Raw genomic sequence first — 62,784 nt, 5'->3', positions numbered from 1 at the left:
TTTTTTTTTAATTTAAAATTGGAACCTACACATGAAAAAACTTCTGCCAAGAAAAATAAATAGGCAATTTTTTATAATTACTAAAATGACTATTGTAATTGTGAGATAATTAGTGTTAGAACAGAATGAAATAAAATAAAAAAATTTTTTATTATTAAAAATGTAGGTCAGATAACTTTTTAGATTGTAAATGTTATTGTTGGTGTTATTATTTAAAAATGATAAATTTTAATGAAAGATAAAGATAAATAATATACATGTAGAATGTAGGTAGTTGTGTCGTAAATTCCCTCATCTCGGGTAATGTAAGACTAAGTTAAGTATAAGTAAGCGAGTTACAGGAAAAGAGAATGTCGGATATCTAGGGAGTATTGCACTCTCTCAGAAGATAGGAGTATGACTCATGCTTTTAAGAGTTGTACATTCAGTATTATTATATATGAGAGTCGAGTTTTATATGTAGTAGTAAATAGGATAGAGTATTAACAGCGGCAAGACACATACAATGTAACTATTACTCGAAGGTACCTAGCATTCATATGTATAATAATCTCCGCTTACTGATAACTGATCATTGATAACTCACTTTTTTCTCGAGATTTTTTCTTCGGTTCATTGAAGATTTTCATTAGTTTTAAATTGTTAATAATAATTAATGAATAATGGAGAAAAGATAAAATGAGTATCGGAAAAAGCCAAGAGGTCAAGCGCAGTCTGCAGAAATAATTGATTACTTTTTATCTCCCTGAAGAAATCACTAGAAAATATTGGACATTTATTTTTTCGTTTTTATTGCTCTTTGGTTGATTTTTTTTTCTTTAGTTTATACTTTATAATATTTAGCAGAGATTTTTGAGAAATAATAATATGAAGATATTTTTTTTACAAAAAATTTTGAAAGAGATTCAATACTAATTTAAAAAATCAAAACAACTTCTTTTATGTATTTGATCATAAAATAATATGGAGAATTTTGAAAAATTATGAGTTATTTTTATGACGAATTAAGAAAAACAATTAGTTCCTTTAATAAAAAATTTTAATTAAATAAATTTTTTATCTCAGGAACTATGGACGATAATATTTACTTTAATTTTAATTAAAATTATAAGCCATTTCCAGGCCATAAGCCATTTATATTGAAAATTTCCATAATTATTATGGAAAATTTTGATAGATTACAGGTTATTCTATGTCACATTTTAATAAATTTTGATCACATTTATGACGCCTTTTTTTTTTTAATTTTTTTCGAGTTGATAAGAATTAAAAAAAAAAATTCCAATAAATTACAGCTCAATGTAAATCTCAAAAATCTAAAAATCTCAGCAATTTGTTGAAATATTTCATTTATCTAAAAAATAATACGTAATGTTTCAAATAATATAGTGTCGATTAATCGTATTGCAAAATCTGACTAGCCTCGCGAGAGAACAGGAAGTATCGAATTAACGTTTTATCTCTCGCGATAAGTGGTCTTCTCTTTGGTAACTGTCGTTCGTAACTATTCACAAGAGTGCCGTCCAGTTCTCTGCTTCTCTTCTTTCCATCGTTATATTACTATTACTATATATAAATAATAATAAATAATATAGCATTGCATTGAATTAGAGTACGTTATATTACCACTAATACTAATACTGGATTGAAGTAAAGTAACGAACATAGTGAAGATAAAATGAACTGCCAGTGTCACTCGAAAGCTATTTTAACTCGATTAAAAAATTGTTTCACGCTCAAAGTCATGTCGCTTATTCTTCTTATTTGTAGCCTTTGTAGTTTTTGCTCGACTTTATCCTTTTTTCACCAGCCCTCTTTAATATCAGTCACCGTATCTTCCGGAAATAAGATCTGGAAGCCCCGAAACTCCGGATCTCTTGTCTATAACCTGACCGCGATGCCAATCAGATATTTGGCTTCAACTTCTTTTATTCAGCCTCGATCCTTGCGTAATTTTTATTTTTATCCGCAGATTAACTATTTTTCGATTCTTATCTTTCAAATTGATCATAAAAAATCTTACATGAGTTAATTCGAAAGAAAATTAAATTTTCTATAATTTCGTTCCTCACGAAAAATCAAATTTTCCAATAGTTGAAAAGATACAGCCACTTAAAGTGAAAACAATTTAAAGACTTCATCAACTGCGCTCCAAAAGAAATGACACGGTCCAGGGTTCGATTCCCGGCTCAAGACTTTCTTTTTTTACAAAAAAAAAAAAATTTTTTTTAATTTTCTATTACCCTCATTATCACTAAAACCGATGATTAATTAAAGAAAATAGGTACAAGCTTGACTTTTAACTAATTTATCAAAAGATAAATACACTTTTATTTATAAATCCCGAGTCGTGGCCTTGGATGACTGCGCAAGTGCATTTAAAGACTCTAACAAACAAATTTCTTCTCTTTATGCTTAGCTGGTGTGTACTAAAGTTTATTGGCCGACCTTGAATGTGCAAACCAGATGCATCGGTCAAGAGTATAATACTCAACATAAAACCGCGGTTTCACTCCCTGGCCCCTCATCCCCTACCCCGACTACACAACAAGTTTTCTCCTTAAAATCGCAATTCTTACTTTACTCGCTTTTACGCTATTGCGTTATTATTGGCCATTTTTTAACTCTCAATAAATTAAAACATTAAAATCATTGCCAGAAATAAAAATTGATTTCTTTGTTGTATTTTTTAAATTTTTATATTTAGGCTGAGATTCAGAACGAAATGGTGGTATCGGATGTTGAAAAAAATTTGCTAAAAATAACCAAACCCGTCCCTTTTTATTCAGATTTTTGGAGTTCATGGCAGACATGAGAGAAATAACAACAACATATTCAATTAATTTCCACTGATTTGATAAAATTAATTATTTAATAAAAGTTTTTATATTATGGATTTATACAGAAAAAATTGTTATAATTGAGGTGATGGGAGTTATGAGTTATGAATAAGTAAACAGATATCGATCATGCTAAAACAGAGTAGAGTAAAAATAATAAATAAGAATTATACTAATAATTTCAGCGTGTCTAGATAGCAAAACGGGAAAGGAAGGTCGGAGTTTACGTGGAAAATTCTGGACAGTCTTGATACGAGCTCGTCATGTCACCCTATTAGACTATATATATGACTGTATGTCTGCAGTGCTATATTATATCTATGTTGTGTAGTATTGGGACTGTATGAAACTATAGTTAGAGAGTTTGTATGAGTAAGGGGAGTGAGTACAAGGAAAGAGAGAGAAAAACGAAGTACATACGCGTGCTAGAGGGGCTGCACCCGCTCAGAATATCGCGGGGGCTGACTCGTCATGCCTATCCCCATGAATCATCGTTTGCAATCAATACACGTCGCCCCAATGACGCCACTCTTATTCTATATTTGTAAAAACTACTATACAGCAACATTTTGTTTTCTTTGATTTTTTTCTGAAAATTTTCGGGATTGAAATAATTTTTTTGAGGTGAATATTTTTTTTTGTACCAATAAAAATTAAAATTTTATGACTGGATTTATAAAAATTAATTTTTAAAACTCAATCATCATAACAAGAATACTTCAAAATCTTTAAGCAAAGTTTTATTATTATTATTCTTTTTATAAGAAATTATTTCTATGAATATTTATCTATCATATTTCGATTACTGATAAATCGAATAAAAACAATCAAAATTGCCAAATTTAATTATTAAAAATAACTTTTATTGATATATTTAAAATTACAATGAGAAATAAAAAAAAAGAGGAGGGTAGCAATTTTTTTTTTTTCCAAAGAGAAACATAATTTAACCATTTTATAAAAATTTTAAAAATTAACCTAACATTTAACTTTTAACTTGCAGTCGAATAAATTATAATAACATTAAGATTAATTATCCTTAGGGAGATAAATAAAAAATAAAATCACTTAATATGAATTCAAGCCTGACGATGGTCAAAAAGAACTTCAATCGTAATATTGCTCATAATAATTAATAAATTGTTGGTTGAGTAAAACTAGATCGTCATTGATTTTCTAAAACTATTACTATCGTTATTATTGAAAGAGCGATCAGATAAATTAAATAGTTGCCGGTTGATTAAATTTAATTAGACCCCAAAATCAAGTCAAAATCAAAATCAATAAAAGGCAATTAATATTTTTTCGGATGATTTAATATGTATAAAGAACTAAAATTGTGGATTGAGGAGCTAGTGGGTTGATACTTTAATACGAACTAAACATCGACTTCCGAATAATAAAAGAAGACCCCCGGACATCCGTCGGAACTGTGGGCGGCTGGTGCCCAAAAATAAATTCCCAAACATCAAAAACAATAACACAGCTCTCCATTCCTATTTAAATACCCATAATTGATTTTTATTCCGTTCCTGCATGTAGTACTAGCTCACTTCCCAACCAATGTACATGTTTAGTATTATTAATCGTTTTGTTTTATCAAAAACACCAAATCTTTTCATCATTAATTATCGTCACTAATTCCAGAAAATCATAAAAAGTTAATGTTATATCAATTATATTGCTATCAATCATCATAAGCTAATGATTATTCTACAAGTAGTAATTAAATAAAATGGAGTAATTAAAACTAAATAGTCATTCAATTTTCATTAATTAATCGACGTCTGAATTATTATGCATAATACCGATGATTATATTGGTATAACAGTGATGTGACTCGTCTATCGTCTATGTACTTTTACTTCATTGCCAATCGTATGACACATATGTATTTATACGGTAAGAGTAGAGCGCACTTTGTATTACTTTACTTGTACAACTGTCTGCTCTAGTATTTAATGTATTTCTAGCGTTACTCGCTATATAACGGACGTTTTATTTTATCGTCTGAATAAACTACTCGTTAACTAATTCTACTATTAATATTTATTATTTGTATTTGATAATTCATAGTTTTATAATAACTTACAATATTTATTGAGCGTTTCAACCGTTTGCTTCTATCATTCACTGAATTTATCAATTCTAAAAAATTGATATTAACAACTATTTGACTTGACTTTTTTAATAAGCAATTTATAGTTGATAAAATTGTAAAAAAAAAAAATTCAAAACCAAAAAGAATTTTTTTTCATATTTTTTAGAAAAATTTTGATGAAAAAAAACTTAAAAAAGTAAATTTTTCTCAGCAGAAATTTGTTCCATTGAAAATAACGACTTTATTAAAGTGAAATTTAGGAGAAAATATGTTTTTAAATCATTCATTATTTTAGTGTACAAGTGCAAATTTTTTAAATATTTTAAAGTAATAATTTATTTTAAAAAGTTCAAAAATAATTAAACGTCTGATTTAAGAGTCATAAAAAATTAACCTTAGAAAGTTGTTCAAATTCTTAAAAAAATAATTAGAAAATAACGGGGATTATTTGTAAATAAAAGAATATTCTTGTAAGAGTCTGATAACACTATCGTGTTTACGCGAGCCATTCATTCCATAATACGAGTATCATAATCATAAACGAAGCATCATATCGACTATTTCTCGCACCGGAGACTCTTGTCACTGTTATATTATATATCATACATTCACACATACACATGCAACAATAACAATATTAACCAACATTCATATCAACAACTGAGAATTGTATTGAGTTACCCATGCCAGTGCACTCGGTATCATACGTATGCACTGGCGAGTCTTATTTCACAACAATCTTCCCCTTGCCCTCTACTTAAGACTAAGTGGGTGGCGATCGTGATAGTCACTACGCATTCCATTAACTTCAATTCTCATTATTATTTTAACTTTTGTCACATTATTTGTTCGCATCAATTAATTATCATTAACCATTTACTCATATTTAAAAAAGTTTATAACCAAAATTTGTATTTTTCATTGGGAAATTTCTTCTCTAGATAGAAATTAATCGAGCATATTAATTTACTTATTTATTTATAAATAAATTGTACGAGTAAAAGCATTAAATTCTTTGTGCGCGACCACGCGGCCGCGCAGTTACTGGCTAGGGTGGAGCTTCCGTTTCCGGTAATGAACGTGGTGTACACGGTATTACTCGACAGACTTGAGATTGAACTTGTCTCTATCACTATATAATACAATTACGAATTACGAGTAGACAATGAGTCTTGACCGCATTTTTCTATGCCCTATTAATTGTATAATTCAATTATTTTTTTAATTATCGCAAAAGTTATCATTGAATTACTTGACATTGACAAAGCGGCGAGTTTTAAAATTATTGCACAAAAGAACTGTGGGAGTTCTTTTTATTCCTAGTTGACGATCACTTTATTCATTTACGAGGGATAATAGCCAAAGACTCAAAGGTTAACCGCCATTTTCATTCAGGCTTTTTATTAATTATTTTATCGTAACAATTATTTTTTTAAATATCTTCTCACTTGAATTCTACTCATAGTATTCCATTGAAAGTGTTACAAAAAACTTCCAAATTGATTCGGTAATAAATTATCCCGGAAAATAGAATCCGTACATACGTACAATTTTTATTCCGGATGTACGGATTCGCTGTATCTCAAAAACCGTTCGAGCAATCGATTTCGGATTTTCTGCAATAGTTTTTTAAGGCAATTCTTTATAGCCTCGGCTAAAAAAATTCATTAAATTCTCATTAGAGAGTACGTAATTTAGTAAAGAAGTTTTTGGATAATAAAATAAAATAGCTGGATATACTTTTGAAAGTGTTCTAATTGACGTAATAAAATACTTGTTCCAGTCACGGTTTTGTTCGAAAGTAGAAGAAGTAAAGAATTATTTATCAGGCGAATTAGCGGAGCGTGACTCTCATTCATTTTATCAATTCACGATTCAACAATTCTGATCTTAATTTATTTAGTCTATTACTTTACTCTTGTTCGAGTTCATTTTATTTTACTTTCCGTAGCTAAATTTTATTGTAGATTTGAAAATTTATTGTGTTTACCAGAGAAAATGTTGTTTTTATTTTAAATACAATGAATAGCAATCACGACTCAAGTCTCATATGATAAATATCGCGTTACTCAGAATGTCAACTACAGTAGTTTATCTGACACGAAAAAATGTTTTATTTTAAATATATGAATCAAAAACAAGATAACACATGAATTTGTTATTCTTACACTGTTATGTTGTCAATTTTTATTATTTTTAATATTATTTACGTAATTGATTCGCCGAAAGCTGTATGATAAAAATATGACTCATGAACATTAATCTTAATCTTAACACAGTTATTTGATATAATTTTTTTTTAATTAATTTTAGACTTCCTAGTTACAAACAAGTATTGGCTAAAAATAATTAAATTTTCTTCCGGTTTTTCCAATAATTAAATCAAACAGGCGAATAAAATAGACTTGTCATCGGCATGTAGAGTAAAGAGTAAACTCCAACCGCAATGAAAGACATTTGAATCGTGACAGCTTTGTAACCCTAGTGCAACAAAAAAGGTCAATAAATCACACTTTAAATTATCGGTACGCGGTGTAGTATTCAACATACATAAATACACATGTGTGAGAGTGTGGAAAAGCCCTTGATGGAATACCACGCGTGTAACATAATGTTAGAGCTGCCCTTTAGGATTTATGTGTTTCATGTTAGCTTCCGTCGAATGAAGTGAAGATCCAAGAACGTGCTCGTAAATGTCATCGGTATCATATGGCCAACTTTTACACATACACTCATACATGTCAATAACAATAAATACCACATTTACAGTTAATTTACTAAAATAAAAACTGTAACATAAATACAGACGTTTTAGTTATTATTATTGTTATTATAATATAAGTTATAGCTTATAACATCTAGATAAGACTTAGAGCTTGAGGCTTAACTACCTAGACTTCAACTACATAACAGATAACAGCGGTTGAGTATTTACGTAAATATTTAACAGCATATACATAAGGCGGTGAATAGAAGCAACAAAGATGAGTAGAGCCCCGCCCTGATGCAAGAGGTTTGTGTTGCTCAAACTACTACCAGACGACGAGATTACTTTAAATTTTCCCCACTTATCTCTATTCGGCTTTTGGAGTGAACCTGTGCTGGTACTCGAGGTTTTTCAGAGTTGTTATGTGCTAATTTTTCCGGCCAGGGTGTTTCTGAAAAATACAATTCAAATTTTTTTTTTTTTATTTTCGTGGAATATTTTTATAATTTTTTGGAGTTTTCTTAACAAAAGATTTAAAAAATTATGTTCATAAAAATTACCATAATGAGAAACTTTAAAAAATATACATGAAATTAAAAAAAAAAAATGAATTTTTTGTAAAAATCTTATTTACTCCGTAAAAATTTTGAATCTTCATTTTGGAGTGGTTTTATTTTTTTAATTATTTTACCCCTTTTTAATCGTCAATTCAATTCAAAATATTAAATAATGGTTGAAATCAATAAAAATGATTAAAATTTAATTATAAAAAATTTTTAATTTTTTAAGAACAACTTAAAAAATTATGATGTTGAAATGCAAACAAAATTTTGGTTTTTCCGATTAAGTAAATTTTTTTAAGTTAACTAAGTGAGTATTTTGTAAAAATTTATTTCATGTAATTTGTATATGAAATATTCAAGTTCTAAAATTTTTGCACCAAAAGCTTACGCGGAGCGCTCCCGCGCAAAATCCAAAATTTATAAAAAAAAATTACTTTATCACAAAAAAATCAATAATTTCAACTAACAAACTCTCTCTACATTCACGTGCGAATACGTAAATTTAAACATTAATATAAATACAAACATAAACATATAAATTAAATAAATAAATAAATAAAAAAAAATTAAAATCCTGAGAATAGGGTGTGTTGCGCAAAAGTTGAGGGCGAGTTGACGTAAAGAGAATTTACGATGTGTTGTCATTATTATCATATGTAGACAGTCACCAACCGGCAAATACTATACAATTAAACGTAAACTCGACGTACACATACAAATATATAATAACAATATTATATCGAAAACGACGCTACTTCAGACTTCACCATACACATTGTACATCGTCCTCCATCCTGATTCTCCACCCCATACAATTTAGTTTCTATCCCCGGCACCAAGGCGCCTCAATCGCCTCCCCTCCCCACCGGGAAAAATTAGAAGCTCATGTTGTCCAGAGCCAGTCGGCTGCGCGTTGCCAAGCCTATTACACGAGTTTATTTTAGCAGCCTATACTTACCTCGTGTTTCCATAAAATACAAATTTATTTATAATAATAATAATAATAATAAATATAAATATTAAATAAATAAAAAAAAATATATTTATAAGAAGTTTCTTTATTTAAATTTTATACGCGAGTGTTTTATAATTGTTGACTAAAAAAAAAAAAAAATTTGTTGGCTGTGGTTAAAAGTGAATGTGCACTTTTATAAATATATATTGTGAGTAATTTATTTATTCAAAATATTAATTGTTTAAGTGACCGCTGATGGGGATGTTGGAGATTGAGGATTGAGATGAGATTATTTCGGATTGGATTGAAAGTTAACGGTACAATGCTAACTCTTGAGAAAGAATTATGAGGATTCGTGGAAGGACGAGTAGAGCGTGCGCGCAACACTTCCTGGATAGGATGCTAGAGACTTTGATGGACAGTTTAAGTTCTTCAATCTTCGTATTTTACTTAAGTAACTAGAAATTTGAATAGCGCGCTTTAATTTTAATTAATGATGAATCGTGTCCCGCTTTTTTCGAATTTCGACTATTGATCAACTTCAAACTCATATATTTTTATTTTAGGGATATTTTGTATTTGTTTCGCTTGGCTTTTATTTATATTGTTACCATAATTATTATTTTCGGCTTCTCAGAAAAAATTTAACTCATAGTTTATATTCTTCTTTTTTAGAGGATGGTTTTATTCGCAAATGGAGAAGACTAGTCGAAATAAAAAAATAGTTTAATTGAATGGAGGTGCTGAACTGGACCGGTGTATGTATGGTTTGGTTTTCTGGGCGGAGGTCTAGTTGATTTTCGAACCTGGATCCACAAGATCGCCATCTTGAAGCGCATAAATCGATACCGCTTATTTTAGCTTATGAAGATTACTTTTGGTAATTTTTAGAGTAAATGGACGATAACGACTTGATTTAGATTTTGATTCTAAATCAGAATTGAAGGTTAGATGTGTATTGTATACTTTCACAGAGATTCACGATCGAATCTCTTTGTGAGATTTTAGCACAGCGGTCTACCTGCCGGGCGTAAGATGCCAGGGGAGAGGACAAGAAAGAAGACCCGGAGGCCGGAGACTTTTATTTGTGAGATGCGATTGTGTGTCAGTTGGGTTGGGCTGTCGCTTTTTTTTGTTATTGAAAAATTGATACTTTGAGAATACACTGAGTGGAAAAATGGATGTGAAGTTGGTAGGGATCAACAGTTTTTGGAGTAGTGTGACTGTCGGTTTTTAGAATTTTATAATTTTCTGTTGCTATATTCACTTCATTTTTTTATTTAACAAGTAAATTTATAAAATTGCATTCAGAAAAACTGTACATTAATTCTCGTAATTTATTGATTTACTTTAATACTCCAATTTGGAAATTTTGTTGATAAAAAATTCTATAATTTCATTTCATTCAGAAAGTATTTGAAGTTTTTCAATTAAATAATAATTATTTTTATTTCAAATAGAATTTTGTTTGTTAAAAAACCAATTTTATTTTACATTGAAAAATAAGCTTCACCAATCACTAATTAAACTTATTTTAAATTAAATTTTTCCATACAAATATCTTCAATAGTTATTTGTATAAAAATTAATTACCATTTAATGAATTTGTCCGTTAAAACAAACACTCTGATACTTGAGTATACAATTTAATTCCATTTCCAATTGTAAATTTGTTTGCTCATTTTAAATTAATTATTTCTACTTTTCATTACTGTCTATATATTTCCAATATTACAATTCAATTGAAATAAATTTCAGCTATCAGTAATTCGACAGTTTTTTTCTAATTAAAACTTTGCGTGCAGCCGAATAAATTTATTTTTCATCAGAAATTATTCAAATATATTCAGCCTAGAAAACTTTGTAAATTAGCTCAATTTTTTTTAATTATATAAAAGTTAAAATTATAAAAAATAAAATAACATCTTTGTCCAGAAGAAAAAAAACGCGACCTTTATTTATACAGAACAGTAATTGCGACCTTTATGAATCCATTAAACAAATAATTTTTATTTGACATGATTGTTACTGACGATTAACTTGAAAAGTCATGCCACATTGGAATAGAATAACGTGTTTTAAAGTAATAAGATATTATCAAAAATTTTTAAACTGCCATATCACGCAGCAATAAATTCAACTCAAAAATATTTATCATTAAAAATAAATTTTTTTATCGACAAATATTATTCCAAGTTGAGATCTTTCAATCGACGACTAATTAAAATATTAATTATTATTAAAAAAAATAATCATTCTTTTATTGCGTATAACACACGGTAGCACTTCCTCTGGTCGTTTTTTATAATAATTCTTTTTATATTTTTTCCCTATATATGTAGTGGTAGTTGAGTATTTTTTCTCTTTTTTGTCATCGAGGTAACACGTGCGCTTTCTCATACTGTATGCGGGTTCGTACTCACTTGTACGCACGGCTGCTCTGCATACAATAAATTTTCATTCCGAGTTGAGTAGTCCAACTAAACGACATACGCATTACACACATGATATACACACAAGTTCACCAGATGTTTTTATTCATTTTATTTTTATAATATTAATACCCAAACTCGATTTTCAAATATCCATTCAACTAACTTCATTATTCATTTTATTTTTTATTTTTCACGACAAAATGTGTCAATATTTGAACAATTATTCGTTGGGCCATTAAGGCAAGTCATCTGAATCCAACAGAAAAAAAATATTTGCTTTAGTTCAGTTATTTTACGAGTTATAGAGTTTCCGTACATTCGTACAATTATTCTTACGGATGTATGAAGTTCATTTCATGGCTTGATTATGAATCTAATTGAAAAAAAAAAATTCTAGTATGTTCTTTAGAAGAATTATCTATGTACCCTAAACTCAATTTTAAAAAACTTATCTAATGTAAATATCAATTCTTAATCCGAACATAAATCTCAGTCTGATTTAAATATTATTGTCAATTAAAAATATCTCAGTACTATAAAATATCTCATACTTATTGTCATTAATCAACTTTTATTAATCTATTGAGCAGATTGATAAAAAAAAAATTAATCTCATTCTATTTATATTGCAACTTAGTCATTTATAAAACAGATATTTTCTGTTTAATTGTGAGTTTTATCATCGCTTTGAGTCAGAGATGATACATACAGCGACCTTATTTTTAACACCGGAAACATCAAACAAAGTGCAAAATGAAAGAAAAAAAAGTCATACAGTCAATAATATAATACAATAAGATTAAATAAGCGATACAGTTTAGAGTTGAGTGAAAGAAAGTAAAATTTTCGTCCCACGTACTTGCAATATGCACATTAATAAATTAAATCCCATAAATCCGATCAGCGATCACGTAGGCGCTTGAATGTCCTCCTCGTGTTAAATGTTTAATGTTATCGAGTAGAGACCGGACGAAGTTAAGAATTAAGGATGTAATTTAATTTTGTTGAAAAAAAATTTTTTATAATGTAATTTATTTAAATTGATGGATGGCTGCCGGGATAGATATAATGTATAATGGCGTGTTAGGTTTACCGGTTAGCATACGTCGAGAGTGTGATTGTGTACTCATAAGAAATGCAAGTTCGAGTACTTTCATACTATATGTTTACTGACCTATTCCGTTGTGCAAACATTCAAGACACCGAGAAGAGTAAACACTCGACGGCCTTTCACGAACCCACTTTGTGTAATCGTAAATTAGATACTTTGACAATTTTTTTTATCTTCAGAGATTCCAATCTATTTTTTAAATGAATTATCTTGCTAGTTTTTTTTCTTCAAAATTTTTCAAAAAATTATCAAAAAAAAAAAATTTTATTGTAAAAAATTTTTTTTCAATTCATAAATTAAATAATCTCACTCTAATTAATTGAACGTGTGAAAGATCAGTCTCATTGACTTTAGAAAAAAAAAATTTCTTCAAGTATTTAGTATTTCTTCATTTTATATTCTTCTTGATCTTGTTTCATGTTTCATGTATAATTATATTGATGTTAATATGTAATGACCTTGTTTAATTGCCAACATTCCTATGTGAATACAAACAAATGAAACTAAATTGTTGGCAATTGAAAGATCGAATATAACTCTATTAACTATAAATAAATTTCTTTGTGTTGCAGAAACTGATACGGAGATTAACTAGGCGTAGCGATATTTATTGATTGGTCGGTGTATATTAACTTGATAGAAAGAAGGATTAAAAATGGGAGGACGACACAGCAAGAGGTCTATGGACGTGACAACGACACCCAAAAAAGATGGAATCCCCGCAGAGGGTGATGCACCTGCTGTAGGTGATGGAAAATTGGAAAGGATCGAGGAAGCCGATGCCAACACTAAACCCACCACTAACGGCGTTGCGCCACATACAGACGCTCCCGAGGACAAAGATAATGTTAACGAGAAGGAGTCTACTACAGAAAAGGAAAAAGAAAAGGTCAGTTTTTATTTTCTTCGGTTCATTTAACAAATCTTAGGATTATTAGCTTGATTTATTGTTATTTTGTGTTTTGACGGTTTTAGTGTCCGAGGTAAAAGTCAGCGGTGAATGTTTTGGAGACTTAGGTTACAAACTTTGGTCCTTCTACTAGCAGATAATTTTTTTTCAACTGTGAAGAAATTTTATTTGAGTATTTGATTTTTAGAATTAGTTGAATTATTTTTATTATTAATTTTATTTTGATAGATAAACTATTAAAAATATTTAAAAAGTTTCCACAAGTAGAAAATTTGAAAATTGTTTGATTTCACGGTTCACAATATTTTGAACCATATCTAGAATATTTAGAATTTTCAAAAGTACATCGATAATAAAACAATAATGAAAAAAATTTTTTTTGAAAAAGTGATACAACACATTTAAAAAAATTTTTTTTTTTTCTAAATTTTCTGTTTTTACATGTAAAATTAGCTCAACAATTTTATTCTCAAATTCAAATAATTGCTCTAAAATTTTTGAAAATAAATATCAAATACTCAAATCAAACTTCAAGCAAAAAAATTATCAAAATAGAATAAGCAGACATTTTTTAGTTTTACTTAGCAAATAAATTACTAGAAAATTATTGAAATAAATTTTGACGTGTGAAATTTTTCGTCATAATTTATTTTTCAAAAATTATCAAATATCTGTTAATTCTATTATCATAAATATGATGAATAATTTTAAGAAAAAAAAAAAAACTAGACCTAGTAAAAAATATCAGTCATATTTTTCCGCTCCACTATCCCATTTCGATATTACTATCGTAATTAGTAAGTTTCCGATTAATTACATCCATACATTACATTACCCAGTTGTTGACAATGTCCTCCTTAAAACACTAGCACAATTCCATTGTTCTCAGTTCAAATAAGTAAATTTAAACGGCAAATAAAAGTAAACCCTGACGTGACGCAATAAGTCATTTATTGCCTGGAGATAATCCACCAACAGAAGTAAAACCTCAACCTCATCAACGCCCTGTTTTATTTCATTTTATATTATATACATTTAACAGCGATATTAGTCACGCAAAATCGATTACTCTATTTATTTAAACTTTTTTCAGCATTAACTTTGTCGCTTTCTTATGCTTAACTGATTTATTATTTCCACCTGTCTCTGTCTCATACGCATAACAATACAAAAAAATTGACTACAAGTAATTATTATTCATCGGTTTATGCACTGGAAATTTCCGGTTATTTTTAACCACTACTACTGTCGAGGCACTTACTTGTATGTACTTAGATCAAGAATAAATAATAATAATAATAAAATAAAATAAAGAGTGGATGCCATCAGGTGCGCAGCAATCTCGAGGACATATATCCAGCGTTTAACATTTTTACAGTCCCGTAAAGATTGTCGTTTGTTTTGTTGGGTATTGTGTATTATCTTGACCTTGTCTTGGGCCTAGAATGCAGGTGCAACCTTCGGTATCAGTCCTGGCCATATATTTTAAATCTGCATTTAATTTGTAATAAATCACTCATAATTTTTATTGGTTGATTTTTTTTCCATTTTCTGAAATTTTTGCTCAAATAATTGACAAGAACTTTATGGTTTCTTCCATTCACAATAAAATATGGAAAAATTAATTGGAGAAATTTTTTGGTAAATTTAAAATAAAATATTTTCTAAAAAGTAAGAACTGCTAAAAAATAAAAAATAAATTATATTTTACTCAACAGTTTTAAGAACAAAAGTTGTAAAATTTGGAATATTTTGGAGTAATTTGATTTTCTGCACACGGAAAAAAATAAACTGTAATAAATAATAGTCGAGTTGTAATAAGTAATGATCAACTTATAAAAATTACCATTTCAAACAGTAAAATCGTGATTTTACTAGTCTCTATGTAATATTTATCATTTAAACGCTACAATTTATTGTTTACACGCTAAAAAATACTATTTCAAACAGTAATATTCGCTATGTGAAAGTCGAAAATGTTAAAGTATAATAATTAAGAACTTTGACTTTGATATTTATCATTTCGTACGTAAAAAATGATCGTATGATATGTAAAAAATATAAACTACAGTTAGTAAATTTCTATACAAGCAACATCAATATTTATAAAGTAAAATGGTAAATTTTAAACGCAACGCTAAAGATGAAACTGTAATTATTGATGTTCCTTGGACGGGTAAAATATACATTTTAAAAGTAGAATTTTTACTGTTTCAAACGTTAAATTCTCTGAGTGTGGGACCTTCCCCTTCTCCTCATTTGTAAATTTAATGCTCTTGCAGAGCATTAGTATGTACTATCTTTTTCGCCAATGCGCATGACTTTTTTAACACGTGTTGGACAGCGCCGACAACAATTTTAATGAAAAAAATTTTTAAAATAAATATTAATAAGTTTACAAAATAAGATCATATATTTCAGAACTGGTCTCTAAATTGATTGTAAAACGTGAAACTTCTCATTTCATTAAGGTACGCGATATATTGTCATTATAATTATGATTATGATAATTATTATTATTTTTTTCATCATTATTACTATTAATAATATTTTGTTGAGATATTCCAAGTCATAGAAAGATTATAATCATCATCGCATAATAATTTTATTAATCAATATCACCGCATCAATGAAATAATCCTTCTGTGTAAAGAATAGTCTCTTTGTTTTATTTTTTATTTAAATTCAAAAAAATAAATTATTGGTATTGTTTTTTATTATAAGTATAATTATTATTAATTAATTAATTTCATATAATTATTGTCAGTAAATAGTTTTTACATATAAAGGAAGATATTTCATATTTTCAACGTATACTCGTCACGAGACACTAACACTGTCAAGATAGCCAATAATATGTCGTTAATCAAACTCCTGACAAAAAAGTTTCCCCAACGTTTGTATAGCGTTGCGGTTAGGTGATAGTCTCGCGTGCGTTAAGGGTACTATTCGAATCTCGGATAGGGCAATATTTTTCTGTATTTATTTTTAAGGCAAGCGTAAAACTTCATTAAAATGAATGAATGAGAATGTGATTGAAACCTTATCCTTCCTCCAGCTCCTTTAAAAAACTCCAAAAATAAAAAAAAAATATAAATGAAACAAAAAAAAAAAAACAAGATAAAGACAAAATGAAAAAAAAAAATTTTTTATCAATAGTTTTTTTTTATTGTTAATTTTTTTGTTAATCCCGATAGCAAATTTAATAAATTATATCCGAAAATAATATTTAAAACTATAAAATTTAAATAATCAGGGTTGTTATTTACTATTATCATTATTAAAAATTACTTGGCGTGATATTATAAAATACATATTAAAATGGTGATTTTTACTGTTTGAAACTGTAAAATTTATAAAACCACTGTTGTTATTTACTATGATCATAGTCACAAGTTACTTGGTATGATAGTATAGACTACACATTGAAACGGCAATTTTTAGTGTTTGAAACTATAATTTTTCAACATGCGAGAGTCGTTATTTACTATAGTGACAGCTACTAATCACTTATTTTCGATATTAGTTCTTATTCATTTTCCCGTATCTAATTATTTACTAATAATTTCAATTTTCATTTATTACAAACAATGTTTCCTTATGTTTTCTCAATGTGTAAAAAATCTGGTGTAGAATTTAGCTTTCTGTAAGTTTTTCATTGAATTTTCGTGTAAAAGTTAGCCTCTTATCAATTGCTAGTCTTAAGAAAAAAAAGTTTTATAGTAGAATAGAATTTGAAGTAATTTGAATTGAAATGATAAAAGAAACAATAAAATCCGAGGATTATTTTTATCTGTAAAGTTTTCAAGACAAAAAATGATTCTTTTGGGAAATAACTTTATTGTACTCGCGATTTGGGTTAATACTAAGAAACATAAATAAAAAGTTTATGTCGGTACTTTGCTACTTTTTGTTACAATCTTTCACTTTATTTATATAAATGTACTTCACTTTTATGACCTTCGCATATTTCTACGAATAAAATATTTGTTTTATTATAAAATATTATTTTTGGTCGTTTGAATTTGTAAATTCTATGGACTTTTTACCAAATTCAATTTTGAACAGATTTTAGTCTAAGTCCTTCATAAAATTTTTTTCTTCTCAGTCTGCTAATGTTGATTTGAAGTTACAGTCAATTGATTCACTATTGAATAAATGAGTAAAAAAATGATAATTAGAATCTTATGTTTTCTATCATTGAATAAATATTGTGATTATTTGAAATAGATGTTAGCTTAACGTTTTTTGTATAAATTTTACACGCATTAATGCTCAAACATTTGATTTCATGCTCGTTAGCCATCGAGTGATTTTTCCTTTAAAAAAAAAAAAAATGTTTTATTATGAGTAATTTATTCTTGGAATGCGATACACTCACTTGGAATGGTATAAGTAATATTTATATCGTTGATAAACAGGAAGGAAAAGAATAGTTTAAAATAAAAATAAAGTTTATAAATTAGAAGATAAAAAAATTTAATTCGTAAAATTGTCATGCTTCTTTGATGAATCACTGGAATATTTTTTTTTTTATTATTATTATTATTATTATTATTATTATTATTATTATAACCCAAGCATAAGACAGAATTTATGTTTCATTAGCGATATAATAAGAGCGATCTTAAAAAATGTTGTTGAAAAATTTTTGGTGTAGTTCTTTGTGAATTTTTTTTCGACACCATCAATTATTGACACGAAGATGGGCACGCGTAAAGATTTTTACGTCAATACCATCTGAATATGTACATGGAAGTGTGTGAGTTGTGTATATATAAATTATTAGCAGAGAATAAATTGTCGGCGGGTGTGCTTTATCGCCTTACATTAAACTCCTTTTGCGGGCAGCATCGCGTGTAAAAAGAATTCTTAAATTCACTGAATGCCGGATGCCGCGATTTCATTTTTTTGTTTTCCTTTACATTACTTTCTGTTGTACCAACTGTTTACGGGGTTTATTGTGCGAAACGAGGTTAGACTGCAGTTTTAACTCACGAAAGTGAAAAATTTTTACTTCATTCTCTTCATTAAATTGAAAAAAAAAAACTTTAAGCAGTAAAATAAGTTTTTATTTTTAGACTCGACTGATTTTTTTGATTTTTAGTATTTAGCTTCGTAGGCTCCTATAGAATGACACCAGCAGAAAATCAGAATAAAATTTTAGTTAGTTTATGAGTTATCGCTATTTTAATTTTGAAAAATTCCCGCTGCCATTTTATGAATGTTACAAGCCGTTTAGTGGTGAATTTTAAAGCGCGAAAAATTTTAAAATTAAAAATTAAAAATTCATCGAAGCGAACTTATTGAAAGTGCACAATTTATTATTAATAAAAAATGAGAAATTAATAACCAAACAAAGAAGCGTTATTGTTATCAGGTGTTCTCTTTTATTTCTTAGTTGTTGTTACTTGAGTATCTGAAGTTGGAGCTGAATAAGCCGCGACAGTAGAGATTATACAGCGTGTGGCGATTGAAATTGGTTGTGAGTCAAAGGAAAATTAAATCACAGAAGTATAACAACAATAACAAGAAGATAAAAAAAATAATGTATAATAAAATAATAATATAAGGCAAAGAGTGAGAAAATAAAAGCACTAATGCATGATGTATGATGTATGAGCTCATACGAGTGCATCCAAGTGTTTTATTTGAATGCCCAGTAAGGTAAAAGCCCCAATAAGATGATCACGTACCAGTATATGATCACTCCATGTATTTGTATACCTATATTTGTGAATATAGATATACAAATACATGGAGTGATCATATACTGGTACGTGATCATCTATTGGGGCTTTTACCTTACAGAGGAATGTCGGATAAATGTGCAACATACCGACATATCTGTGTATCTATATACATTATAGATACATGACACTCGGTATAAAGTACTGAATCACACACTTGGGTTTCAGTTGTCCGGCTTAAAGATTGACGCACGACACGCGTGTGTACTATGTACTTTTATATTATTATATGCTTAATGTTCAATATATAACATAATATACTATCGATACCTGTTATATATTATGTTCAGACGTAATATTTATATTTTTAAAATTTAATCGAGAGTTAAATAACAACTATCTAAAGATTGACATGCTTTGATAAACTGCCGATAATGGATATGATATATTGTACGCCATAAGCTTGTATACCCGCGTTCAGATTAATGACTAATAGATCTCATCTTTTAACGATTCAAGAAGATAAATTTATTTTTTTATATATTGACTCTTCGATTATTTTTTTTCATATTTTTTTTATATCATTTATGTTTTTTGTTTGTAGTTCTTTAATGTAAAGATCGATCATTAAAATCTTGTTTACATTTTTTAGAATTTTGATGAATTGATTTTTAAATATAAGTTTATTTTTTATAGTTTTAAACAATAATCTTGACAAACTTAAGAAGAAATAAAATTATGAATTTTTTAAGATCTAAAACACAGAAAATTCTTAAAAAAAAATGATCTTTGACCTGGGCGTGCTGAAAACTTGGCGAAGAAATGTCGAGACTTATGAAACCCATAGTGAATTTTATATCTGAGACTCTGAGAATTTTAAAAATTCCGGCGAAGACATAAAAATGTTGAGCTACAAGTATCTTCTTCAAGATAAACTTTGTACGATTCCTTCATTTTGATTAGGAATGAAGTTGTAAATTTGTAAAAATTTTAAATACGAAGAATTCTTGTAAAAAATGAGTTCTTCATCTGGAGGCGTCAAAAACTTCGTAAAAAATCATCGGAACTTGAAAAATGTATCGAAAAGTTTAAAGCTGAAGTTGAAGATTCTAAAAATCTCGACGAAGACATAAAAATTATGATTTACAAGTCTCTAAAATAATTAAAAAATATGAAGCAATTTGAAAATAAAAAAATACAAAAGGCATTGTGTTAAAATAAAAGTAAATACTTGACATTTAAACAGGTGAAAATTGTTAGAACAAAAGTAAATTCAGTCTTAAGACGACAAAGTAGTAAAAGGAAAAATAAATAGGGCAGAAAACCAAATAATGAAACCATTGTAATGCGTTCGGTAGTAAAGAGCAGAAAGAAGGTAATAAAAATAAAAATGAAATGATTACATAGAAAAACGGGATATTGTTATGGAAGTAACGGATAGGTTAATTATGGGAAAAAACAGGTGTGTGTGCGCTCTGTTGTTACATTATTGTTATTATTACGCGACTTTGAAACCAAATCTTAATCAGTAGGTAACGAGTGTTGGTACTCGACTGTCCTAATCGGTCGGGTTAATGACCGTGTAACTTGTCCAACGACTTGTACTTCCTTTCATGTTTTTTATTTATATTTTTTTCACAATGTTATTTATTATCTATATCTCATTATACTCGTTATGATAATTCTCGTAAATATAGATAATATGCTATTACAAAGGCTTTTCATATTTATTTAATCGCGGTTTATAGATTATCAAGTACCACCTGTCAGACAAAAAGAAATTTCATTATTTACATTTTCAATTAAATATTTATAATTATTTATTAATTAATTAACTTTAGATATCAGTATGTACTATTAAAAAATAAAGATATCAAAATTATTTATTTTACCTCGCTGGGGATACGAACCCTGATCTTCTAATCAGGATTGTTGGATTCTCTGAGCAAAAATAAATCCCAGTTACAAAACTTTTAGTTTTATAGTTTAGATATTTTGTTCTTAGAAATATTTATTTAAAAAAAATTGTATATTTTATTTCATTAGTTTTGAAATGTGAAAAACAAATTTAAGGCAAATTTTTGCAGCTAGAATAAGGAAGCCTGTATAGGCTTGATTTTATGACCTTAGGCACTTAAGTTGTACAAAGGGCTCCTTATTTTGCAATGTACAGTTATAGTTGGTCTGCGACTAAACTCTGTCAAGTAACGACACTTCTTTCGATACGATTATTTTTAAATAATCCATTTTAATCACTCTATGTCTTAATAATATTGTATTTTCTCATTATTTATTATCAATCTTATATATAACTTTCTACAAAAATTTTACTTAAAGAATTTTTATTTTCAAACCAACTAATTATTTTTCCGAACCTAGTGAAGATGAAAATTTACAACAAAGCTCAAAATGATCTTCATACTTGAAAGATCTTCAAAAAAAAAAAAAAAACCCCCCGCCTTATTAAAAAATAGTTCACTAGGATGTCTCAATTACTCTTTCCAATATCACCCGCCTACTAATTTTTCTTACAAATATTCCACTGAAAAAAAAAAAAAAGTAGGGCTCAGCCCTTTTTGGAAACAAATAATGATAATAATAATGTAAATATAAAATTTCCCATGGAAGAAATAACTCATCTCTACCCATCACCACCAGCATTAATTTTTCTTCCAGCATATTTATAATTTTCCGCTCCCCAATTTCAAAATTCTCAGCGGTTACTTCAAAGTCAATTAACTCCGCGTTATGATGTATGAGTCAATGGGTCGTAGAATGCTGGTATGGTACTCGTCTTGATAATACTGCTTACTCATCTAATCTACGTTTTTTTTTTTCACCGGGTCGTTTTAAAATAAATTAAACCCCGTTCTGCAATTTAAATTAAATAAATAAAATAAACTAGCCTAATATTAATTAATAACTAATTTGAAATCTATTTAATAAATGCCTAATAACAACGAAATATTTCAGGATGATGACGATAAGAAAACTGCTGATGAATCGAAACCAGAAACTCCAGCCACGGAATCACCAGTGGAAGGTGAACAAGTAACGACACCTACTGAAGAAACACCCGCGAGTCCTAAAGAAGTAACATCTCCAGACACTAAAGAAGCTAAGAAGAAGGACAAGGTAATTTTTTTTTTTTTATGATTTTTATTTATTCATTTTTAAATTTTATTTTAATAAAAAAAAATTTTCTTGTTTCTAGACAAAGAAGAAGTGGTCATTCAGATCGATAAGCTTCAGTAAGAAGGACAAGAGCAAACCAGTACGTGAAGACTCACCGAAAAACGGTGACGTTAGCAAAGAAGAACCACTCGCAGAGGTATTTATTATTTTGTTTAATTTAAACAGTTATACTCCAACTTTGAATGTTGTATGTTGTATACAATAATAGTTAATTATCATCGAAGAAAGAAAACTAAACATTCCTTAGAAGTTATTCAGACAACAAGTCATTGTATCTGACAAAAGACAATGGCCCGGTTGTTGAGCAAAAAGGACAGGAATGAAAATTTAAGATTTCCGGGTTAGTTAGTATACAAGTTGTTTTAAATAATTAGGAGTTTCGAGGGACAATGCCTAGTTGTTTAAATGTTTGTTGCTTTTAGAGCAGTTTTGGTCTCAGCATATGTCTTTTTAACTATTATATATCAGGGATTATTCTGTATCTGGATAGGAATTATTGGATGAATATGAAAGATTAATTCAAGGAGGTTTTTAAGAACGGAAAAATGTCCTTGAGACTTGGTAGCCGTAGATTGTTCAAGATGTTGATGTAGTTTGTAGAATAGTCCAGGATAAGGATGGGAGATGAGATGTTGGAGATGTAGGACAAAGTGAAGGGAATGGAGAGGGATCAAGTATGTTATGTATTGAATCGAGGTAACGAGGGAGAGTGGATCCTTTTTAACTTGAATTAGTTTAACCGTGACTCATCTTATTCTATTCACCGTTTACTTTGTGATGATGGGTTTTTATTTATTTAAATAAAATATATTTCTTCATTCAGTCTGGGGTTTTGATGGAATATTACAGATATATAATAATGAGAATTCTTTTTTTTTTGGCTAGGGAAAACCAATTTTTATCTTGAGTAAATAATTTTCTTATTGTTTTTGGTACTTGAATTTTTTTTTTGAGTGAGCATTAAAAATATTTAAGTTTTTCAGAAGATGAAGAGTCATTTGATGACAAGGATTTTCAATACAAGTATTATAATTAATTTTAGGTAAATACTTTTATTATTGATGATCCAGAGATTTTTTTTATTGAATATAGTGAAGATGACAGTATGGAAATTTATTTTGAAAATTGATAGACGGGTAATGAAAAAATGTTTTAAGGATTAGGTAAGACGCTCGAAGATTTTCAATCAATTATTAAGTCATTAGAAAATAAAAATAAAAAAACGCCAGTCATTTAATGACAAAAATTAAATATTTATAAATTTTTTTTGTAAAGTTACTTTTTAAAATTTCAAATCTCCCCCAGAAATTAATTCACTAATTTCCATTAACAGCATACGCTTTCACATATAATTCTCCCTCGGAATTTTTGTTTCCCTCTCATCTGTCCCGTACGTGTTCAAAGCCATTCCGGCCACATTATACCTAGAATGCGGTATCGAATTCTAACACCAAATTACCGCACTAATCCCGGTTTTTTATTTTTTCTAGTTTTTTAGCGGGAAAAAATAAATTGAAGACTAGTCTTCAGTAGACTAACCAGTCCCTACTCCAACAGTCACATCCCTGTCAAAAGTTATATTTTACATACATATAAAATACTAATACTGCGACCTTTGTCCCAGAGCGTGTAGGAGTGTGTGGGTTATTTTTTACAGACATAACGACTACGCGTTCTCAAGTGGAACTGGGAGTGGCCAAGTTCAAGAGACATTATCATTATAATTATAATTATTATTATTATTATTATTATTATTATTATTATTATAACTATAACATTCATAGTGATACTTGTAGTAGTAGTAGTAATAATAATAGTAATAATCATTATTATTATTATTATTATTATTATTATTATTATTATTATTATTATTATTATTACTCTGAGACAATTATTTTAATCATTTTAGTAAGATCTTTTTTTCAAGTTCAAGTTCAATTCCTAACCTTTCTCACATTTTTTCTTTATAAATTAGCCACGCGATTTATTATTTTATTTTGGTAGTTTTTTAATTTCAGGATCATCTGGTCTTTTGACATAAAAATTCAAAAAATTAACATTTTTTCTCAATCGTTCTATTTAAAAAATATCGTATTTTTCTCTTTATCATTTTTTCGAAAAGATTTTTCTTATCAAAATATTGAGATTAACAAAAAATTTTGATTGTTAGAAAAAAAATTCTAAATATAATTTTTATAGGTTGAAATTTTGTGACCCGTTAAACAAAAAAAATTACCTTAATTTTAATTTTTTCAACCAAGCAATTAATTAACGTAAAAGTAATTATCAATAAAACTTTAGACCACTAAACTAATGAAGTAACAGTGGATTGAAACTATTATCAGATTACACAATCTCATTATAAAATCATGATATTCTAGTCTAGTGAATAGAAATCAAACATTTGAATTTAATCGTCCATTACTCCTATCCGCTAAAGTGAATGGTGAATCTTCTCAAGTTTAACATACGGTATTTAATTAAATTTGAAATTTCGTTTTCATTACATTCACTTCCATTAATTTCGGTGACTTCCTCCAGCATTAATATAATATTTAACTTTTATTGACCATAACTTCACATGGACATTTACGAAAATTACCCTCTAATAAAATACAGTGCATTAAATATTTAAAAATCTGTTACACAAAAAATATAATTTATATTTATTTTTATATTTAAAATTACGACGTCGAGCAACTGGACAACAGACAGCACAGGTAAAGTTATATCCGGGAAGTTTGGGCCGTTGAACCGTGCAAAGGGGAAGATAAACAATTAAATTTACTGGACTCGATTATTCGATAGAAATCTCTTACTATCTTTTATTTATTTATTTTTTTTATATAAAAAGTAGATAAAAAAATAATTATGATTAATTTACAAGTGTTATGTCGTGAATTACAACTCACTAGTGTCATGTGAGATTTATTGTTTTTATGAGGGGAAAAAAAACTATAATTTTTTTATCGTAAAGCACACTCTGATGCTTTGCATCGTAAGTCGTGCAATAAATGATGACTGTGTACAAAAATCACAGTTTTTTAAATAATTTTAATTTATAAAATTTTTCACTTGAAATTTTTTTTAAACTTTTATCAAAAACAGAAAAATGATGACAGTATATATTTTTGAACTTTTTATGATTTTTGAAAATTTTTTTTCCAAAATCAAAATGTTTAATTTTCTTTTGTAGAGCCAAAATTTTTAAAATAAAAACAGAAACGGTGAATTTGAATCAAACAGAAAAAAAAGATCGATTTTGTCTGGTAGTGTCTAGTATCGCGTTGTACGCGTGTCAATGAATGTCACATTGTTTCCGCCACACCCATTCGCCATTCGCACTATAGTAATAATAATGGTGATAATAATGTAAACGGAGGAGAGTGTTTTGTATATATACGTGCATTTATTATATAGTGTGAATGAAGCACGCGATGAGAGAAGAGTAAAGCACGTCGTCTATTGTCCGATCACTCGTATCGTGGGATGAAAATTCAACTTGACAGCATTTATCCCTTCATAAGCTTACGGCGACACCCGATTATCATTATTTTTATTATTATTATTATTATTATTATTATTATTATTATTATTATTATTATTATTAAGATAGTTTATTTAAACAACTGAGGAATAAATATCGTCCTTAAGGTTACACTTATGAATTATTTAGTCAAATGAATTTAAATAACAGCCAAGTGTCAGGAGTTTCGGAAAAATGGTAATTTTGTGTCAACTTAAGATTTATATCAATTCTTAATCTTTTTGTTGGAAATTCTATGGTCTATTAGATCATTTTAATATCGTTTTAATATTTATTATTATTATCATTATTATTATTATTATTATTATTATTATTATTATTATTATTATTATTATATACTCTCACAGTAATTTTGTCGTTCATTATTTTGTCACCAGATATTCTGCTACAAAGCTATTAAATTAAAAATAATTAGAATAAGTATACACTGAGCAATGTTATCAAATTTCTCATAAATTTTCCTCTATATCATTAAAAACAAATTGTTTAATAATAATTAAAAAAAAAAAAAAAAAAAAAAAAAAAGGACTATTATAAAGTATAAAGTGTAATGTATGATAAAGTAAAGAGTTTTGAGTGAGGGAATAAAAGTTTGTAGGGTTTGAGGCTTAAGAGCGGTTTATAGTTGATTTTCAAACGTGTTTTTCTCATGTAAGGTAAAAGCCCCAATAGATGATCACGTACCAGTATATGATCACTCCATGTATTTGTATATCTATATTCACAAATATAGGTATACAAATACATGGAGTGATCATATACTGGTACATGATCATATATTGGGGCTTTTACCTTATGTGATAAAATTTCGAAAAAAAACGCTTCGCTCTTCGATAGATAATTAAATTATCTATCGAAGAGCGAAGCGCTTTTTTGGAAAATTTTCATTTATTTATGCATAAAATGCGTTTTAAGATTCCATTTGTTGTACAAGTATGACAGAGATACTTTCGTTTGTCCAATAGAGGGCGAGAGAGAGGAAAAATGTAAACCCTTCTTAAGGCTCGAGACTACACCTGACATGTGGCTGGTTAGAAAGTTGGAGTGTAAGTAATATAATAAGAATAAGAATATGTAATATATGAGCTGAAAGTACTTGCATAAAAAGCCGATTGCGGATTACATTTTATTGTCGGTTGATCAACCGCGAATCGAGTTTAGAGATCTAAACCGCAAGTCAGTGCCGTTAAATCTTTGGTTTTATATTATTATTATTATTATTGTTGTTGTTTGAGACGCCGGTAGATCAGTGTTACATTTTCTTTTATCTATACTTTAGAATTATATCGGTAAACCGTTGGTTTAGCAGCTACTACACGGTTTTATATTATTATTATTATTTTTTAGCTCTTATTTATTGGGTTGTTTTTGCAAACAGATTTTAGCTGACTGGTCGCGTTTTTTGCCGAAAGCGCGACATTTTGGAAATTTACAAGGGTAAATTTTGCAAAATAGTCCAAAAATTCCAAATAAAATTTTTGATAAAAAAGATTAAAATTTTTTTAGTCAAATTATTTTTTTTTACGTCAAAGAAATTCTAAAAATCGACAAAAATTAACAATAATGATTTGAATTTTAATTGTGATAATCATAATATTTACACTCCAAAAATTATTAAAAATAAATTTCTTCTCATTCCTAAAATATTTAATTCCAATTAATTAAAATTAAAATTTCAAATTAGATATTCTATTAATAAGCCTAGCTCTAGATCTAGGTCTAGGTCTCACTCCATATTCCATTTTCATTTCATTTTGAATGTCTAGTAAAAGTCGAGTTAAGTAATAAGGTAGTCTTTGGCGGAATAGTGGAGGGTTTCGGGTACTAGCTGAGCAAATTTTGGGCGTCGTCGTAGGTAGTATCGAGCGACACCGGGAAAAGCCGGGACGCCGCTCGCCGTTGCCATGACAACCGACAGACTCGCAGGACTTTTCGCGTTCAAGTCATACCCTACCCAACTACACCATCTATACTATATACTACACACAATATAGTACCGACTCACGCAATTTCGCTAAATCTATTTTACTTTATTATTTTTAAAATCACTATTAATATTTTTTAGTCAGTCAAAATTCTATTTTTTTTTTAAATTTAATTTTCAATTTTTATAGAGAATTTAATTTTTTTCAAATAATTTTTGTTATTGTCAATTTTTAATAAAAGAAAGAAAATTTTTTATTTTTAATGAGAGCAATAAAAAAGAGAATAAGTAAAATTTTAACCTTTTGACAAAAGTACAAAGATGATTGTTCGGCTTGGAAGACCGCCAGAGGTCCGGATTGGATATACATAAACCAATCGAGTATAAATGTCTAAATTGGAACGAATAGTGGTGTCGAAACCTGTAGATACTATATAGAACATACCATCCAGGTTCTTGCAACAGCGGGCTTAGCTCGCGGAATACCAACTAGAACTACTCTATACACGCCCAAAGGGCTCTATTCGAAGAGAGTCTATTGTGGAGTTTAGAAACTCATTTCGCAATGATACAGCGAACGCTAAACCAACAAAACTCCGATACGAACTGTGAAAAAACCCCCAGGGTGAAAAGCCACCGAGTGAAAATTCCCAGGGCGATGACTTCTTATTTTATTCTTTACCTACTCCACTTTTTTTCACCTCTTTATTATTACTGTTGCTATTATTATTACTATAATCATTGTTTCTTTTTTAGCGGTTTGCTTGTGCAACAACTCATTGCCATTTGCAAAATATTTTTGTTCAATTCACAGGTGCAGTGACCGAAAAACGCTTTTGTTAGAAGTAGAGAGTGGAACAATGTTTTTTTTTTAATTTTTATTTCTCGGAGTTTGTTGATTATGAACAAAAATGTTAAAGGAAAGCTTTTATAAAATTTGAAATTACTTCATTTTTTTTTTTTGTAAATAAGATTTTTATTAATTTTTTCGCTTTTCTAATAGTTTACTAACAATTTAAATTTTAGTTCATCCCGAATAATTTTTCCGTATACCTGCTTCACACAGATGTTTCATTCTTCTTCGAGGGTTACAATGTTTTTCAATATCGAATTCGATTGTATCGAAAGAAGACGATACACTTGATCGAAGATTTCGAATTTCTCTTTTGTATAATTTTTTAGAAAAGTTTTGCTTTTCAGAAGATTGATTCGGAATTTTTTAAAGATGATATGTAGTTGAACATGTCGAGTGTTGAAAATATTAAAAATTATGTCTACCCTTTTTAAAATAAAAAGCATGCTGGCGAATCTTTGGAATAGACGCCCAATTTTTTTCTCGAAATGTTAATATTAAAACGTTTTTATTTCATTTCTCTGGAATAGCATCCGACTTGAAACTTTCCTACCCTGGTAGAAAGACTTTATGACTCATGGAAAAATTCATGAGACATTTTATTTACATTTTGTCCTCATTGTTTCAACTCTGACAAGCAAAGTCACTGACTGTGGTAAATAAAAGAAAGTAACACACAATTTAATTCCTTTCTTCATGAAGAATATCCTCCATTATTTATACATTTTTGTTGCGAGTTCACGCCTCCTCTGTCATTCCTTATCTCTCTATCACAATTTGCAATCGACTCGACAAAATTAATCTAGCAATAGCTCTGAAAACGAAATCAATAATTTTAATCTATAAAAAACCTAAACCCGCAGAAAGACCATATACCAGTGAAATATTACTCTAAAAGCACCGTTAATTAAATTAGTTTGAAAGTTAAAAAAAATAACCTAATTTTTTTGCTGGTTTGGAGTTTCCAATTCGCGTAATGCTCGGGTTTTAAACATCAACCCCCTGTTAACGAGTCAACAACTTTATCTTTGTAGAAATTTTGTAATTAGAGACAGAGGTGGATACATCGAGTTTAATTCTCTTTTATTTCAACGTCGGGAGTCTGCATCAACTATTTACCGAGTCTCGTTACTGATGATTCAGCTTCGCTAATGTTTTTCCTCAAATAAACTCTTATTTGCTCTTTCCACAAAGAAAAGCCTCGACACGTCTCGGTTTAACTATTTGCTTGTTACCTGCTGCCGTTTGCTTAGGCTATAAGCCTACCTCGATACAGGTAATCGTTAAACTTACCGACAGCGCCGCGGAAGTGCTGCTGCGGCGTCGGCGTCCCTCAACTAACTCTTCAATTCAAAGTTCTACTGTTAAATCTTTAAATTAATTAGAAATTATTCTTCAGAATCATTCAAACAAAGTAAAATAATTTTATAGTTTCACGGCTCATAAAACTTTTTCAATTTTTGTTAAAAAAAAATTTTTTGTTAATGAAAAAATAACGAAAATGGACATTTAAAAAAAATTTTTTTTGTGTTTGTTTTCATACCTAGAATACAAAAAAAAACTCGAATTTTATTAGATTTCAAATCAACAATATTTTTGTTAAAATCGTAAACTTTAAAACTAAATAAAAAATTCATTTTTACAAATTTTCAGTATTTCAATTGTAACTTGACTGTGAAATAGAACATTTCATGAAAAATAAAATTGTTTCAATATAACAAGTTTTCAATTTCATATGCCAAAACAATCAGGTGACTGTAACTAAACAATTCTCTAACATAATACTACCTTTCCGTTTAGTCGGTAATTCTTTGCCGCGCAAGTGCTGCCGTTGCGGAAGCGTCCCTGAACTAATTATAATTTCTCCAGCCAAACAATAACAAAACTTCTTCAAGGTTTTCTTCCTAAAAAATTTCTATTTTAATCTCTCATACTCGAATTACATCTATAAAATTTCTTCTCTAACATTCTAAAAAATTTTCCAAGACCCGAAAGCTAACAAAAACAAAACCTGTCAACCTCTATCAGCATCCTAAGTTACAAACAAACAATCCACCTCACATGTTTATCATATATGATTTAATATTTTATTATTTATTTATTATTAATTACATTCTATGTAAAGTAACACTCCAAGGCTTGTTTAGATCCGATAGCGTAACAAAAAACGGTCACCCAATCCGGATCGCGATTCTAACCGATCCGTGCTTATGTTGATCACCCAGCCGTGGATAGACAAATAAACTGCGTCTTGATATGACATTATCTTATATGTACATTATATATTACATATTATAAAGTTAGCTCTTCGACCGCGAACTATAACGGAGGGTTACTAGTTACTGGGTGTAAATTCGCGGCGTAATAACTATCAACCTATCAACCGATTGCCAACACATCCACATATATGTTACATCTACTACACGACATCTTCGATTTCTCCATACCGAGACTAAAAAAACTACGCGTCTAAGAATAGATGCGGCTTGCGGTTTTAATTTTTTTTCTCTCTTTTACTTCTTCGGCAGCCATCTTGGGATCATGCCTCATGCCTCCTGCCTTGTGTCACGGATTATATCTTTATCTTTTGTTGTCTCGTATCTTCACTTGTGTCTTATATATTATGGACAAGACACAGAACAAAACAAAGTTTTATAATTATAAATAAAAAATGATACCGGTTTATATTAATTTCCCTCGATAATTAACGACCTACACAGAATTCATGATATATTTTATTCGACTGTACTGTATAATACATAAAAATTTTTTTAGTTTTGTTTTTACATTACTATCGCATGTGATATGTGATGCATAGTTACGTGGGATGAGAGAGTCTATATAAACCGCACCCGGCTGCTGCCCGGCATGAGTTCGAAGTCGTGTCTCTTCGCGACTGTAGTCTGGTTTCTTCTTTGGAATTAAGTGGATTATTTATAAATTATATTTTTTATTATTTGTTTATTAATTGTTAATTGTTGATTGTCCGAGACCGAGATAAGATGGAATCTGTAGTAAAGGTAGGCCGAAGTGTTGGTGGGGGATTTTTCAGGGCAGCGGGTGCCGTTTTAAGGGGCACGAGGCGCGTTTTAGCGGCTATTCCACTTCTAGGTATTGTCATTAAGGAGGATATCGATAAAGACACGGTATGGGCTGCTTGTGCGAGGATTATCCAGATAATATGGATATGCATGGGGTGACATAAAAATGCTTGTTCAATAAAGTGTTTTAATTATTTATAATTATAATCCTTCTATTATACTAAGGATAATAAAATGTAAATCTTAAACTAGAAATCTACTGCCGGATATCGGATCGTGTGACACCTTATTAATTTTTTTTTAACTTTCAAGTTTTTTTTTGTTTATCTAACCCTTGGGTGGAGTGTGAACAATTATTAATTATGTTATTTTTTTAAATGGATTTTTATTAAATTTTTTTCATTGGATAATTGAATAATTATTGTGATTATGGTATTTATAATTTAAGTGTATCTTTCACAATAGTTTAAATAAATTTTCAAAAAAGATAGCCTTTAAAATTTCAAACTTTGATCATTTTTTGATCTTTATAAAAAAAAAAAAAAAATTTTTTTTTGGAGTAAAAAAATTATCAATTTGAAAATTTTTTTTATGCATGTTTTTTTTTTTTACTCAAATAATAACTACGTGATAATAAATAATTACTAAGATTTTTTAAATACTTTTAAAAATTTTAATGAAATTTTCAATTATTCAATCAAAATTTTAAAATAATAGCTTTTGAATTAATGAAGTCTATTAATCAAATTTTTATTAATTATTAAAAAAAAATTAAATAACAATGAAAATTAACAAGCAAAACTTAATGACTACATAATAAGCCCACTACAAATAAAAAAATGTATTGAAGAAGTATATGGAGAGAAATATTTTATATTTCTAGCTTTGAATGAAATACAAATAAATAAAAAATATATTTATCTATCATAATAATACCACTTCTATTTACTGATGCATAAAGTCAAGCGTAACAATGAGAATGTATCTCAAATAGAGTCAGTCTAAAATAAAACCATTCTTGACTCACGAGTGCATGAAATGAAATCTAAAGGTTGAATCATCTTCAACTCGCATTACAATATGCATCTATATTATATTTTTTATAAACCTCTCAGAACTCTTCACCTCTCCAGACTTTTATCAATCTTGTTCTCTATACTTTCTATTCTATTAGTAAAAACGACTTTAAGTTAAGAAGTAAAAAAAAATAACGTTGCAAAAAGTGACTTTAAGTCTGAGAAAATAAAAACGAGATTTGAACGTAACTGGAAAAATAAATCAAGCTATTTCCTTGATAACAAACTTTAACATCGACATTAACTCATCACTGAAATTTTTTTTATTTCTTATTTCTTCCATTCTGATAAAAAGTCGATTTGTTATTTCTTAACCCTTCGTTGGTCGCGCTTTTTTTAGTTTCTCGCTCGCACTATAGCGAGTCTCTATAGGTTGAGTAGTTGTTAGGCGGCGATTCGCTTATAGCGCGACCAACGAAGGGTTCAAAAATAAAATTTGTTTTAAATTGTTGATTTTAAATTATAGAATTCGATTGATCATCATAAGAATATATATTGAAGCCTTGATATTGAATGTAGAAATGTCCATCCGAAGATACGACAAATAAAATCGGAAATAGAAGTATCGAGTATTGAATATTAAGTATTGAATTCTCCTTATTCTTTATTGAAGTGTAATATGCACAATGGACCGTAATGAGACACCGTCACTTATAATATAGATTCCAGATGAAAATAAACGTATGCAATACTTCCTCATTTAAATATATATTCGCGTGTATAAAACCAATGACTGCGTTGTTGGCTTAAGACCAATTTTTTTATTAACTCTCTTTTTAGTCACTTGATCTCTAGATCTCTTAGTTTTATAGTCTCATATATTTTATTTATATAAATCCAATTTAATATTCACCCTGAAAAGAAAAAAAACTATTTGATTAAAGAAAAATATTTTTCAATTCAACAACAAATTTATTTTTAAGAGTTTTTTCATTAAAAATAGCAAAAAAATTTACTAACACTTATTTCGATAATTATTTGAGACTTCTGATGATATAGGAATTAAGAAAAATACAAGGATTGTTAGTATTCTGAAAACAAGTCAGAATTAATATTACTGCGTATCTTAATTATCGAGAAAAAATGAACAATCTGTATAAATTTGCTCCAAGGAATAATTATTTCGAATGAATTTAAATTGCTAGCAAACTTTTAAAGATACTAAAAAATTGATAAAACCTTTGTAATATAGAATTAAATTTCCGACAAAAAAGGTATCTTATCATTTTTTTGTATCTTTTATAAATATTTCTTCCGTAATTTCGATTTCAATTTTTTACCATGGATACTGAAAATAATAATCCGATGCAGTGGTTTACGCAAAAATTATTCGTGAACAATTAAAATCAAAATTATGAGTAAACTGTTCGAAATTTGAAAGAATTGATAAGGAATCTTTTTGGTAGTAAATTAAATTTCCAACAAAAAAGATATCTTATAAATTTTTTTTGTACTTTATATTTTAGTCAGAATTTAAATTTCAAATTTTTATCTAAAAATTTTGGAATGATATTTTTTTAATTTCAATCCGAAAATGAATGTTCAGTTTTCTTTTCCGTATTTTTTGAATAAAATCAAGAAAAAAAATTCCAAAAATCAAAATCTAATAAAACTAAAATCGCTTATTTCTTCACAATTAGAAAGATAAATTGAGAAAAGTAATTACTAATAAAAAAATTTTTCAGGGTGGCGAAGAAGCAGAGAATCCAGAAGCAGTGAGTCCCGCTGAGGACAAATCAGCCAGCAGTCCAACAGATTCAGTTCCGGAGTCAAAGACCGAGGAGCCGGCTTCCCCCGCAGCAGCGACCTTGAGTCCCGCTGAGGAGAAGAAAGAAGCACCCTCATCTCCTGCCCCAACTCCCGCCCCCGAGGCTGTGAAAGAGGAGCCCGAAGTGCCGGTCGAGAAAGTCGAGGTCAGTCCAGGTCCAGCGCTGGCCGTCAAGTCCCCATCACCACCACCATCACCAAAAATTTCACCACCGATATGTTCTATGACTGAGAGGAAAACCACTGAGGACTTTCCCTCCTTTGCTCCCACCAGTCCACCACCTACCCCCATAGACCCCTCTCCCCTCCAGCAGGCACAGCAGGCTGCCCCAAACGCCACTGCTCTCGCAGAAGCTCTTAAACCCGCTCTTACTAATATCGATTCGCTGCCCATCACTAACACCACTTCTGACAGTGAAAACTCATCTAATCTTCATGATAAACTCCCAGAAAACTCCTTCATTGAAATCCAAGAAGTTGACAACAAAATGGCTGATCTGCCCGAAATAGACGCCGTTCCTGATGTCGTTGAAATAGCTCCCGATGTTGCCGACATAGTGGAAGCCGTTCCCGACATTGCCGATACAGTGGAAGTCGAGACTGAGGTTATTGAAGTAGTTCCTGAGATTGTAGCTGAGACTGAAGTTGTTGAAGTTGATGCGGTTCCTCCAGTAAATGCTGTTCCTGAAGTTATTGAAATCACTGAGCTGGAAGAAAAAATTACCGAGACTCCAAAGGTTCAAGAAACTCTAGTGCCTGAAAGTGTTGGAGAAGTTATCGCCGAAAATATTAAAGAAACTGCTGAAGAAGTTGAAAAAGTATGTGAAAGATTTGATTTAAAAAAAGTCACTGAAGAAATTAGTAACATCCTTGGTCAAGTTGAAAAAACTAGTGAAGTAATTGAAGAAGATTGTGAAAAAATTGAAGATTTGAAAGTAAATGAGGAAAAAATCACTCAAAAAATTAAAGCTGCTACTGATGAGGTAGTTGAAAAAATTGAAGAGATAAAAGAAACTGCTGAAGAAAAAATGGCTGAAAAAATTGAAGAAACTTGTGAAAAAGTAAAAAATTTAATTACCACTACGGAAGATGTTGCAGATATACCTCCTCCGTTACCAGAGTCGCCAATTCCAGTACCAAAAGCATCTGCAGATTTAATGAACTTTATTGCATCACAAATTTCAGAAGATTTTGGTTTACAAGAAGAATTACTACCACCACCACCACCAATAAGTGGATTAGAGCAAGAGTTGGACAATTTACCGCTACCTTTGGATGGTGATTCGCTGGCGCTAGAGGACGATCCGAGTAAACAGGCACTTAGACTGGATAAAAATGAAGAAGAAAGAACAGTTAGTGATAATGAAGCTCCTAGTCCTTTAAGTCCGACAGAAGACCTCTTGTCACCGCCTGCCAATCCCAATCCATCCGTAGAGTCCTCGCGGGATAAAGTTAATGGATACAAAGATATTGAGACGATTGAAGGAGTCAATGGAAATGGACATGTTGATGTTAATGGCGATGGCGAGTACGAACACGAATCGGCAACTAAAGACAGTTTGTTCCAGGATAATCATCAGGTGATTAACCAACACCAACTACTGGCATGAGTCGGACGGCAATTTTGATGATGATATTGTTAAGATTATGCGGCTGGTGATTTAACCGCGCCTGCCTGGTCCATCATGTCCCGTCCTTGGACCTCATTTTATCCTTAATAGCTGAGGCTTGCTGACTTTTCGTCAGTAGGTCTTGGCTATATTTTTGATTGTTAAGTAGTCATTGTTGTCCTGATCCTATCCTGCCTCTTGGTTTTTCTTCACTAACTTTACCACTGTCATTTTGATATTTTACGACTACTGGCTTCGTAGGAAATTATATTCTCAATATTTTTTAGAAAATTTTATTGTTTTTCAGTAGAATGTACTTTTAAGATAGATTTGTAGTTTATTTTTAGTAGTTAAAAAATTAATAATTATTTTAATTTGAAATTTATTTTTTATTTTTTAATAATAAGAAATTATTAAAATTAGATTAATTAGTTTTTGTGAGTAATTAACTGAGCTTAGAAAATGAATGAATTAAAGTCAGTAGTAAACACTTGTTGATAGGCAGTAATTGAATTACCGCGAGAAAAAAATAACTTAAAAGCATCTTGGAGCATGCTACAGATTGAATGAATGAGTTTTATTTGTTTAGCATGTCTATATTTCGAATGAGTGGTCGAGTATCAAATGAATTTCTGTGTTTAATTATTTTGTTTAAACTTTAAGATTTATAATTTATGAGAATTTATATTGATTGAAAAATTATTTATTATAGAGCATACCAGAAGCTGAAGCTCCCGTTGAAAACAACATAGCTGAAAAAACGGAAACTGTTGAGGAAGAAACTAAAATAGTACCACCCGTCGTTGAACCTCCAGCATCACTTGGACCCGCTATCACTGAAGATGTTACTTCTGTAACTAAGGTTTGTTCTAATTTAACTTAATTATTTATTTATTAACCGATAAATTGATTTATTAAATGATGAATACCTGATGACTAAAATGTTGCTGAGCAAATTTTAGTTCTTGATTATTTCAAAATTAAATGAAAGATATACAGGGGCCAGCTGATTGCAAATTATTTTAATTATTGATTAGAGATAAATTATAACAATTAAATTTTTTTTTTTTTTTAAAGAAAAAGTTATTTTAAATTTTTGATTTTATTTACAGGCTGTCGAAGAGATCGATATCAATGAAAAAGCTGTTGCAGCGGCCGTAAACGAAAACATTGAAGCTGTTAACAAGAATGTAAGTTTTTTTTTTTTGTATTATTTATAATAATTTTTTTAAAAGATGAAAAAATTAAAAAGACAATCAATTATATGTTACAGGAAATAATTGCCGAAATGAATCATCAGAACAATATCAACGAATAAGCGTCATCATAAAATTTGGGGAAGAAGAAAAAAAACCTAAATTTTTTTTCTCTATTAAAACCAAAAAAAAAACTAATTATATAATATAGATATGTATATTTGGACCATTCCTGCAATTCATAATTAACATCAACAACAGCAACAACAAGATCAACTCAGCTAATTAATTAATTTAAATAACTAAACAAAATAAAAAAAGAAATTGTAAATCGACAGTTGCCACGAGGATGCTCGAGCGTTTGTTATACTTTTGAATAAACTCATTCGTACGCCTAATTAATTGATAACTACTGATTGTATTTTAATTGCGGCATCGAGAAATTAACGGCAGGAGACGGCGGCGAGTTTTTTTCGATTTGATTTATTTAAATATTGTTTATTTTTTTTTTTTTTTTTAACCAACTTGACAACAATAAACGAATGGTAAATAAGATGTAACGCTCGAAATAATAGATTAGCTAACACGGCAACCCATTAATTAATTAATCAATCAATTAATGAATGAATGAATAAATAATGGATGACAGTACCGAAATTGGGCCGTGCCCAATAAGGTTTTAATATTAATAATTAATAAATAATAATAATGATAATTATTGATTAATATGCTCTGCAAATAATGTAGAAATTGAAACAAGTGTCATTAATTGTTATTAAGATATTATAATTATTATAAATATGCAAATAATTTCTTTTCAACGAGCGATTCGTTTATTTTTTCTTATATATAAATATATATTTAACAACAATTATTTTTCTTAAATTTGTCAACGGAATTAAATTAAATACTCAAGGTGCCGGTTTAAACACTCCCCGCTATTAATTGTATAATTAGTAACTGGTGATTGCTAATTAAAGCACTGTGTAGTTTTAAATAAATTACCAGTGTTGAGATTTGTTTTAAGTAATTGATGATAAACGAGTGAATGGGAAAGGTGGTAATGATTCGGTTATGGCTTATTAATTAGTTGTTAGATAATTTTAATGAGTTTGCATAAATAATACATGTATAAAAAGACTTTAAAAAATTGAAAACAATATTTGCTATTATTGTTTAACAATTATGTCGGGTATCGGTGATTAAAAATGGTGAAACTCGTACACAGTTTACTGTTAATCATTTTTTAATAGTAATTTTCGGTAATTATTGTATGAGTTTCACCATTTTTAATCACCGATACTTGACATAATTGTTAAACAATAATAGAAAATATTGTTTTTAATTTTTTAAAGTCTTGTTATTGATGGATTTGTGTATTAGATCTGAAAAAAATGATCAAAAATTTTAATCTTAATATCAATTAATGACGAAATCGTTTTATTAAAATTAAAACTCATTAAAATTATGAAAAAGACTAATTATAATAATAATAAAAAAAAAAAAAATTTTGTACAATTGATTTTATTAAAATAACAATTTGTTTTATACTTGCACATTAATTCACACGCGTCTCACGCACACTTTTTAAATTACACGAACAAAATAATAACTAATTATAATTATAATTGATAAATTGTAAAACACTACGATAGTCTAAGTCGAGCAGAAATGTAAGTAATATGTAATAAACTATGGAAAAAAAAAATAATATCTCATGATTGCATATGTAAAAAACTCGCTCGTTAACTAACGCCTATCGTTCTTTTATATTGTCGCCTAATTAAAGTTAATAAATAAATATTAATGATAATAATGATATGAAATGAATGATGAAATAACCCGCCACTACCAATCCGACATAAACTTGAAACGGTACCTTTTAAACCTTTTTCATACGATATTTATACGTTTATACCTTCATAAATAATTAATATAAAATTAATAATAATAATAATAATAATGCTGATAATGAAAATAAATAATGAAACATTTAAAGCCTGAATACTTTTGTTGAGGCAGAGGACTTTTTATTATTAAAAATTCGAATACTTCTAAGTGTTAGAGGAATTATTAATATTAATGATAATAATAATATCGAAAAAAATGAATAAACTAAAAAAAAATTAATTGTAATAGTTATTATAATTATTTGGACTGGCATTAAAATCATATTATAGATTAACAAGGGGAGGAATAAAAAGTTTTTAAAAATTTGTATAGTAATCGTATGAAAATTGTCCGTACTAACGATATTAACAACGAAATTAACGATGGGATGAAGAAGAAATGATAAATGAAAGGAAGAATTGATTGTGATCTCGCCGTCACGAATTTATAAAGTAAAAAAAAGTAGAGGGCAAGTTAATTTAAACAGAATATTATGTAAAAGTAAAAAATTCCCGATACAAAAATATTATTAATAAGATTTGTTTTTTTAAGATTTATTGTAAGATTATAATATTATTTGATTAAACTGTAAGTGAATTTTTCAATTTATTATTATAATTTTTAATTATAATATTATTATTATTAATATTATTATTATTACCATAATTAATTATTGATATTTTTGTAAGTTATTCTTGTGTCGGGGATGATTCTGAGAAATGAATGATTAACGCAGTCTTCAGTATGATTCGATGAGCAGTTAGTAATTATTATACATTTATCGATTATCTCTAATAAACTGTGAAACAATTATAAAAAATTCTATTGAGTTATTTATTTTTACATCCATTCCCTTTAAGATTAATTGATATTGATAGATGCAAAACGAAGGAATTTGATCGGATCAAAAGCACATAGAGCGAAAAACTATTATATTCCATTAAAAAATCTTGAATCTGCCCGTGAGCATATTAAGATAAAATCTAAAAATATATATATTTTAATAAGAAATTTGTTAATCTACGTAGGAGCATATTAAGAAAAAACGATCAAATTTTATTAAAAAAAAAAATACTTAATCTGCTTCTAAGCACAGTGAGGAAGAAATTACTTATGAGATTTTATAAATGAAAATTAGTAAAGCGGTTGACCCTGCAGGTCATTCCGACTACTTTCCGTTAATTTCAAATGCAAAGCACTCCAAATTTGACCTATTACTAAATACGACGTTTTTGATCTCTCCAAGCTCCAAGACAAAACTTTTATGCTCTTTTGAGTTCTTCAAGCACAAAAGTCTAGTTTGTATTCAGTAAAACAGGTTTTTGAAAATGTTCGAACTGCAATAATTTTCAGACAAATCAAGCAATTTAAGAATGCTTGGCGTCATTTAGCGCAGTTAAGAAAGTATTACTAAAATGTTTAGAAAGAAATCCGATCTGATGAAGAGTTTAAAAATTATGTTAGGGTAAATACACCAATAGATGGATAAATAATATTTCTAAAAGCAATTACATTAAATTTAAGAACAAAAATGTAAAGTCATAATTTTTTTTTAATAACTACACATACTTCAGAGAGCAAAAAATGAGTTTTTGAATTTTTGTATTAAAAATGATAGTTGGAAAAATTTTTTTAGTAAGCATGTGACAGCTAGCCGGTTAACGTTATTTGTTATTATTAATTGAAAATAATGAAAAAAGTAAGGTATGTGAATTTGATTATACTCATATTCTACTCAAAAAGCTATAAATATAGTTTTTTAATAATAAATTAGAAAGAAAATAAGAAAATTGACTGTCTATCTACTGGTAACACATTTATTACTTCTATCCAATAGATGAACATTGTGTTTACACGGTGAATTTTCTTACTTATTTTCAATTTTATTTGTTAAATCAAAAAAGACGAAGATGAAATGAAGAAACAGAAAAATAAAAAAATTAGAGAAATGAAGAAAATAAAAAGAGAAGGAAGAAAAAGCTGAACGTAAGAAAAAAATTGCAAGAAGAAAATTTAAATGCAAAGGAGAACAGACAGTTCTATAAATTTATATAGGATATTAATTAATAATTTAATTATATTAATATATATTTTACGGCATCTTGTATATGAGAGAGTACGACGTGTTAAAGGATAATAAAATTAATTTCCGATATATTTTGAAAATCACTATCCCATTTATCACCTTTCTTTTTCTAATTATATCAAACTTTTGTTTTTAGAAGAAAAAATTAATCAATTCATTATTTCTGATCAGAGTTGCAAATAATGCATTAAATTTCTTAATGCATTAGCATTTTCATTGGTCATTAAATTTAATTTATTAATGAAAAATATTTTCATTAAGGATTAAATCTAGTTTTTAAATGGAAATAATTTTCGTTGACCATTAAATTTAATTTTTTAATGAAAAATATTTTCATTAATCATTAATTTTAATTTTCTAATTATAAATATTTTCATTGCCCATTAAAAGTTATTTTTTAATGGTGAATTTTCCCATTGATCATTCGATTTAATTTTAATCAAAGTATTGTCATTCATAATTGAATGCAATAGTGTGTTCGGACTCCCTGTCTTGAGCGCATCACCATTTTTTTTACTCGAAACAATTTTATTTAAGAATAAGGAAAATTCGGATTAAGATGTACTGATTATTAAAACGATGTAATATAAAAAGATAAATTTTTATATCCAATTGGTTAATATTAATTTTGAATGAGATTATTTTTCTAAAAAACATCTGACAGCAAATCGACTCTAGCCCTAGAGCGTTCTAATTTTGTTTACTTGCTCTATTATTTCTTTATTATTCACATTTTCTAAAATATGAGCTCTACTGATGTTGTGCTGATCATTTGAGTATACACATGCATTTTTGATATATGTCCTATATATCTACTTGATATATGTACTTATATGTCATTTATATCAAATTTATCAATGATGCATGTGGGCACTCTATATATATATATATATATATATATATATATAGCTATATATATATATATATATATATATATATATATATATATATATGAAATAATAAAAATCACAGATTGGTGCAGAACTAATGATCTAAAAATGAATCCTTCGAAGACGAAAGCAATTATTTGTGGAAGTAGAGCAAAAATTAGTAGTGATGAGTGCAGACTAGCCGACACAATCTTTGTGGAGGGGTGTGCTATTCCTTATAGTAGCACTGTAAAATACCTTGGGGTGATTATAGATAGTACTCTCTCATGGGAGAATCAAGTAACAAATTTGTGCAATCGCGCTATGAGTATTCTAGAATAGCTAGCACAGTTAAAAATAAACAATGAAATATTTAGTGAAAGTTTACGTATTAAGCTAGTATCTATTTTAATAATTCCTCTCTTTGATTATTGTTGTGCGGGGTATACGAATATGTCAAACAAATTATTATTAAAGATGCAGCGTAAATTGAATTCATGTGTTAGATTTATCTATAAAGTACCAAAATATGAACATGTTACTCCATATTTCAAAAAGTTAGGTTGGCTAAAGCTTGCAGCGAGAAAAGATTATTTCATTGCTTGTCTGTTTTATAAGGAAATTCGACTAAATTATCGGCAGCTATTCGGCTCAAAACTAGACTTTTTGCCTGTAGCACTGCGTAGAGGTGATGTCCGACAAGACTATCTTCGTGTACCGCAGGCTAATTGTGCCATGTATGATAATTCATTCTTAATTCATGGCATACGTATCTGGAATGCACTGCCAGCTGAGACTGTGGCTGTAGATAATTTGGTTGAATTTAAAAATGCTTGCTTCAATCACTTTTTTGAACATGACAATTAACAATTGCAATCTTTATTTTGGATCTTATTTAAATATTTTTTCTTGTAGAATTATTATGACTTTAAATTAAGTTATTCGTTTGTATTAAATAATCTATTTGGATTTTATAACATTTGAAATTAAATCTAATTGTAAATCTTTAATTAGTTAAGTAATCTTGTAACCTATGTAAACCAATGTAATTTAAATATTGATGGCTTTGAGGGTGCTTAGGTTCCAGAGCCAAATAAATTTTTTATCTATCTATATATATAACATATATAAATATATCAAAAATTGATGTGGGTACTCAAATGAAAGGTCTCGATGAGTGTAACTCTAACAGGATGAGCTTATATCGTAGAAAATATCATCAGTAGACAAAATCCGACGTCATTTCTTAATTATTGAAATTTTTTAAGATATAAGCTCATCCCGATGTTACACTCATCAAGAGCTTTCATTTAAGTACCCACATGCATTTTCGATATATTTTTGACATATACATATATATAAATTTATAAAATATATGAAAAATTGATGTGGGTACTCAAATGAAAGGTCTCGATGAGTGTAACTCTAGGATGAGCTTATATCGAAGAAAATATCATCAGTAGACAAAATACGACGTCATTTCTTAATTATTGAAATTTTTCAAGATATAAGCTCATCCCGATGTTACACTCATCAAGAGCTTTCATTTGAGTACCCACATGCATTTTTGATATATTTTTCATATATACATATATGTAACATATATAAATATATGAAAAAATGATGTGGGTACTCAAATGAAAGCTCTTGATGAGTGTAATGTCGGAGTGAGCTTATATATTTAAGAATATCAATATTTAAGAAAGTACAGTGCAATTTAACAAAAGTCGATATGTAATTTAGCAAATTTTATTTATTTATAGTTGACAATTCTGAGCAGTCACATCGTTACTGCAGGTTGCTAGTGTTTTATATTTTTCAACAACGATGTCTACCGAACCAATTAACCGATTTCGACGTTCTTCATAGCAATCGACGCCGATAATCAAAAGCTATAAATTAAATTACGACTACAATAACAATCCGACATTGATTGAATAAATTATTTCAAAAAAATACTCTTTTTAAATTATTTCGAAAATTTTTTCGAAGATTTTCGAAAATCAGGGTACAACTACTAACTTCCCGATTTTTTGAAAATCATTGATTTTTATAGCGGAAAGTTGAAAAATAGTTCGATTAACGATTAAATTTAATATCTAATTTTAAAAATTTCCATTGATCATTAAAAAAATTTTTTAATTTTATATATTTTCATTAATCATTAAAAAAAATTAGGAAAACGGTTGACCCTGAAGGCCATCCCTGCAACTTCCCGCTTATTCCATACTTAGGCGCTTAAAATTGCACCAATGACGTTTTTGAGCTCTTAGAGCTCAAAAATACAATTTATGGGTTATTTTGAGCTCTTCGAGCTCAAAAGTCTGATAAGGATTTGATGACACTATTTTTTGAATTTTTAAACCGCAATAACTTTTGAATTAATAAACCGATTTTCACGCGGTTGGCAGCATTCTACGCAGTTTTTCAAGCCTCACAAAGAATCTTAAATTTTGAATTGATCGCGCGAGAAATTTCGGAGTTATTCCGAAAAAACACTTTTTTTGGTTTTCTTTCGTTCACGATATCTCTCGAACGAATCAACCGATTTTGACCAGACTGGTGGCGATCGACGTGGTTTTTTAAGATTAAGAGCTGATTAGTTTTTGGAATTGAACCATCAAGCCGTTTAAAAGTTATTCCAAAAAAACCACATTTGAAAAAATTTTTTTTTCAGTTTTTTGAAGATTTCTCAAAATCTATTTATCTGAATCGGTCCAAACAGTTTTCAAAATCTAAGTTTGGTCAAGCCCTTTCGAATGGCATCAACCGCGATGAAATCGGTCAAGCCGTTCAAAAGTTATAAGCGGTTCACATACTTTCACACACACACACACACACACACACACACACACACACACACACACACACACACACACACACACACACACACAGTGACAACCTCGTGGGGATAGTCAGGGAAGCTTCCTGTGACCTTCAAACGTCGAGATCTGATGAAAACTCGGTTTTTGCAAAACGGGGTTAAAACAATAACTTCCCGATTTTTGAAAATCTTCGATTTTCGTAGCGGGAAGTTAAAAATTTTTAATTTTATATATTTCCATTAACCATTAAATTTAATATTTTAATTTAAATGATTTTTACTGATCATTAAAAAAATATTTTTAATGATAAATATTTCCATTTACAATTAAATTAAATTTTTTAGTGGAAAATTTTTTCATTAGAGAATTGAATTTAATGAGTTAATGAAAATATTTTTCATTAAAATTTTCACAACTCTGTTTCTGATATAACTTATCCTTACAAATGATATTTTCAACTTATTGCTTATATCATATAAGCAATAAGTTGAAAATATCATTTGTAAGGAGTGTTTATCTATTGGTATCAGCTGTCCATCTACTGGGGTTTTGGTCTTTTTCTTCAATTTTTCTTTTCTGTTAATTACTACGAAATTTTACCAAGTTTCACTTATTTCCTTCTAGTTAATTACATATTTTTATATAAATAATTTATTGGGGTGCTTACCCTAATAACCCACGTTTTTTTGATTTTTTAAAAATTAAAAATCTTATGAACAAATTAACCAATTTTGACGAATTTGCCAGCGTTCGATGCTGTTTTTCAAGCACTTATACTTAACTTGTAACATTAAAAAAGATCCAAAAAAAAATTTCGAATTTATTTGAAAAAAGAACTTATTCCAAATTTTTTGACAACCATGTCGCTTGAACAAAAATCTTCAGTACCGCACAAGTGATGCAACTAGATTTCATACCAACTTTCTTGGCTCTCCAAACCTTTACGTGTAAAAAAAGCCATTTCGAAAATTAATACTTCAGAAACAGTGTGGTGAATCGATTTAAAATTTTGGTGGTAAATTATTGAGGTATTTCCTTTCTATAAAAAAATTTTCATAATTTTGGTAAGATATGAATTTTACGGCGGTACTACCTAAAGGCAAGGCTGTAGTAAATGTATTTTCTAAAATTTTATTTTTCTAATTACTTTTTGAAAATGTTAAATGTTAAATGTTAAATGAACTATTATGAAGCTTCAAAAATAGCCAGTCTTATGTTGTTTGTCAGAAACTTCATTTTATTTGATTTCAAAATTTATTCAAGACGTAATTAGGAAAATACAATTTCTAAAAATTCATTTACTATGGCCTATCCTGAAGCGATCATATCACAACTGAATGATTTAAGTTAAAATAACTTAAAATTAAAAATTGAAAAAATCAAAAATTATTAGTGGCGTCAATAAATGTTACAATTATACAACGATACGTCAGTAATTGCATAATTTAGTTTTTTAGCTCCTCAAAAGTAATTTTAATTCTATGAAAAATTTTTTCGAAAATTAATTTTTGTTGTAAGAAATTTTTGTGCCAGATATATGTTTAAGGTAGTTGAGTCATGCGAGCAAAATTTCAATAAACCTTCCAAATTTATAATATAAGTAATTAAATGCATAATGCACATGCTGTTAAAATTTGGAAACGATTTACCACGTCTAACCGAAGATAATTGCAATTTAAAATGTCATTTTTATACAGGTGGTATGAGAAAAGAGAGAGAAAACCGCGAAGGTTTATTATTTTTGTTTTGAAGAGATTTTAAGAATTTCACGAAAAACTAATATTACTTAGATTAATACATGTATAATTACCCTAAAAAATTATAGAATGCCATACCACATAGTTTTTGAGAAATCATTGATAAACTACCCTGTTGAAAAGCTCCAATGAGATCACATCAAAAGCGACAAAAGACACTTGGAAACCAATAAAATTTATGGGTTTCTAAGTGGCTTTTGTCGCTTTTGATGGGATCCTATTGGAAATTTTAAACAGGGTAGTAAAGTAAACAAATAAAGTCATACACAGAAAAAAAAATGTTCATGAATCAAGTATATAATTTTGAAGAACTTAATATTCTTTATTTGAGTAGAAAAATTCTTGATTTAAGGAAATTTTACTTGATTCAAGAATTTTTTGTCTTGATTCAAGACAATTGCCCTCTTCAAAATTATATTCTTGATTCAAGATTTTTTCTCTTGAATCAAGTTAATTTTTTTTCAGTGTACGTGGAAGTAAGTGAGTAATAGCCCGTAAGAGAGGTGACACTAGCGAATGAAAAAGACAGCAGTAGCATAAACTATAGGTTGGGAAAGAATTACCTTAAATGAAAAATTATGGCATGAGAAATGATTACGGATAAAAAAGATATGGAATCTTTGTCCGTTTTTTTTCTTTTTTCATTGTTAAACCGGACATAATCAATTTAAAAAGAAATTAGAAGTTGAAATCAATGAGATCATTTTTGGTGTCAGTAGAGTATACCATCGCTTCGTGCTTAACCCTTCGTCACTCGCATCTTTTTTAGTTTCTCGCTCGCACTATAGTGAGTCTCTATAGGTTGAGTAGTTGTTAGGCGGCGATCTGCTCATGACGCGAGTGACGAAGGGTTAAGTTAAGACACAATATATTCTTCCTCATCCAAAAAATTTGAATATTCCCGCCATTGTCATGTTGCATCAAAAACAAAAAGTTCCCCAAAAAACCCCTAGATTAGACCTAAAAGTCTCTAGATCATTTGGCGGGTTTTTTTATCACGTTGCATCGTCGCATCGGCTTTCTCTCCTTAAAAAACTCCGAGCGCAAGCAAGAAAGAAAAACGCGCGGCAATTTGCGCTGTGTTCACCCCACAGTGTGTCTTGCGCAGTAATTACCCTGTTTGGCATCAGTACACATTTATTTTCCTCTAACTCTTTCACACTACGTGAGTATAGGTAAATACCTATACGTGTATTTATACCCGACATGCATTATACAATATTCTTACTCACACATATTTATTTCTATAGGTACGGCCAGCTTTAGCATTCGTATTACCTCCATCGGCTGTATGTACATACATTACACATTACATACACATAGACTGTCGCTATGCATTGATTCGTAATAAAATTCAGTGCAAACAAAACTCTTATTGTAAATAATTATTTTTAACAAAATAAGTATACATATATGTGTACGTATGTATATTTATAAATGAATTTATAATTACAATTCTAGATATTTATTTATCGAGTAACAGCACGTCGGTGCCGTTGATTAAAAAAAACAAGTGCTTTTAACAGTCGTCAGTCGCTTATTTGAGGATTTTTACCACTAAAGTTGGGAGTAAAACGGTCACCACTTCAAAATGACTTCGACTTCGCTTACTCCCGCAGATGTATTGGCTAAATTACAAGGAACAATACCTAGTACCGATGAAATTATTATTCTAACCTATATCAACAGGTACCAAGAAATTTTATTTTATCAATTATAAATATTATATGTATAAGTTATTTAATATCAATATCATGTTACTTCTTTTGGTTTACACACAGTTACTTACTCCATTTAATTAATACTTAAATATTTGCAGTGATAACAAGAGGACAAATTTATTACAAATAATGACTGATAATCAGTATTCAGATTTATGTAATTTAATTATTAATTTTATGACAAGTGAACAAGAAAGTAGCCTGCTTAAAAAATCAGACGTTAAATCATTGTTGAATAATATTTTCAATGAGTCCAATAAAAAAATGCCGTTTTTTAGGCTATCTTTGACTGTTGGTCGCAACAAAAGGTAATTTTTTTATTTTTGTCATATAAATCTGTTTTTAACATTTTAGTGTAAAATATTAAATTTTATTTTATTTTTAGACTGAAAATATTTGATTTGATAAAAACAGTCGAGGACAAACAATTGACAAGACTCGTTGATGATCAGGATACGTGTAAATTTTTAAACGACTGTCTAAGAGATGTAGAAGCTTCCAAAATGGAGTGGCTGTCACCTACAACCTGTACGGATAATATTTCATTGCTGGTACAAGCTGAAAAAAAGCCTACAGATTTTGAGGATTTAGTTATTTACAGTGCTTTGGAGTTTATTCATCGGCTTTACAAACACTCTTTGGTTAATTCTAATTTTAATATTCGAAAGGTATTTAATTTTTTTTATTATACATAATTTTATGTCAAAAATTGAATTTTTGTTTTTTTGACAAAATTTAAAAGTACTTGTATTTTTCCATTTCACACATTTATCTAGTATTTTTGAATGGTAATTGTTTGATTTAACAGTGAATTAACGATAATAATTATGAAAATTTGTGAAAATACATTTTTCAATTAGTTTTTATATCTACTAAAAACCGTAAATAAAATGTTTATTTAAGCATACTGATTTCTAAAATTTTTCCATATTTTACGTGTCAAAATAAACAATTTTCACAAGTTTCGATTTTTTATTTTTTTTTAAAGTATTTTTTTGTATAATAAAATTAACACTCGTTAAATTTCAGATACAAAAAATTAGTGATTTTCGAAAAAAATTCTAAATATTATTTTTATGAGCTGAAATATAATACTGAAGTTAGTCGACATCTAAAAATTTTCAGAATTTTTTTTATTGAAAAAGTTTTTACAAAAAAATTAGAAAAAAAATTTTATTTTTAAAAAACTTGAAAAATTACAAGTGCAATTTAAAAAAAAATATTTTTTAGTTATAATTTAATTAATAAAAAAATATCAAAAAATTAAAAATGTCGGCTAACTTTAGTATTATGCTGAAATATATGGGGCATTCCACGCTTTTGCATCTCCGATTTCTTTGAAAATTTTTTATGTTATAGTACCCATTGAAAAAGACTTCCATGATTATTTTCAATTTTTTTTTACCGAGCCGTTTTCGAGATATCAATTTTTGAAAAAAATTGCTCTTTTTTTTTTCAAATGTCTGTAACTTTGCAAAAAATGGGCCAATCGGGACATTTTTTTTTTTTTTAATTTTCGTTTTTAAACACATTTTTAGGATATACAATCAAAAAAAATTTTTAAACTGTACTTCTATAAGATTTTCAGATTTTGACTTCAAAATGTTGATTTTCAAAAAACACGTAGCGATCGATTTTCTTGAAAATTTTTCCTAAGAAACTGTTATTTATCCCCCAACTTTAAAGCCTGGTCCCTTGAAGGGTAATCGATGATATCTATATAGAACTGTAAAACTAAGAAATTACCTTTTAATTAATTAAAATTGTAAATAGAAACACTATAATTTTAACTTACACCATTTCAGTTTCACCAACTGGTATTAGATAAAGTAGTAACCTTACTGTATATGGGACACAAACACCAACGTGCGAGAGCCCTGGACCTCTTCACAACAGCTTTAAAAACGGACCTTCACAGTTACATCCGTCAACACAACGAAGAAACGTGGACCGTGTACCGCAGCAACTTGCAGAACGTGTATCACATCCGAATGTTGTCCTTAGTGAAGGCCAGCCAGCCTGACTGGTGTCGCCAGTGGTGTCTGAGCGTCCAGGCTCTAGGAACAGACCTCCACCGAGGTGCTGACTTGATAAACAATCTCCTAAGCGTTGAAGAGCGCGCCTTTAAGTCTCCAGACATGTCCATCAGGATCCAAGCTTTTCAGGCCTGGAAGTTGCTCATCGAGAACTTCGCCATAGATCCCACCCAGCTCGCTATTCCTCGGCGAATAAAACTGCTTTGCATACCGCTGAACGCTAATAACAATAAAACGGAGTCGATTGCCCTGGCAAAGTTCGAGGTCTGGCGACACTTGATCATAAAGCTGTCATCTACACCTGACAAGTCTCTCACCCAAGTCATCGCACAGTTTCTTAATTTTTGCTTTGGTCCGCTTGGAGACACTCCTCTGCTGTCAACCAAGTCTGGGATTCAATCTTCCCCAGGGAAAAGGTTTGTCAAGGCCAGGAAGTGTGCCGTGGACTCTTTGCTCCAACTCCTAGCTTCTGATCCCCAGGATCGAGCGTTGCTTTTTCCAGAGCTAGACCAAGATAACACAACCATCAACGTGATATCCCAGGAGATGTTCCAGGAGAACTTCAAGAGCTACATCCACAGCTCCGGGGAAGCTTGCCTCCTGATTAACGACTCGGAGTTCGTTTTCGAGAACCGAGAAACTCTGAATCGTATTCTCTGGCAGTCTTTGATGAACTTGATAAACAAATCGACCGACGAACTCAAGCCCAAGATGTACCAGGAGCTGATTCTGATTATCTGCGAAGTGGTGAACCACATTAGAGTCCGTGATGACTGCACAAGCAACCTGCTCTTAGACACAATCGTCCCCAAACTCGTAAAAGTCAGCTCGCATCTGCTGTACCGCGACCAGACGCTGATGGATTTGCTGATCAGGCTCCTAGACCCAGAGTTCCTGAAGCGGCCTAATGCTGGTCTCAAAACTCTGATAGTTCATGCAATCAAACCCGAGGCTATTACGAGTTACCATCCTGAATCTCTGCCGTTTCTGAAGTCGGTTCTCAGCCAAATGATTGCGCTAGGAACAAACGTCAATTTGACTGGTTTTGTTATAGAAATTTGGGCGGAACTTGCGGAGTTGTTTGTGAAATTCATGGACAAAGAGTCGATCAATGAAGGAACTACTTTGGCTCATAATTTTGACACAGCGTACTCGTTAATTATTTTTCCTTTTAAGGTTAAATGGATTAACAGTAACGATGTTAATCAGCTAATAAAAATCAGTCGCTGTTGGAAGGATCTTTACGCAAAGTTTAATAACGCTGCTGATTTGATTACCACTGTCAAAACCAATGAAGTTCTTGATCATGTCTCTGAGGATTTGTTGACACTAGTTAGCGCGAGAGACAATAACAAGTCATACAGGTTAGCAAAAAATATTCTTTTTTTAACTAGAAAATTATTATTGAGTTAGTGTGATGATTAATTTAAATTATTTTTATAGATTTATCTGCTACGTTTTTGATGCGCTGATGAACACGATTCACTACTCAGACTATCTAGCGGTTGAGGGAGTTCCAAGCTTAACATCTTTGCTACGAGACGTCACCTACTCAACTTTGGAGCAAGCAGAGTACGTGAATGAAATCGAATGCAGTTTGAAAGCGATGGCGTCGCTGCTGATCACTATATACGGGTTGGAACAGGACAAAGCACAGTTTCACCTAACAGTTCTAAGACCTTGCATTGAAGCGATGCTGAAGATCAACGTTCCAGAGTGCGTGAAAGAAGTAGTTAATACCTGGGAGACGGTGGTAATAATTCTGAAAGGTTTGTGGAGTTGTCTGACTTCAGAGCTTGTTGATTCGTATCGTGAAGCTCTCATCAACGCACTCTGTCATACAAACCACGAGATCGCTGCCCAGACGATGACCTTTCTGGACCATTCAGAACCTATTGGTGAGGATGTCAAACAGATATTAAATGAAATTGAGTTGGAAGCCTCGAAAAAGATGAGCAGCTTGGTCAAGAGTGATGAAGGTGAGAAGAAACATGTAAGAGTTGCGGGAAGTTTTTTGGGTAGGAAGTCTATTACTAAAGTTAGTGGAGGTAAAAAAGGCAAAGAAAAACGAGTGACGCCAGTTCCAGTTCCTCCAGAACCAGACTCTCAGGATTACGTTTTGATTCAGAACGACGTTAAAGTTAACGTAAACTTGCTTACGGAACACCAGAAGGAGTGTTTTAAGCGCCATCGAGATGACATTCCTGCTATGTACAACGACTTGTCGCAGTCTGGATCAAGAAACACCCAAGAGTTAGAGGAGTGGTTTAAGAATAAAGCCGGTGGCTCCACAGAAGCTACTGATGACAACAAAGAGAACAAACACGAAGAGGTTAAAGAGAGCGAAGAAATAGTTGGTGACACCCAGGAACTTAGTCCCGAAGCTGGAGACAAAATAGAAGAAGGCTCTGTTGCGAGTATTGTCAAGAAGCTGAACTTTGAGTCGCGCGATGAGTTTCCTGACGAGAATGAAAATACACAAGACAAAGACTTGACCAAATTAGGCTTGCACCCGCGAGATGGCGCTGGCGGTTCGAGGCGAGAGGGAAGGGGTAGACGTGGGCGAAGACGAGGTGGTAGGATTTCCAGATCAACTAGAGATCAGGACAAAGGAATTAAGCGCAAGGCTGTGGATTCTGAAGAGTATGCAGACACCAAGAGACGCAGGCATTCTGCTCCGACAGATTTGCAAAGCGACAGTGAGAGCTTTTGCTCTAATGATAGCGAAAAATCACCAGATGGCAGGACTGGAGTATCACAGAGGACCCAGAAAGAAATGTCTCGGTTGAAGATCGATATGGTCTTTGATAGTCGGAAAATGAGCAAGTTGCGAAACAAAGTTTCTGAAGAACAAAAAAGTAAGCCGGCCAATGACGACTTTGTTTATGAAAAAGTTAACAAGAGACACTCATTGGATCCTAGCAAAATGGTAAAAAAGACCACGAGGAGTAGTGGAGATTCGATGTTGGTAGAGCGGCAGGATCTGATATTCGTACGTCGTAAACGGAAGATTGATCCCAAGTCTCAGGAACCTCAAAGTCAGGAAGATTCCAAGATCGTGAGCCCGATATCTAGTCCTTCGACGTCTACTACCTCAAACTCCACTGCTGACGAAGTTGTTGAAAGTTCGCAGGATTTGTGTTCTGTACGGTCCCCGAGGAGGGAAAGGAAGACTGAGAAGGTCGAGGTGGCTAATGACGAGAATCAGGTTCCTGAGCCTGCACTCACATCTGTACCTTCACCTGTACCTGCACCTGCACCTGCACTTGAGTCGCCAATTAAGACTGATGTTCCGCCTGAACCGGTTAAAAGCGAATCTCCTGTGAAATCTAGTCAAGAAATCGTAGAACCCTCGGTAGATATTAAGGAAGAAGAAGCTAAGGCCATCTTCCCGTCTCCGAAGGGTATCAAGCGCTTGACCAAGCCGAAATTACTCACTCCAGGACGTGGAGCGCATATGTTGGGACTGGTGACTAATCTAGGTATGTCTGAGACCGAAGAGATCAAAGTGTCTAGAGTGAAACCCAAGGATTCTGAAGTTCCATTTTCGGAAACGCTCAAGAAAGAACGAGCGAAAGATCTAGGTAGTCCTGGTGGGAGTAGACAAAGGAAGATATTCAGTAACATGAAAACTGGAGACTACACTTCATCTCCGCCGACTAAATTGTTCAGCAATTTGAAGAACGACGGCGAGAAGATATCACCCAAAATGGAGAAGGTCAATGATGTTGGTAAAACAGATCACGATTACACGGAACTCAAGGAGGTGCAAATTGATCTCCCAATGCTTGAGTGGTCCAGCGCCAATCCGCCATCTTTGACGGCTTCTCCAAGTGCGGGTATTTTGAAGAGACGTGCTGTTAGTGCTCTTAATTATGCTACTCTTAATAGTACTAGCAATAGTAATGTTAATGTTCCTGCGGGGAATGAAGAGTTGGTTGACACGCCAAAGCGGAAGCGCGTCAGTTTCGCTGACCCTCCTGTTTCCAAAGAAATGGGATACGAAGTTCTACCAGGCTCACCTGGAAAGTTGACTAAACTATTGATAACACGTAGTTTTCCGGGAAGAAAGGACACACCGCTGAAGATTAAGCTGCCTAAGTTCAAGACGATACAAACGGAAGAAAAGCCTGTGGAGACTCTCAAGAGTGACACTCGCTTGTATGATATTAATATTGAAGATAAAGAGCAAGAGGACGTCGAAGTCTCTATTGCTTCGCAAGATATCTTCCAGGGAGATGATATGAGCGTCATAGTCGAGGAGAAAAAAGATAGTCTTACGCCTGATGTAGAAGAATATGGAATTCAAGAATCAACGATGGCAAGAATAATGAACGGAACAGTGAGCCAGATGGAAGTCGAGAGTATCAATAACATCAATGAGACTCTGGAAGACACTGTTGATGTAGAGAACATCAGCAACTTCACTGATGACACTATCTACAAGCCCGTACGAACTAGTACAGTAGAAAAAATAAACGCCAGTGACACTTTACCGGTCACCAGTTCGATATTCGACAGCCAGCAATCAATCGACCTTACCCAAGGTCAAGGAATGGAAATGACTGATCCAATCTGCCCAACATTGCTGGGTTGTGCGGAGCCCATTGACTCGATTGTGGATAATCTTGTTCATCCTCTGTGGTCAAAGAATCTCTCGAAGCTTTTTACCTCGAGAAACATCAACACCGTGGGTGACCTAGCAGCGTTGAGCAGTCTAGAGTATGAGAAGTTGCCGCTTAAGGCCTCGGGAAGTCCCAAGGTTGAGCACGTCCGCAAAGTGCTGACTGACTTTAGCATGTCGCTGTCGACGGTCCCGGCTGATAGGGAAGAAATTATGGACGTTGACTCTCAGTTAAACCACAGTCTTATAGAGGATGTTGGCACTCAGCCAGTTGTTTACAACGATGATTTAAATATCTCAGAAGTGCTTACTGACAAAATTCGGGTCACTCAGGAGATTGAAGGGGCAGAAGAAAAGTGTTCCAATGAGTTCGGGTCGATTATTCTAGACAACACACTGTCGCCGCCTAAGAAATCCTCGACGGGAATGAACAGCGGGTTGATGAATGCTGTTAGTGGTAAAAAAGATGTAGAAGTTGCTACGGATTCAGTTGCTACTGATAGCAAATCTGTTGGAGTACAAATGAAGTTAGATGAATTGCTAGATGAAATAGACGTTGATCTCGTGTTGGCTAGCGGTGTCAAGCGCAGCTGTCCGCAAAGTATTATTACTGCTTACAAGGTAAATAAAATTTATGTTATTTTCCAATTTTTAGTAAATCGCGTGCTGGTGTAAAAAGGGCGCATAGCTACAGGTTAGTAGGGATCCATGCTAAAAGGGCACATGAAAAAAATTTTTTTTGTCATTTTTCTTAAAATCACTCAAAACAAAGATCTGTACAAAAAAAATTCGAACATTCTAAAGCTAAAAAGGCGTAACTCAAGACATGCGCCCTTTTAGCTTTTAGAAAAGTAGTGCCTAAGCTAAAAGGACACATAGAAAAAAATTCAAATTTTTATAACAAATTTTGATAAATAGTTTTACAAGACATGAAATAAAAAAAATTTAATAAATAAAGAAAAATTTCCTAAGTACTTAAACAATATTGAAGAAACAATAATTTTAAACTATTTTTATACAAGCACTGGATAAATAAATGAATCGAAAACTAATAAGATTAAAATAATTTTCAAATAAAAATAAATAAATACAATCATGCATATTTGGCAATTTTTTTTATAATATTTTTAATTCTAATTTTAAAAGAGTGTAAGGTAAAGTACCCAGTAGTTGAACAGGTTTCAAAGTAAAACTTATTTGATTACTTTTAATATATAAAGATGTAATTATTAGTTCAAATTAGTGATTTTCATGAAAATATAAACAATTTTGAATTGATTGAAGCGCAAAATCACCCAGATAATTGATTATTTATATTTTGACAACGTTTTTAAAATAGCCTATGAAAGGAGTAGTAGTTGAACAATCAATTCTGACAAGCCGCAGTAGTTGAACACTCTGGGAGCAGTAGTTGAACTAATAAAATATATGGCAATAGGCACACCAAAAATTTTCAACGTTTTATTGAAATATCAAAAGAAATATAACATACTATTGAATAATATTAAAAATAATACTGTGAATATTTAATATGTTCATTTAAAAATGATAAATATTTGTATTTAATTTTTTAATTACATTTTTTATGAATGATAAAGCAAATTGTCAATTATAAATAAAAAAAACTCAATTCAAAACGTTCAATTATTTTTAACTACACTAATTTTTACTCATAAAACTTATTTAAATTGCAGTAATTAATACAAATCATAATGCTGATCACTAGTCTATAAACCTATTAGGGGTTATAGTGCTGTTAAAATTATACGGCCCCAGCCTGTTCAAGTTCTGGGTACGGTTTTGAAAATTTGGAGGTATAGTTGAACGCTAAAATTTAATATAAAAATTATATTAGAAAAGACTATTTCATTAGATGGTACAACTGTTTCTACTTAAAATCATGATATACCGTTTTTTGTACTGATTGTTCGGTTTACGATTTAGTACCTTTTTCATGAAAAAAAAATAGCATCTATCGGCGATTCTCGACATGTCAACTTTTAAGTTAATAAAAATATAATTGTTTTGATTTATAATTGAAAAAACTTACAGAAATCAATTACTGTATCATTTAATAATTATAATATGCGCATATTGCTCATAATAAATTTACGAATTTTATATTATAACAATTCGCAAAAGTCTGGTCAAGTACTGGTCCCATTTTTACAAGTGTTCAAGTACTGGGTACTTTACCTTATGTATAGTTAGAATACGCCTCTTTGACTCTACCATTTTTTAATTTTGAGGCTAAAAATAAACATTTTAATGAATTGCTTAAAAAAAAAATTTATAGGCTCTTTTAGCTGTAGGTCATAAAATTTTCAAATTCCTAAAACTAAAAGGGCGCATAATTAGATACATACGCTCTTTTAGCTTTAGGAAATCAATGCTTCATTTTTAAGCGAAGAATATGTCTACCAGTCGATTGGTGATAAATAAAATTTATGCTATACTTTGCTATGCGCCCTTTTACCTTTTGATACGCGAAATAGTAATTTATAGAAATAATTAAAATTTAAATGGAATATTTCAGGCAAAAATGGGAGCTAAAAACGACGCTGAATTGGGTCGTGAGACAATGCACCTCCTAGGTATGGAAACGTACCCAGACACCTGTTTAAAGATAGCCTGTCGTGACTACGGAGCATCTAAGATCGTCGGTCGGCTTCCAGACATATTTATCAATGACAAGGAATTTTTTTCAAAAGTCCTTAACACCTATCGGATGAAACTGACTACTAGCGATCTCTTGAGTGTCGCGGATACTGACAGCGTCAAGCAGGAGCTCTGTCAGAAACTAACCTCTGTAGACCTCTGTGACATGCTGGCCCAGGTGCTGGCTGAGGAAGAAAAACGTGAGATCAAGACCCCTATCACCGATGAAACGTGTTTAAATTCGATTCTCAAGAGGATGCCCATAGACTCAGTGATCAGTCACACTGTTGCTAACGACGAGCTTATTCCCTCATCCGTTGTTTTGGACATAGCGCTGCAGAACAATTCTCCCGATATTATCGCCGCGGCGCTAGACTCTCATGGAAACAACAATAGCATTAAAGAAATTATTGTTAATAAATATCTGACGTCAGATAAATTACTGACGTATTTAGGCAAAAAGCAGGCGGATTTATCAAAAGAAAAAATTGTTGATATCTACAGGTCTGTTTGTGATAAATTAACGATCGAAGAATTACTGGATCTTAATAATAAAATTATAAAAGAAAAATTGAAGCAACTGAAGTAGTTTTTCAGGCTATCGGTTATTAATCATTGACTTAGCGAACAGTTATCATCACTCACGATTTATGTAAATTTATTTAGCTCTCTCACATTCGGTCAGTAATTTTTCACTTAATTGTTACAGTTTATTATTATTAATAACAATAAGTAAACTAATTAATTATGATAAGATATGTAAATACAAGACTTGTATATTGAATGACTATTTACAATAAATGAATTGATTTAATGAATCAGGTAATTGTTAAATTTAAGAGAAAAATTAATATTAATTAATTAATATGAAATTTATTTGAATTATTGTATGTTTTACTAAAATTTTTTTAATGTTATTCGTAAAAATTTTCTTTTGACTCTTATTGTAATATTACATGTAACTATTATCTGTATTGATAATAAATAATTTTGTACACATTAGTTATTAAATTAATAATTACTGAATCGTTTTTTATTATTTTAAATTATTTAAAATAATTATTATATTAAATTTGTGGAATATATTTTGAAACAGTAAGGGATACCCGTAATAAAATGTAGATTATGGTAATAGTTATTGATCAAGTGTGTAATTATCGGTGGGTTTTTTCATAAAACTTTCACCGAGTTAATTCAGAGAAAGTATTCAAATTTAAATAATTCTTGTGATTGATTTTAAGCGTTTTGATAAATTATTTAATAATTACCCGTGAGAATTTGTTTATCTTAATTATATAATTAGTAATTCTAACATGTTATTATTTAAATATTTAAAGTTAAGTAACAGATTATGCCACATTTTCCGGTTCAATATTGTTTTATTCACTTAATCATCATCAATAAATTTCGTTAGGTATTTTAAAAATTATTTTATAATTTTAAAAAATAAAAAATTACATTAAAAGATAAAAATCTGTTTCCGCCCGGGATCGAACCGGGGACCTTGTGCGTGTGAAGCACACGTGATAACCACTACACTACGGAAACGTAACTTGCTGAAATGAAGAATTTAATAGTATATCAAACTAAGTTCAATTTTATAACAATCAAGACAATTTTACTAATAAATAATCACTTTAAACATAATTTTTAAACATTATAATTATTGGCTAAAATACTGTTACCAACAAGTAAACGCAAAGCGTAATAAATGAATAATCCGAGTCATCAACTTAAATGGTATTTACAGGATGAGTACCACGCTTTATTTCATGATATATTAAGCGCTACAAATAATCTCAGCATCCGCTTCTTGCTCTCGTGATTCACTTTTTTTTTAGACTTCAATTATTCTCTTCTAAAATAAAAACAAAAAATAAATATATTTATATTATTTATCCTAGGAAGTAAAAATATTTAATTAGTTTTATATTTAGAGTCGAAAACTCAATAATAAATTCTATGATTAAAAACAGTATAAATTATTTTAAGCTTATCCGCAAGTTAATTGTTTATTAGAAACGTCAAAGCTACTTTGAATTTGATGTTTAGTACCTATAAATATAATTTTATCAATTATCTTCTATTCTTAGGGACCTTCATGATCAAACTATAAATAAATATTACAGAAATTCCAGCATTTAAGAAAATCAAAACTTTGTTTTCAAATCACATATAAATCCATCAATTGCGTAAGGACTTAAACACAACGAACTACTTTTTTCAAGGATCCACGTCCTTCTAACCGACCTTTACTCCTTATACTTTTATTTGCCTATACTATAAATAATAAATAGTAAATTTTAAATTATAATCAATAAAATATAAAAATAAAAAACTGTTTTTTTCTTCTTCGTCCCAGCAAAAAAAATTTTCGTTCATAGGTCCAATCAAATGGATATAAAAATATCAATGATAATAATATTAAAAATTATATTAGACCCACCGCATTCGAAAGTTATTATGTTTCAGTAGGGTCAGTTGCTGCCGGTCGTTTAAACCAGGCGCAGTATCGTTTCGCTCTTCAATTCGACCGTATCGGTTATTCTTTGCGCAGAAGATATTGCCGGTATTTTCTTCTCCTGAAAAATTAAAATTAAAAAACTTTAATATTTCTTCTTTAAATAAAAGTGAAAAATGTGCTCAAGTTTAAAGTTTTAAGTGATTTAAATACGAAATAAATTTCACCGATTAATTACGACTTAAAGGTAAATTTCTTCTCAATTATTTCATCATTATTAATTAAAAATATTAAAAAAAAATTTTTTGGATTAATTTTTAGGCTGAATTAGTTTCGGAGTATAAGACTTGATTAAAACGAAGAAAAGGAAAATTAATTATTGGAATAAGATTGCATTGCTTAACAATCAATATTACATATATGTACTTATATATTTTTATCGTTGCGACATCAATTTTAATTCCTCACGCATACTCCACTTGAATAATCCTTTATATGTTTATGTGTGGATGTATGTACATCAAATCATGATCATGAACAATTTCGTGTTTATCCTGAGGGTCATTTAAAACCATTGAAAGTTTGTTAACGTGATTGTTTTTTATAATCCTTTTGTTCTACTTTATTTAATTTTATTAATCTAAGCCCGATATTTTCAAGAGATATATCATTAATTATTGATGTTATTATTTTCTTCCGGTCTCGAGCAGGAAGATTGCTTTTGATTCGAATCACTTGTGTTCTATCATATATACGATATGGCTCGACGGTTTTTTCTTCCCCTCAAGAATTGAGCGAGATTATTTTATTCGTTTATTTATTTATTGCCTGTAAAATTATGCAATTTTCACAGCGAGGTTTTAAAGGATTTTTATTGTATAATCAAATATTTGAATTTACTTAGTTTATAATCCGTTGAAAATTTAATTTAATCATTTTTTTATTTTATAAAAAATTCCATAGTTAAAAATTAAAAAAAAAAATTTAGAACAAATTATTTGATTTTTGATAATTGTTTAGTTTCACGGCAACTAGGATTTTTTTCGCATAAAAAATAAAAAATTACTATTTTTAAACCTTTTTTTCCAAATTATTCTATCCATTTCATACCAATGTTGAATTCACAATAACAACATTGAAAATTTATAAGTATGCAGTTTTTAATTAGCTTCAAAGCTTTTAATGTTAATAAAAATTTAATTTCGATCGAAAATCATTAACGTGAATCTCTAGATTCATCATCAGAATAATCTGATTCACCATGTGTACATTTAATTTCATACCTAGAAATAATATAATATTAATAAAACGGGTCTATAGAGGTCTAACAATTTCTAGTATTTTTCTTCCGTATTCTACGTATACAGACAAATAATTTTGAGAGAAGAAAATTTTTTAACTATTTAAAATTTTTTTTTTATCGAAAAATTAATAATCTTTTAATTTTATTTTCGATTATTTTAAACTAGAAAAAAAAAATTATTAATAATATTTTTATGGATTAAAGTAGTGCAGGCCACAAAATTAAGTAATCTTCTGATTTAGTTTTTTTTTTTAATAAATTAGTGCTAAATAAATATTTTTCAAGAATCGCGCTCGTCATTGTTTCAAATAGATTTTTTTATAATTTTTTTTACAATAATTCGTTTACGATAATCCTAAAAATAGTCAAATAATTGTTACTAAAAAATTTATAAAAATTCCAGAAAATCACTCAATAAATAATTAATAACAATTATTAAAAATCATAAACAAAAATGTTTCTTCCAACCACGGACTTTCTTCGGGAAAAACCCAAGAAATTAATGAAACATAATTTTTTAGTACACTCAATCTTAAAATCATAAATGCTTACACAATAAACCAACAACTTTTACTTTTAAAAAGTAAAGACTTCCGTAAATTCACACAAAAAGTGAATTATCTTTATATCTTCATACGCGGGATCTTAAGATATCTAAAATTTTAATTTTAATAAGAAACTACCGATCAATAGCGGCTTAACTAGTTCAAGAGACAAATACATGAATTTTGTGTCAATGAATTAATTAATATACATTTTTTTAAACTAATATTTGCATAAGATTGTGAAATTTAACCATTCGTTGTAGTTTTTTGTAGCGTATCGGTCAGAGGAAAAGAGTACAAGCTTCGGGTGCTTGCTAAATCATGACAAGGCTGCCCAGATTTCTCTATCATGCAGCAAAACTTCTCATTACTTACAACTTATCTTTATATAAATGTAAATATAAAAGTGTAATAAAAAAAGTACATATGTAATACTTCATAGACAGTTTAACCGTAGAAGTTAATAGGGTCCTGAGACTTTTTTTTTA

General features: G+C 29.9%; 3 protein-coding genes, 2 long non-coding RNA genes and 1 other non-coding gene across 7 annotated transcripts in view; 3 read left to right on the top strand and 3 right to left on the bottom strand.

Moving 5' to 3' along the window:
* Nucleotides 1-5,529: 5,529 nt before the first annotated feature.
* On the bottom strand, nucleotides 5,530-8,328 carry LOC123270583. Of its 2 annotated transcripts, XR_006510635.1 has the most exons (3): nucleotides 8,283-8,328; nucleotides 7,833-8,099; nucleotides 5,530-7,730 (listed from the first exon to the last, which is right to left on the bottom strand). It is a non-coding gene; the product is annotated as an uncharacterized LOC123270583 (long non-coding RNA). The 2 variants fall into 2 exon arrangements; XR_006510634.1 differs by lacking the exon at nucleotides 8,283-8,328 and having other exon boundaries at nucleotides 7,833-8,168.
* A 777-nt stretch (nucleotides 8,329-9,105) lies between these two features.
* On the top strand, nucleotides 9,106-38,048 carry LOC123270581 (A-kinase anchor protein 200-like). Its single transcript, XM_044736708.1, has 8 exons — nucleotides 9,106-9,374; nucleotides 13,285-13,601; nucleotides 22,286-22,447; nucleotides 22,527-22,643; nucleotides 34,634-36,295; nucleotides 37,038-37,187; nucleotides 37,438-37,515; nucleotides 37,599-38,048. The coding sequence occupies exons 2-8, from the start codon at nucleotides 13,368-13,370 to the stop codon at nucleotides 37,641-37,643; spliced, it is 2,448 nt and encodes an 815-aa protein (XP_044592643.1). The 5' UTR covers nucleotides 9,106-9,374; nucleotides 13,285-13,367; the 3' UTR covers nucleotides 37,644-38,048.
* Nucleotides 38,049-48,217: 10,169 nt separating this feature from the next.
* On the top strand, nucleotides 48,218-58,805 carry LOC123271067 (telomere-associated protein RIF1). Its single transcript, XM_044737298.1, has 7 exons — nucleotides 48,218-48,325; nucleotides 48,410-48,637; nucleotides 48,768-48,977; nucleotides 49,055-49,337; nucleotides 50,475-52,069; nucleotides 52,149-55,950; nucleotides 57,866-58,805. The coding sequence occupies exons 2-7, from the start codon at nucleotides 48,540-48,542 to the stop codon at nucleotides 58,574-58,576; spliced, it is 6,699 nt and encodes a 2,232-aa protein (XP_044593233.1). The 5' UTR covers nucleotides 48,218-48,325; nucleotides 48,410-48,539; the 3' UTR covers nucleotides 58,577-58,805.
* Nucleotides 58,806-59,402: 597 nt separating this feature from the next.
* The window catches only part of LOC123271069, a 4,927-nt gene continuing 1,545 nt past the window's right edge, over nucleotides 59,403-62,784 (bottom strand). Inside the window, exons 3-4 of the long non-coding RNA XR_006510768.1 lie at nucleotides 60,434-60,569; nucleotides 59,403-59,845 (exon numbers count right to left, since the gene is read on the bottom strand). This is a non-coding gene — a long non-coding RNA (uncharacterized LOC123271069). The remainder of the gene's footprint in view (nucleotides 59,846-60,433; nucleotides 60,570-62,784) is intronic.
* On the bottom strand, nucleotides 59,463-59,535 carry Trnav-cac. The gene has a single exon. It is a non-coding gene; the product is annotated as a tRNA-Val (tRNA).
* Nucleotides 60,525-62,784, top strand: part of LOC123271068 (patched domain-containing protein 3) — a 10,553-nt gene continuing 8,293 nt past the window's right edge. Inside the window, exon 1 of the mRNA XM_044737299.1 lies at nucleotides 60,525-60,695. The gene's annotated coding sequence lies outside the window, so the exon portion shown is untranslated. The remainder of the gene's footprint in view (nucleotides 60,696-62,784) is intronic.

The sequence above is a fragment of the Cotesia glomerata genome, linkage group LG8 (assembly GCF_020080835.1).
Source record: "Cotesia glomerata isolate CgM1 linkage group LG8, MPM_Cglom_v2.3, whole genome shotgun sequence".
In the NCBI taxonomy this organism is placed as follows: Eukaryota; Metazoa; Arthropoda; class Insecta; order Hymenoptera; family Braconidae; genus Cotesia; species Cotesia glomerata.
This window is presented reverse-complemented; position numbering and strand designations above follow the sequence as displayed.

Excerpts from the sequence above, each read along its gene's own strand:
- LOC123270581 (XM_044736708.1), top strand. The coding sequence starts at position 13,368 with ATGGGAGGACGACACAGCAAGAGGTCTATGGACGTGACAACGACACCC. Across the intron at positions 22,644-34,633 it reads AAGAAGAACCACTCGCAGAG|GGTGGCGAAGAAGCAGAGAA; the intron begins GTATTTATTATT and ends AAAATTTTTCAG. Across the intron at positions 36,296-37,037 it reads TGTTCCAGGATAATCATCAG|AGCATACCAGAAGCTGAAGC; the intron begins GTGATTAACCAA and ends TATTTATTATAG.
- LOC123271067 (XM_044737298.1), top strand. The coding sequence starts at position 48,540 with ATGACTTCGACTTCGCTTACTCCCGCAGATGTATTGGCTAAATTACAA. Across the intron at positions 48,638-48,767 it reads ATTCTAACCTATATCAACAG|TGATAACAAGAGGACAAATT; the intron begins GTACCAAGAAAT and ends AAATATTTGCAG. Across the intron at positions 55,951-57,865 it reads GTATTATTACTGCTTACAAG|GCAAAAATGGGAGCTAAAAA; the intron begins GTAAATAAAATT and ends GGAATATTTCAG.